This window comes from Gossypium raimondii, chromosome 4, assembly GCF_025698545.1.
Source record: "Gossypium raimondii isolate GPD5lz chromosome 4, ASM2569854v1, whole genome shotgun sequence".
Classification (NCBI taxonomy): Eukaryota; Viridiplantae; Streptophyta; class Magnoliopsida; order Malvales; family Malvaceae; genus Gossypium; species Gossypium raimondii.
Genome location: NC_068568.1, coordinates 25674888 through 25746976, shown reverse-complemented (window position 1 = coordinate 25746976; position 72089 = coordinate 25674888). Strand labels below are relative to the sequence as shown.

At 33.1% G+C, this 72089-nt stretch overlaps 4 protein-coding genes, 1 long non-coding RNA gene, 1 other non-coding gene and 1 pseudogene across 8 annotated transcripts; 3 read left to right on the top strand and 4 right to left on the bottom strand.

Moving 5' to 3' along the window:
• Positions 1-5169: 5169 nt before the first annotated feature.
• On the top strand, positions 5170-7229 carry LOC128040373 (uncharacterized). The gene is made up of 4 exons (XR_008194998.1): positions 5170-5641; positions 5738-5799; positions 5942-6016; positions 7010-7229. It is a non-coding gene; the product is annotated as an uncharacterized LOC128040373 (long non-coding RNA).
• An 18414-nt stretch (positions 7230-25643) lies between these two features.
• On the bottom strand, positions 25644-27296 carry LOC105766565 (vinorine synthase-like; annotated as a pseudogene).
• Positions 27297-32647: 5351 nt separating this feature from the next.
• Positions 32648-34158, bottom strand: LOC105766566 (stemmadenine O-acetyltransferase). Its single transcript, XM_012586061.2, has one exon. The coding sequence runs from the start codon at positions 34107-34109 to the stop codon at positions 32751-32753; it is 1359 nt and encodes a 452-aa protein (XP_012441515.1). The 5' UTR covers positions 34110-34158; the 3' UTR covers positions 32648-32750.
• Positions 34159-36703: 2545 nt separating this feature from the next.
• LOC128040460 (F-box/kelch-repeat protein At1g80440-like) lies at positions 36704-38706 on the top strand. Its single transcript, XM_052629211.1, has 2 exons — positions 36704-36755; positions 38297-38706. Exons 1-2 carry the CDS (start codon positions 36704-36706, stop codon positions 38704-38706), a joined length of 462 nt encoding a protein of 153 aa, XP_052485171.1.
• LOC105767217 (F-box/kelch-repeat protein At1g15670-like) lies at positions 38152-39520 on the top strand. Its single transcript, XM_052629489.1, has 2 exons — positions 38152-38507; positions 38602-39520. The coding sequence occupies exon 2, from the start codon at positions 38866-38868 to the stop codon at positions 39280-39282; it is 417 nt and encodes a 138-aa protein (XP_052485449.1). The 5' UTR covers positions 38152-38507; positions 38602-38865; the 3' UTR covers positions 39283-39520.
• Positions 39521-39702: 182 nt separating this feature from the next.
• LOC105766567 (serine/arginine-rich SC35-like splicing factor SCL33) lies at positions 39703-42347 on the bottom strand. Of its 3 annotated transcripts, XM_012586063.2 has the most exons (6): positions 42180-42347; positions 41618-41769; positions 41236-41313; positions 40497-40661; positions 40170-40271; positions 39703-40088 (listed from the first exon to the last, which is right to left on the bottom strand). In XM_012586063.2, the coding sequence occupies exons 2-6, from the start codon at positions 41767-41769 to the stop codon at positions 39965-39967; spliced, it is 621 nt and encodes a 206-aa protein (XP_012441517.1). In that variant the 5' UTR covers positions 42180-42347; the 3' UTR covers positions 39703-39964. The 3 variants fall into 3 exon arrangements, with proteins under 3 accessions (XP_012441517.1, XP_052485447.1, XP_052485448.1); XM_052629487.1 differs by having other exon boundaries at positions 39703-40271; XM_052629488.1 differs by lacking the exon at positions 42180-42347 and adding an exon at positions 41944-42104 and having other exon boundaries at positions 39703-40271.
• A 20957-nt stretch (positions 42348-63304) lies between these two features.
• On the bottom strand, positions 63305-63411 carry LOC128040796 (small nucleolar RNA R71). The gene has a single exon (XR_008195602.1). It is a non-coding gene; the product is annotated as a small nucleolar RNA R71 (small nucleolar RNA).
• Positions 63412-72089: the final 8678 nt, after the last annotated feature.

Genomic DNA, 72089 nt, shown 5'->3' with positions numbered 1-72089 from the left:
ATAACATAAGCATTATAAGCATGGATGAGCACAATATTTGTTCATGTATCAAACTTACTAACATGTGTTAACTCAATAGCCATTCATGACATTACTTCATTCCAAATCATATACCAAATATACCATACACACATACTATGAAACTTTATTTTCCCACATGAGCTTAAACCATGACCAATAATGCACAAATATATGCGTCATTTCTATTTCATCGTTTACAACTATAATCGAGCGTATTACCAATTATACACAAATCATTCATGTATTTCTCAATTTTCCTCCACCTCCTCTCCATTCCTCATCCTTAATGTGTATAACACACTTAAACAACATTATACATACTTTCACTATTTTCCCATATGTAAATTCAAGTGGTCATCTGAAATCGAGTCAATGATTTATTTATATCTCGAGCTACAGAGCTCCAAATTAAGATTTGTTAATTTTCCCCAAAACTATACTAATATATGTTATCACCATAAAATTTTCATAATTTTTTCTTAGCCAATAAGTACAATTTATTCTTTAAAGTTCCCTATTTCACTGTTTGACAATTCGACCCTCTTCACTAAAAATTAAATATATCATTGTACAGAATTTAGATAATGTTCTAGTTTGTTTCTTTTGAAAATAGACTCTTTCAGGATTCTAAAATATAAAGTTCAAACCATAATTATTTTTTTATAATTTTTAAAATATTCCAAATTTAAAACAGAGGATTTCAAATCATTTTGACCTGTCTCACTAAAATTCAAATATCTCAAAATATATAACTCTTTTGCTTACTCTATTTCATTTATGTGAAAATAGATTCATTATATTTAATTCCATGTCTCATTGAGCTTCTAATTCAATTTCCACTATTTTTAGTGATTTTTCAAAGTCACACAACTGTTGTTGTCCTAAACTGTTTTGTTGTTAAATTTACTCTTTCATAATTTCATTACTTCATTTCATTGTACCAAAGGGTCGATTAAATATCGAGCACATTGTTCATCGCATGGTCTTATTTGATTACACTTAATCGTTACGTGATCACATGTATTTTCACTTAGCCAATTTCCTGATGATCACTTTGGAATAATAACCGTTACACGGTGGATCAACACATAGCACCACCCTTATAATCAATTATATTCGGTGGAATCAGCACATAGCAACCACCTTTATTTTCAATGATTTTCGGTGGAGTCAGCACATATCAACCACATTTATAATCAATGGTACCCGGTGGAATCAGCACATAGCAACCACCTTTATAATCAATGATACTCAGTACACGTAGTAGCCTGCACATAGTACTACACATGTGACCATTACTACCTCTTTCACATAGTGGCCTGCACACAGTCCGTTCCACACATGTGATCATTACTGTCACTTCATTCGTATCTTTTCTATTCCAGAGGTTCAATCGGGAAATTTTTCATTTTTTCTCACTTTTCTTTTTCACTGATCAAAGTCAATTTCTCGTCTTTCTTGATTTATAATCACACATTAAACTTATAAACACTCACATTATTCAATATAGTCCAAAAATCACACTTTGGAAAAATTACATTTTTGGCCCTAGAGTTTCACAAAATTATGATTTTACCCCTAGGCTCGTAAAATAATTTTTATTCAATTTCCTTGCATTTTAGGCCTATCCGAACCATTTTAATAACTATATTAGTCCACAATACTCACTTATTCACACACTTGTGACATATTTTATAACTTTTACAAATTAATCCTTTTAGGCATTTTCACCGAAAATCACTTAGTAAAAGACGTTCATCACACCCCAAACATTCATATTATTCCATAAAACATTAAAATACATGTATATAATTTATGGGTAAATTTTTAAACACAAACCCTAGTTCAAAATAATGGTAGAAATAGCTAGATCTTGTTACGAGGATTTCAAAAATGTAAAAATCATTAAAACGGGGCTAGAACGGACTTATAATCGAGCTTGGAAGCTTGAAAAACCCTAGTCATGATTTTTTCATGCAGAATTCGGCCATAGCTTGAAGATGGACAAAAGTTGGCTTTTAATTTTGTTTTTAATTCATTTTAATAACTAAATGACCAAAATGCCTTTAATGAAAAACTTTGGAAACATGCCTAACCATGTCCAGTTTTGTCCACCAACTTAACCAATGGTCTAATTACCATATAAGGACCTCCAATTTAAAATTTCATAACAATTGGGAACTTCTAACATGTAGAACTCAACTTTTGCACTTTTTCCAATTTAGTCATTTTTACTAAATTGAGTGCCCAAACGTATAAATTTTCGAACAAAATTTTCATAAACTCATTTCGTGAAATTATAGACAATAAAATATAATAAAAATAATTTTTTTCCTCGTTGAATTTGTGGTCCAGAAACCACTGTTCCGACTAGGCCCAAAATTGGGCTATTACATTTATCCAAGTTAAATTGGGTTAAAATTAATATAAAGCCTGAAGGAGAAAGTGGCTTAGTGTGCTAAGCATTGAAGACGGATCCAATAAGAAAATTTGCAGCCCAAAACCGACCGAATAAGCTGACCCAATTAGCTTATTTAGCTGATTAAATTAATTACAAAATAGCCCTTAAGTTTCTTTAAAATCCTATTCAAACCCCTCCACTTTTTGTGCCTTTGAAGATTTTCCCCAAGCTAAATTTAGCAAAGTTTGAAACATTCAAACTTTGCTCCATGTGGCCAGCCAAGGGAAGTGTGTGGATGCTAATTATTTGCTATTTTTAGCAGCCACTCCCACTCCCACACATCTCTATCTCTTTCACTCATTTTCTCTCCTTTGTTTTTCCTTTTTTCTTGTCCATTTCCCTTGTCGATTTTCTTCTTGAAAAGGAGCCGTCTTCCACCTTGTAATAGCATCATTCAATTGCTCGTGGAGGCCTTAGTTCAACAGAACGAGTAGAGAAGAAAAGGAGCGCACTAGTCTGGCTTTAGAGAAACACTAGATTTGCTTTCTAGTTTCCTTCTCTTTAATTTTCTTGTTTATGTTGTTATTATGAACATGAATAATTTTCCTGTTGTTGTTCTTGTTCTAATTAAAATAACTTAAATTAATTCATGTTAGATTGATTGCATTTTGTCCACTTGAATTAGTAAAATCATGTTTGTGTTGTTATAGGCCTTGGTGAGTTGTTCAATTAAATAAAATCATGATTGTGTTATACTTGCATTATAAAATGTAAGGTAATGAATGAATTAAATATTAAATGTGTTGAAATTATAATTAATCAACACAATATTTAATTGGTGCACGCTTAATCTTCTATGGTAGCGAAGGTTAAATTAACGACGATATTAAATGGTACATTAGCTTTGCATAACTTGCGGATTATTGTGATTAAACTGTTTCAATATGGAAATATATTATTACCTCACTTAATCTTTTATGTGCTTATGAAGATAAATTAATTTTTGAATTGACATTGAAAATGTTCAAGAGATTAGTTAATTTAGTAACTACGTATGAGTAGTAGTTAGAAAATTACCAAGTTGCCGTGAAAATATTAGTAACAATTATGTCATCTTGATTAAAACCATCTTTTTAAAATCGTGTTTTGGAATTTTTACTTTTTATTTCTATTACTTAGTTAATTTTTAGTTTTTAAATTACTTCTTCAAAACAAAATATTTTTCCCATCACCAAAGTGTTTGATTTACATTTCATAAATTATTTTCTTTCACGGTCCCTCTGGGTACGATAACTTGACATTTACTTGTCACTATTACTTGATGCAGTTGTGTAAACTTTCACATTTCCGTCGTTCCATATATGAACATATTCGTTTTAGCCAGTAAAACAAACAAGAAAATCATATATGGAGACCAAAGACATTTACCTCACAAGAAGAAAATAGAAAATAAAAAAGCATACCTTAAAGGAACAAAAATCAAAAGATATATCTTTGAAGAAGAAAGACAAGTCCTCTTCCAATTTGCACATGTTACAATGAACGTAAATATGATAATTATTACATAATATTGCACAATTAACAAATGGCACATAAGTATATTTTTCACATGTTTGAAACTATTGAAAGGAACAATTGAAGATAACATGATTGTTCCAAATGGTGATGTGTATCAAAATCAAGATAGGATCCTCGATATTTTTTTTCTCAATCAAAATCAACTTTTCAAGATTGGAATAATAGTTAAGAAAGAGAACACAACTAATAACAACATCAAACACAATTAAAAAAAGTAAGTATAGGCAAGATTTGGTCAAGATCAACAAGATCTAAATAGAACCAATTATCCCACAGACAAATTTTCTTTTGTAAATTATTTCTTTACCAAATCATGAAATCTAAAAATACCAAACCAATAGATTTTTATGAATTGATTCAAATAACCCACATGAAATCAGGTAAAAAGCCTAATCATGTTTCTTGTTCCCATTCTCGTTTCAGCTTTGGTGTAAATGATTTTTTTAATAAATTAGTTCTCATCAAACTTTGATTAATTAGTCTGTCACCACGGTCAAATGTGGACACTTCCACACTTTCTGTTTACAAATATAAAGACCAAAAAGAAAAAAAAAACCAACAAGAACACACACCTATCAATCGACTGCATGTGCTAGGAAGAATAAACAAATAAAGTTGAAACCAATAAAGAAAGATGGAAATGATTAGTTGGTTTATTATAATGGTTAATTATAGGGTTCTAAGTAGCCATGGAATCAAATAAGATAAATACATATATTTCTCACAAAGAAACTATTGAAAGGAATAATTGAAGATAACATGATTATTCCAAATGCTAAATGATTGTTCAAAGTATAAAACTATATATCCTGTTAACAAAGAAAAGTTTTGTTTATTCCCATGAAAGCAAATGAGTTGGATTCAGGGATAAAACTAAGAACCAGGTTATTAGAAGTAATGTTTAAGCAGTATTCTTGTTACATCCCATTTTCTTATTTAATTTAATTTAGTTAAGAGGGTGAATCTATTAGCTTCTATGTTTTAAAAATAATTGTGCAATCTAAAAACAAGGAAGTGTTGTGGCTGAGTGGTAGGAAGCCTCTTAGCTATCTTTGAGGTCTCTAGTTTGAACCCCTATGTGTACATATTTTTTTTATTTAATATTTTCACATTTTTAGCATGTGCTAGCTAGCCTTTCCTCCATTAGCAAGTCAAACTTGTCTTTTTAAGAGAAACATATCCCCCTTATTGCTCCTATGTTCCATCATCTTTCCCATACCTCATCCTTACCAAAAGTGACTGTGTTGACCACCAAAACAGCCATTGGCCGACCATGCACCCCATTTTCCATCATTTTCTTCCTCCTCTCTACTCTTCGTTTCTTTCTTTTTGGTCACCACAACCACCACCCTTTTCTTTCCACCACCTTGAGTTTGTTTCCACCACCACCCCATCATCTTCCACAACCAACATTCCCTCTATTTTCCTTTCAGTTTCCCCTCTCCTATTCCACCATGCGTTGTTGTGTCAGCTGCCGCAACCACCATGGGTAACATTTTCCTCCACTGATTTTCTTCTCTTCTCTCCTTTTCTCCTCCCTTTCAAATAAAAGTGGCCAAACCCTCCTTCCTACTTGTATTTTTCACCATCATCGAACAACAGCACCCCTGTAGCCGGACCACCGCCAAGCCGCCGCCATTGGTGATCGATTTCTTCCTTTTTGTTTTCTCTTTCTTTTGCCGATTACCCTAGTGACTAAAACATATATTTTTGTTTCTTTTATTTGATTATTTTTAGATTATCCAGCCTTCAATTTCGCTCTATTTTTTTTCCTTCGATCATCTCGTAACAAAACAAGTGTAAGTGAAGTTTTGGGATTAAAAATCTTTCATCTTAAAATTTTGTGACATGGCCAAATGGTATAGGGCCTAAATAATTCATATTTTATTTTTATTATTTCAAAAATCATTAGTACTAATACAGTCTTGTGTTAACATGAAGGACCGATTAACAATCCTCCTAGAAATCAATAGTGAAACATCGCGAGAGTGACGAACTCAAGCATTCGAATTGAGGGTAAGTATTGGTGATATTTTCACATTAAATCTCATATTAAAAGCCATGTTATTCGAATAGATCATGACTAAAATGGGTTAATCCTGTGCTTAGATTTGCGATCAAGACTAAAACTAAACGAAACTTCTACAATAGAGCAAATGATTTAGATCTATATTAAGGTGTGGGATTTAATTCTCATTTTAAGTGAAGTTTTAATATTACTATTTAATTAAAATTTTATTAATTAATTAATGTGTGAGTACCTTAAGTACTCGTGTGGAGTTGAAAAACTCAATCGAAGAGGAAATCAAGTAAGTGACCTAAACTATTAAGTGTTGTGAGAAATTCATGATTTGTGATCTGTGATGCATGAAATGTTGATCTAAACTATATGTTATGTGATTTATGGTTAGATTAATATGAAATGATCTAAAACATGATATCTGTAGGTATATGATAAGATCCATGTTTTAACACAAATTATGTATGTTAAAGCATGCTAAAGTGAAACTATGTGATATGTGAAAATATGAGCATGATACATGCTTACGTGAAAATTGAGATGCATTAGTTATGAGCATCAAAATGCGAAAAATGTGATAAGTGATAAATATGTGTTAAAATGACCATATCACATGCATGGGGTGGGTTTGTGAAAGGAGGAAGTTATGTGACAGTTCAACTGCAATTATGTGGTGGCTTGTTCACGATGTGCTATGTGACTGTTCATCGGTATCTATATGGTGGCTTGTCCGCAAATTGGTGTGTTATTGGATGGATGAGTTTTGGGGAACTTGATGTTGATGTGTCGCGGAAATGGGTAGGAAATCTTATAATTGTGCATTGTTCATAAGCGTGCCATGTTTTGATTCAATAAATGCGATAATATGTGAATTCTGTGAAAGATGCTTTGTGATATTTTGATGTGTTATGTTATGTGTTAAAACAAGTGTTTATATTGATCTCACACTGAGCCTTTTAAAGCTCACTCATGATTTTCGTGTGTCTCAGGTAATCCTCGTACTTAAGGCTCGGATTTGGATCTTCGGTGAGGCTCTCGATATAATATGTTTTCATGGTTATGGATTTTGGAAATGGTTTGGTATTTTTATGGACTTTTTGAACTTCTTTTGGGCTTTTACTATGGACTTTAAATTGGGTTTGTTTAAATGATTTTGGGACATTAAATTTTATATTATGAACTGTGGTATGAGACACTATTTTGATATAATGAGCTTTTATGCATGAATTGTTTTTATGTAATTTCTAAATGATTAAAGAAATGTTTTAGTGATTATTAGCCGTTGCAAATATGCGTTTTAAAAACTAAGTTACATTTCAAATAATTTTTAAATATAAAGGAACACATAACTCTATAATGAAAAGTACAAGATGTTTTACAAAATCAAATGTTTTCAAAAGGTAAGTGAATTTTCCTTTAAAAAAACATTTTGGCGATCTTCAAGGCTCATGTAATCGCTCAAACTGGGCCATAATGTTTAGGCCTGGTTTTAAGGGTTATAATTCCTTAACAATAGGAAACATTCCTTGTAACACCCCAAAATAGAGCTTAGGAGTTTTAAGGATATTTTAGGAATTTTAGCCTTAGAGTGTCTAGAATTTTGAGACATGGTATATCAATAATGTTTTCGATTATGACTTTTAGAAAATCAAATCAATTTTTGATAAAGTGTTTTAGAAACCTCTAATTTTAGAAAAAAGGACTAATTTACAGTAGGGTCAAAATTGTGAGAATTTTTGTGGCAGTTTTACCAATTTTTAAAAATACAACCTACTTTCCTCTCATTCTTCCCAAATTTACGTTAGCTTTCTCCTATTTAATTTTCTTGTCGTCACTTACCCTCCCAAAGTCCCAAGTCTTCAATTTTGATTCTCAAACCATATTCTTTTGATTTCTATCACCACCTAGGTTTTAAATCTCCATGGAATTCCATTAAAACACCCAAAACACCATAGATTTCACCATTATTCAAGCTTATGGGTTTCTTAGATTTAAGTCAAAAACTTATTTATTTTTCCATCAAAGGTAACCATTCGTCTACCCATTAGTTTTTAATGTTAATTAGTCTTTAAAACTGAATTATTAGTCATTAAATCGTATGTTTTGATTAAAACCGAAAATAGAGTAATTAATGGTGAATTTTGGGATTTTGAGTAAAAACGTCGTTTCAAAGTGTTTTTCAATTACTTTTTACACGATTAAGAGGTTTCTAGACTTGTTTTAAAGTTTTGTTAAAGATTTCTTGAGTTCTAATGAATTTTCAAAAAATAGTCATAAAACATGTCGAAATAGCCGATACCATGAATTGGGTATTTTATTATAGTTTAAAGGTTGGGAATTAATCGTAGGTAAATTATAAGATGAACAAAATTGGTTTTAGGCGAAAAGACTGGGTATTGACCAAGATTTCAACTTCTCAGTGAAAACGTATTGGTGAGTGTTTGGAATCGTTGCTCATAGACACGAGTCATGTGTTATTTAGGAATTTAGTAGTAGCCTAAACCTCTACTCTAAATTCCAAGTGTAAGCTTTCTCATACCTATGTTTATCTTGTGAATTATGTGCTTATGTGAATATGAACATGTGAATTGGGATGTGATACTATAGCAAGTGATATGTGGTTGTGATAGATGTTATGAAAATGCAAATGTGTACATGTTATGTATATGTTAAATGTTAGTGACAATTCTTTTCTAAAAATGCAAATATGCAGTGATAGTGCATGGATAATTAGTAAGTGATATGTGTTTGTTTTGGATATTTTGACTTTGTGATCTTGAAACTGTTGGATATAGTTGGCATGCCATATGATTGTGAATACTCACTTATATGTACAGTGATTTTGGGCATTAAGGCCCTGGGACATGTTGGAGGGATAAAGGAATGTAAGCTAAGCTCCATTCAATGGGACATGTGAGGGGAAATAAGGAGAGTGTTAGCTAAATGCTTCACTTATGGGATATGTTCGACTCTATGAGTCATTTGGTGTTATTGGAGATCCGTGTATCCGATGTGTAGTGATAATGCCCATTTTATGTTTCATAACCCATGTGCCAATTTATCGTCATACGTGATTGTGTGAAAGGTGATACATTATTAATGGAATATGTGTAATGTAATTTATGCTTGAATAAGTATTTAATTGCTATGTAGATGAACTAATAGATAATGCATGAATAGATATTATATGACACTAGACATAAGAACATTGTATTTGTATATATATATGGTTGTGTTGAGGATGCATGATGACATGTTTGCGTAGTGATTATTCTAATCAGTCACTGAGTTGGTTGAGCTCACCCACTCCTTTTAAACCCTTGCAAAGTAGTTGTGTGCCAGTGTGAGTGGTGTGGTACCGATGGGTGATCCAAGAAAGTCTATTTCCATGTTTCTGTAGGTGTTATCATTATTTGCTTTCGTTTTGGGATTAAGGCAATGTGGTAGACTTTTAATGATATTTGTCATGACGTTTTGGAAGTTCCATAGCTTAATTGCTCTTAGGATTTTGAGAATTGAATTGTATCATGCCAATTATCATTTAAACTTATTTTTGATGTTTGAGACTACTATTACAGTCATTTTGATGTTTATTTGATGATGATATGATAGCATGATGAATTGGTACTAGTTGGAATGACTTATATGCTTAAAAATGTTGTATTTTTTTGGTCTGTAACAGAGGTATCGATATTCATGTTGTAAAAATGATACCTCTATTTTTTGAACGTGCAAGGAAGTCAGAATAGAGATTTGGTATCGATATCCTTGCTCAAGTATCGATACTTGGGGGTAAATATATCGATACTCTATGACATGTACAAATAATTTTCGATATTATGATTTTTGTATGAGAAACAGAATGTAAGTTTGGTATCAATTTTCCAGGTGGTATCGATACCACTTAAAGAAAATATAGATACCTTAGGGTTCGTATTGGTACCTATGTGATTGTCTTGAAAATTTTGCTAAGTTGTCCAAAAGCTTGAATTTTTAACTCGGTTAGTTACATTGATGTATGTCCAACATGTTTTTAATGATGATTGATGCATGCATGACTTAAAACCTGTGCAAATGTAAAGAATAACATGTGTTTTAATAAAATGAACATTGTGGTGTGGCATCTTTATATTCGGGCTCGACGATCGGGCCGAGTATAGGGTATTACATTCCTTGATTGGGGTTCTCTAGTAAGGTTAAAGTTTTGAGCTGAAACATAGAATTTAGCGTTGCTCATATCATACTCTTGGAATACAAATGGAAAGAAATGAAGGCGAATCCAATGCCTGCCTTGTTTTTTGATTGAAAAGTTGTAACAAGAAGGTCCTTGAAGATTCTAGCAGTTTGATACAGTGTTGAATCATGGTAAAGTGGTACGAAGTTCGAACTAGAATTTGCAAAAATATGCTCTGGGCTGAAAGTGTATGAGATGAAGTATTTGTATTATCAACTAAAAATTGTCGAACACCTATTGATCTATTTTTGAAGGATCCACAATCTATCAAATAGTTATCTACAGAGTTGAATCCTAGTGAAACGAAATCCCAAAAACCAATCTAAAATTCCCAGGATTCTCTATGAGAGAACAAATTACTGTTAAAAATGTAATATATACATAAACACAACAAACAATAACACAAAAAGAAAATAACCTGAGATTTGTAGATATGAAGCTAACACAAAAAGTAGCAAACAAAAATTGCTTAACCTAAAATGGGGAGAAAATGAAAAAAATGAAATGGGGAGTTGAAATGAGAAGATAGGATTAAGGGAGTAGAAAGAGAGAGAGAGAGAGAGAAACAGCAAAAACCTTGAAGAAAATGAAAGAATCAAAGAAAATAAAAGAGAAAGAGAACTAGAGAACCAATTTTGAAAGAGAAAATGAAAAATAAATTGGGAAGTATACCGTGTTTTGGGAGAAGAAAAATGGAGGCTGGAAAAGTAAATTAGCAGCTAAAAGTTCTTTTGGCTTAAAAAGTTAAAATTTTTAGCTTTTCCATCTGAAGAAAAATGCTTTTCAGAAGTCAAAATTTTCAAGCAAATGGTGCTTATTTAGCATAGCTTTAAAGTCAAAAGTGCTTTTCAAAAGCACAATTAAACAAAGTCTTAGTCCCTGACAAGTTGAGGTTAGGATGATGGGTGGAACAAAAACGAGGGGAAGAGGGCATTTGATGTAAGAAGAAAAGAAGAGATTAAATATAAATTAATAGCTTAGGGAATAGGTGCTATTACATAAATACCTTTTTGGTGATTGTTGCTTATTCTCAAGTTTTTTAGTTTGAGAAGTAAACTAATGTCATTCTCAATTTTTTTTTCTTTTTCCTACCATTTGCAAGTTTTTTAAAAAAATTTCCATTAATGTTTCTATTAATTTTTATTTAATACAATTTTTAATTACAAATAAATTTAGTAAATTTAAATTATATTTCCTAAATGTATTAATAAATTAATAAAAGTAAGTATAAATTAATCAATGATTTTTATTGTAACATCCCAAAAATCAAGGGTTAGTAGAATCGAGTTTGTGAATTGAAAGAGAGTGGTCATGCCTTAATTTTTGAAATTCATCCATGCATTTTTAGGAAATAAATGAGGTATTGGATTGTTGGTTAAGTGTTAGTGAAATGTTCCTTGAAACCCAAGTTCAAATCCCTTCTCTCTCACCATTTTTATTATTTTGCAAGTTTTGCCTTAAACCCTAGTTTGTGGCATGTCTTATTTTTAAAAAATAAATATTTCAAATTATATCAAGAATGAGTTATTGGTTTGATGGTTAAACATTAGTGAATTTATCCTTGAGGTCCTAACTTCAATTTCCTTCTCATGCAAATAATTTAATTTTTTTGACAAAAATCCCTTGTTTACACCTAGTTTTACCATCTCTTTCTTTTTTTTCTCTCTCTCTTTATTTTTGCTAAAAGGTTTGTTAACATATTCTCCACCATATTGTTTTCATTTTTCCTCATTAAAATCAACCCCAAATCTGAAATCTTGAACTCAAAGATGGATCTCGAACATTGCCAAGAAAGTGCACTGTCGTTTCTCTTGACTAGCTTGGGGAAAAACGTTCTTGATTGATTGGGCATTCAGATTCCATAAATTGCGAAGCGTGCTAACCCAAATGCCCCAAATCATCCGTAAAGGTGAAGAACGATTGCACGTCCGGTTTGCATCGATACAGTGTTCGTTTAAGTAATTATTAAGGAAAATTGAAAGATTCGCTAGTGTGCTGCGAGTAAGCGAAAAATAAGGTGTGAGTCCTAAACTTATAAAATTGTCTGAAAATGTTAAATATCATGTTATATATGATAAATTAGCTTGCTGATTGGACTGTCTTAATAGTCAAATTTTTGATTTTGTAAGTGGCCGAACCAGGTATGTTTCGAGCCTTAAAAGATTAACATGTTGGAAAAATTGCTAGTTTGATAGTATGGATGTTTGATTGAGTTAGTAATTGCATATTTGAGTTATGAGATATGAGAATGTTTGACTGAATGATATAATGTGTTGTGATATTAAGCTTATGTATGATTTAAACGTATGAGATATTTGTTATATTGTGTACTGAAAAGGGTGCTATTTACTGTTAAGGGTGCTATTTATGCACAATGAAAATCCGTAAAGTATGTGAAATTGAACGATACTGTTTCCATTTACTAGAAGTATGTAATTATTGACAACATGCTGAGCATGTCAAATGAATGTGATAATTATTGAGATATGATTATGTATGAGATTGTGTGACATATTTCATATGCATTGGGTTGGGATTTTGTGGTTGACAGATGAGTTCCGTGGAGTATCGGCTGCATATTAAGTCCGCATTATTCGTAGTTAGTGCACTGCACCTGGAGTACTGAGGGGATTGACGATTTTATCACATTATATGTTATTGGCAATTGTATCGCACTATTTGATATCTAGTATATTTTCTGCATTATTGATTATTCGGTGGTTTTACCACATCGAGCTATGCTCATGATGTTGTGGAGTTTGGCAGATGGGTTTTGGGGAACTCGTGGTGTGTAGCGGATGGTATGGGTTGGAACCTTTTTGCATTGCATCATGTGTACGACATATTTGAATGTTATTGATTTATGCCACGAATTGTATTTTTTTTGTATTGAATGGTATCGAAATTAATGATTGTTACTCTAAATGATGACCTATGCTCATACACCTTTTGACATCAATTTGATAATGGTTATGTAATGACATGAAATTCCTATGATAGTTCTTTTTTCTTCTGTTAATGCTAATATGTTTCACTGTATTTGATGTTTTTGCCCGTTTAAATAATTATTCGACTCACACTAAGCTTTTCATAAGCTCACCCCCTAATAGTGTTTAACTTTTCAGGTAAACCTCAAAATTATGACTGGACTCAGCATTCGGAGAATTAACTTGGACCTCAGATTATTATTTAATTAAGTATTATTAAGTCTTTATTGATTTTGGCTTGTAATTTTTAATTATTTCTGGTCTATGGCTTGGTAACTTTTCTTTTGGGGATTCTTACATGCATGAATTACTCAAGCATAATAACCGAATAATACATGATATCGGGCTTAAGTAAAATTTGATACTGTTCCTTAGTTTCCACTACATTGCAAAGGAACTGTTTTTGGAAAACAAATCCATAAAAAAACTAATTTTCCAAAATGACTTGAAAAATGGTTTTTCTGCTGCATCAATTTAACTTTTAGTTTTTTTTAAAGAAGAGTGACAAGCAAATGGTTTTTCTAAAACAACACTGTCAACAATAAAATAAATCCTAAGCATACACGACCTAATGAATGAATGCTTTTAAGCTAACTCAAAGTATAACTACGGTTTTCTCTAAAATGAGTTTATTTTAAAGTCTTAAAAAGTAATGTAAGTTAGCTTAGCCATTTAGGTGGCTAACGTAGCCTTCTCAATCTAGCCATAACGTCTAGTTCGGGTTTGGGAGGTTACATTTATTTTCATTTATGAAGTTGGAATTGGTTTTAAAAGAGTGATATGTAATGAGGCTAGACCTTCCATCTTGCAATCCATGCAGTCTTAGGCGATTTCTTTGCTTCAAATGCACCTAAGTCAGCCTACTCCCAGAAAAGGAGAATTCTTGCAAAAATTCTCTAAGGCACCGAAAAATATAGCAGAAACAACTTGAAATGAAAAGAGCAACAAGAGGGTTGAAAAGCCACAAGAAAATAATGCACACCAAGTTTTTGAGTAAATGCTCTCAATATATTCTTAACTCAAGAATAACTAAATACAAAGGGATGATAAAAATGAAGGGGAAGGCCTCTATTTATAGTTGAGCTCCCCCAAAACCAACGGTACAGATTATGTTACATCGACAGTCAAGATTAGAGTCTATCAAAAGTTGAGAGTTCTAAGGAATTTAAACTTTATACAATCTTATCCCTTTAGGATTTACCCTATTTACCCTAGTAAATATGGGCACAAAATAACAATCCTCCAAACATAAATCAAGTCCACTAGGCAAGGATAAAATATGTGTTTCTATAGATAATGCAATAACTCTTGCTCTATTTCCAACTCGTAGGTCCACATCTCCTTTAGTTAGATTCCTACTCCTTTGTAGTCCCTGTATAGAGGTACAAATATGAGAACCATAATCGATATCTAATACCTAAGAAGTAGAAATTGATAAATTAATATCAATAATATAAATACCTGAAGTGGACGCTTCACTTTCCTTTACCTTCTTGACCTCTTCAAGATAGATAAGGAAGTTCCTCTTCCAAAGTCCGATATTACTGTAGTGGAAAAAAATTTCTTCCTTAGCAATTCCTCCTTTTGGTTTCAATGTAATTTTTCCTTTGTTGGGTTTGGCATTGCTATTGTCCTTAGGCTTTGCCTTAGCATTAAGCTTTTTTTTGCCCTTGTCCTTGCGGGCCATCAAAATGGGCTTGGGTTTAGCCATTTTTCATGTCACTTTCAACAATTCTCAACATGCTGAGCAACTGTGGCAAAGTCTTATTAATTTGATTCATGTTGAAATTAAGGAAAAATTGACTAAAACTATCTAATAACTATTGCAGGATAACATTGGTTCCAATTCCTCACCTAAAGGGAATCCAAGTTTTTTAAGGCTTTCAATATAACATATCATCTAGAGAATATGAGTTCCCACAGGAGTTCTTTCAACCATTTTGCATCTATACAAAGCTTTAAAGGTCTCGTACCTCTCTTGACGTGCTTACCCTTCATATAATTCTTTGAGGTGCTGGGTCATATCATAGGCAACCATATCCTTATGTTGATTTTGAAGCTCAAGAGTCATGGTGGCAAGAATTAGACATCCTATGTCTAACATGTCATCAAGATGCTTCTTATAAGCATCATTGTAAGCTCTAGAGGCATTAGTTGCTGGTTTATTAGGAATGTGTTCTTCAATGACATAATTTTTGTTCTTGTTTGAAGCAATCCTCAACTTATGAAATCAGTTAAGGAAGTTCAAGCCATTTAACTTTTCCTTCTCAAGGACACATCGAAATGATAATTAGTTTGAGTTGTTTGCCATAATAAATCTATAATAATAAAACATACCCATGAGTAAATTTACCAAGTTTATTATAATAATTAAAAGGAATTTATTAAAAGATGCTCCCATTATTTTATTCAAAATTAATAACCCTCGTTTAATTTTGAAAAATCCTTTCTCTAAAGTTTTTCTAGTGGGTAAGGATTCATATTTCATCTCCTCTTAAGTCAACTTTGGCTTTACTTTCAAGATTATGGTTATTTAGGTAAGCAACACTTGCTCATTACATCATATGTAACTCCTTATTTGGTGGACAACTCTTGTTCCAATCATCTCATGATTATCCAAATATTTTGCCTCTAGGTTTTTAATCCTATTATAGTAACCTAGTTAAGTTATTAACCAATAATATAACCAACAAATATCAACTGGCTTATTTTTTGCGTTTTAACAAGATAGATACAAGTACTTCGCTTTAGCAAAACCCACGTTGTATTGATCGTGGCTTTAACGGGGGTAAATATTGGAAGGCAATCTTAACTTAATATTTTATTGAGGGTATTTTATAATTCATCTCACCATTAATGGTCAATATTAGTCCAATTATTCCTTTAATTAATCTTATCAGATTCCTATAATATTCATGCTAACACATCATCCATTGTATCATATACATGAAAAAAATGAAACAGTAAATAAATGCAATAGTTATAGCTTATAAAACTAAGGTGGTTCCTCTCAAGCCAATGGGAGAATCGAAAGGTATCGTAAGGGTACAAGTCGCTTCTTAAGCTTCTTTTCCACTTTAGGTAGCTCAACATTTATCACCTCTAGTCCACAGCATCTCGTACAATTTACAATTATAAAAACTCATTTTACATACGAGGGAGTAGGATGAGAAGAGAAATACAAGAGAAAAATAGAAAGGTAAGACACACAGGTCGTATTTATAAAATTACAACATTTGTAAATAATAAATCAAATGGGCTATCAGGCTATACCTATGCATTTCCAACCATCACGCAAATCAATCATAGCATACAACATATGATATATTTTTATTTAATCACTTATTAATGTGAATAAAAAATGTCCTTACAAATAATGTTTTCAACATATGGGGTCAAGGGGCGGAACTCCCTACGGGGGTCCCACTACCCGGATAGCAGACGGCGATGCTATTGGCCGATTACCGGTAGACCCCGACAAAATGTAAGAAACTGCACTCAGATCTCTGTGGAAAAAACATCATTGTTTGTCAAATTTTTATCAAATACAAAATATTTTTATTATTTTGATCTTTGAGTCTTTTTACTGGAACAACTTTTGTTCCTTTTTCGAATGTTACTAGCAAGTTAACTATTAACTTCGAATAACAGAAACCCGACTTTCCCAAGAAAAATTAGTTAACGCTTTAACAAATAATATGTTAGACCTAATAGGCATCAAAATCAATTATTAACATTTAATCAGTGATTGAGAGGAACAAGTTATCACATATGTTTAACAAATTAATTATACACAGTTTATTAAATAGATTGGATGCATCATATATACATAAAACAAATAGATTAAATAAAATCAAACAACATGTATCTCATACAATCACATCAACAAATCAATTTAATCCCAAATTTGTATCATAAAGTGGCTCTGATGTCACTGTTTGATAGCTAATACACCCCTTGGTGTAGTGAAAAAATTATTCTGGTGATCATCAACCATGGATCTACGTATGAAGAATAAATAGGGTTGAAATAGGGTCGAAGATATACCTATTTTTCGATCTGATACCCTTTTGTGATGTCAATTCCAAGTCACTACAAAGTCGTCTCAGCCTCTGCCTAGTCTACCCAGTCGAAGAACGAACAAAAAACTCTCTTAAACTTTTCAGAGAGAATTCAGAAACATGGCTACTAGACCCTTTTTGTTATTTTTTGGTAACCCTCACACAATCAAAGATTTTCATCCTTTTTATTTTTCCTTTAATATCACATAATTAGAAAAACAAAATCATTCCCCTAAAATTTAGAAAAGCATATGGAAAACATATTAAAAAGGCTATATTTTTCGAAAAGAATATCAACTTCCATGTCTTTTTATCTTTGATCGAAATTATTATAACTATTTATATTAATAATTTCGATAAACTATATTCAATTAATACTTTATATGAATCGAATTCATATATTAATTTTAACTATGTTCTCTATTTGCGCACAACAAGTTTGTACATATAAATGCATTCAATATTTAACTGTCAAATTAATTTAATTCATGTGACAGCTAAACACAATACCAACCATATTTGGATTTTGTTCGTTTCAACCATAGGGTGTGACCCTGTAGGCTCTTGTAACATTGGTAGTAATACTAGAACATTTCTAATGCCACAAGCAATAAGTAGCATCTACCAATGCATTATTGCTACCCAAGTTACAAAAAGTCGTGATTCAACATAACCTTTCTATGATAATTTTTCATGTATTATATCCTTTTATCCTTTATATCTAGATTGGACACAAGTCATGATATAGTCACACTCGTATAGTTCAATCTCATATTTCTTTATATTCTAAGTATACTACAATAAACAAATAAGTGTGATATCTCATACCAACTTATTTGAGTATGACCATGCATTTCTAGTCTCACTCCATCAAGTGGCCTAAGATATTGCTCCCATTATGTAAGAGGCATAAATCCTATCTTGATGAATCATATCCCGCTACATAGATTGTAGCATACCCAACATCAGTATTTGTAGTACAACCTATTACGATAGATGTTTGACTATATCAAAATATACAACTCACAATGTCTGGACAATGATGATCTCAAGTTTGAAGATTGTATATATGGTTATCACTATGAGTAATGTTGTGACTATTACATAATAATCCAAGAAGTATACATACTCATAGCAGATTAGTCCAGTTTGTTGTTCTCTAACACATACCTATGTATTGATTTTGACATCCCTATGTCAATGACAACACTTTGTCATCAATCAACTACATATCATCAATCAACTACATATTAGTCTTAATGCATTATTATTGTCCAAGCCCACAATAATACTTGACTAAGGACCCTTTAAGAATAATCATATTATTCTCGAGACTTTATTATTAATCAGTTTATTTACACATATAAAAAAAGAAACTGAAATAACAATAGTAATGCCTTATATTAACAAACAAGGTAAAACGAGTATATGATTGCAATCATCTCATGATTGATATTTGGGCATACTCTAACATCTTCCTTACCAAATAAGATTTTAAGTGTAAATTATGTTAAATTTTCTATATTAATTTGCTTCTAATTTTATTTGTGCCCAACGCTATCAAATAGATTGACACCTAATGTCTCATCGATTAAATCGAAGCAAATTGGCATCCAGTGCCTCGACTCATAGTCGAATAAATCTCTAAACTCTTCCTATCTTATGGCATGCCAACTATATTCAACTCTGCCCGAACTGCTTATAAGGTTTCCATTGCTTATTCATTCTCAATCCATGTACCAATTCACATCAATTACCTCATTAACTCATTTATGCAATCATATAATAACATAAAATATTTCATTATACATTAAATTCCACATTTACATAAATACACCCATCTTTCACATATGCTTAAATTAATCCTCAAGAACATCAATAATATTTACCAATTCAAATACATCTCAATTTCCTAAACAGACTCACATTATTTTCTTACCATACAAACACAATTCAAATGCAACAATTTACGAGCAATTCGAAATATAGAAATAGAAACCGTAAACTCTGAGCTATTCGTCAACGACTTTGTCTTTTCCTTTCTTTTTCAAAGAATCCGGGTCGATGTTAGCAATTTGAGCTTGAAATTTAAAGAACCCTAGCTGTGCGTTTCTTCTTCTCCCCTTTCTTTCTTGTTTCAAAATTGAATAGATGTAAAAAGAATGATTTTTTTTCTCTTTCATTCCACCAAAATATCATCTTTTCATTTTAATTTAATTTTTGTTTTATTTTATTTATTAGTCATTTTAGTTTATAACATTTCAACTATATATAACCCTTATTGTTGTCCACTACCATTATAACATTGGTTTAATTTCCTTACAAGTTCCTTGTTATTGATTATAATTAGAATTTCTTAGCAAATTGTACATTTACCACTTATGCGATTTAGTCCCTATATTTAATTCGAGCAGTAATTCAACAAAAATTACCTAACCAAAAGTCAATTCACTTCTAATATAACTCCGTAAATATTTAATAAAAATATTTATAGGCTTGGTTTACAAAATCGGAGTTCTGAAACCACACGTTTCGACACCACTGGCTTTTGGGTCATTACAAATTTTATCCAATTACACTGTTCTAATTTTTTCAAAAAAACTAGCTTATGTGAACACACAAAAGGGGGAAAACTCGAAATTCATTAAAATTGGATACTGACCTATCAAATTGAGTTCAAATAGCTTCTATTTAGTTAAAAATATATAAGAAATAAAAAAAATAGTAGGTTTACTCATTATTTCAGATTTCACCATTATTGAACTAAAATTTGATTAAAAAGTTTTAAATCTTAAAAAACTCTCAACACACTCGATTAAATTTCTAATTAGAAAAGAAAAAACCTTAATCTAATCATAATAAGTCAAGACATTACCTCAATTTGAAGAAAACAACGAGTTGTGGAGCTAATTCGAAGTTGAACGTGAGAAGAGTAACAAAGAAATTGCTGAGGATTTAATGATTTTTCTTTAAAACTAGAAGGTGTTGAGGTGTTTAGACAGCTCGAAAATCACTAAAGATGAGTTAATTTTGAGAGAAAATATCATATTTGAACTTGAAATTTTTTTGAATGTGAAGCTAAATGGGAGGGAAGAGACGTCAGGTTCTTAAAGAAGCAAGGAAGATGAATAGTTTTTTTAATTAAGGGAAAATTGCCTTTTAAGGATTCTCTGTTTCCACTTATTTTTCAAACCAATCCTTAGTTTAATTAAAACACAATTTTTCAATTATTTTCAAACCCAATTTTATTTTCAAAATCCATTTTAAGTTATTTAATAACCGACCACCTAATCCTAATTTTCACCACCTAATTTTAGACCCAATAATTATTTTAATATTTTATTATTACCATTATTATTTAATTAATTGTTTTATCCTATTTTAATTTCTATGATATTAAACCCAATTTTTCTCTTGAGCTCACGACCAAATACCAAATTCTACTAACCCAATTTTCAGGATGTAAAAGTTATGTTTGATTTCTTTGTAGATGATTGAAAGTTTCGATTGAATGAAATTCAAGTTGGAACTCACACTATCCGTTCAAGAATTTGGTAGAACTTTTGATCATTTTGATTTAGTTTAAAAGTGACATGCAGTAGGTGATTTAAACTTCTTATGTTTTTAGTCAAGTTGTGATATAATTTTGGTTATGTATTTATGGTTGATTCTCCTTGGTACATAATTATGGATATACATATATGAATGATTTTGATCATGTTTGTTAGGTTGGTTTGGTACGTGATAAGATAAAATGACTTGATGATTGATGATTGATGAATATGAATGGTATACATGGTATGTGTTGATGATGTTATGCTTTGTGTCAAGGTGTTATGTAATGGTTTCGGATGATTTGGTTCACTTTGTATAGGTTTTCATGATAATATAAGTTGTTTGTATAGCTTATGCACTTGGATGTTGTATGGTGTTTAAATAAAAATATTTGGTAACTTGTAATTGTTTGATTTGAGGTGCCTTATATGGCATATTGGTTAGACTTAGGATGAATGAGTTTTATACATGAAAATTGTTGATCTACATGAATCTATAATTTTGGTTTTAGGTTTGGACATGAAAGACTCTTATAAACTTGTGATTTTTGACCATTTTTACAAAGGTATCGGTAAAAATAGATCAAGGTATTGATACCGAACCAAATGAGCAGTTTTAGAAATTACAGAATGTAAATTTGGTATTGGTATTTTACTAAGTATCGATAAATTTACTAAAATATCGATACCTCCAAAAAAGGTATCGATAAAAATGCTTTGAACCAAAATCTCCAATTTGGTAGAATGTCAAATTGGTATCGATTTTTAAAAATGATATCAACACTGAAAATAAAAATATTGATACCTTGTACAAATTAGGAAATTTTACAATTTCCAAAAGAATATATTCTTTTATCAACTTCCATGTCTTTTATCTTTCCAAAAGATTATATTCTTTCCAAAAGAATATCAACTTCAATGTCTTTTATCTTTGACCGAAATTATTATAACTATTTATATTAATAATTTCGTAAACTATACTCGATTAATATATTATATGAATTAAATTTATATATTAATTTTAACTATATTCTCTATTTGTGTACAACAAGTTTGTACATATAATGCGTTCAATATTTAATTGTCAAATTAATTTAATTCATGTGATCGTTAAACACAATACCATCTGTATTTGGATTCTGTTCACTTCAACCATAAGGTGTGACCCTGTAGGCTCTTGTAATGTTGGTAGTAATACTAGAACATTTCTAATGTCACAAGCAATGAGTGACATCTAGCAATACATCATTGCTACCCAAGTTACAAGAAGTCATGATTCATCATAACCTTTCTGTGATAATTTTTCATATCTTATATTTTTTATCCTTTAAAAATAGATTGGACACAAGTCATGGTATAGTCACAATTGTATAGTCCAATATCATATTTCTTAATATTCTGAGTAGACTACAATAAAAAAATAAGTGTGATATCTTATATCAACTTATTTGAGCATGGCCATGCATTTCTAGTCTCACTCCATCAAATGGCCTAAGATATTGCTCTCATTATGTATGAGGGACAAATCCTATCTTGATCAATCATATCCCACTATATAGATTGTGGCATACCCAACATCAATCTTTGTAGTACAACCTATTACGGTAGACATTTGACTGTATCAAAATATGCGACTCACGATGTTGTGACAATGATGATCTCAAGTCTGAGGATCGTATACATAGTTATCACTAGGAGTAATGTTGTGACTATTACATAATAATCCAAGAAACATACTCATAGTAGGCTAGTCCAGTATGCTGCTCTTTAACACATACCCATGTATTGATTTTGACATCACTATGTCAATCAACTACACATTAGTCTTAATGCATTATTATTGTCCAAGCCCAAAATAGTACTTGACTAATGACCTTTTAAGAACAATCCTATTATTCTCAAGACTTTATTATTAATCAGTTTATTTACACAAGCAGAAAAACAAACTGAAATAACAATAGTAATGCATTATATTAACAAACAAGATAATACGAGTATGTGATTACAATCATCGTATGATTAGTATTTGGGCATACTCTAACATCTTCCTTACCAAATAAGATTTTAAGTGTAAATTATGTTAAATTTTATATATTAATTTTACATATCTAATTTATACTTGAATATATATTTAGTGGAAAATAATTGAAGTGTAGTGTTTACGTGAATAGCGATAAGTGCACAGCGTTGATATATTGTATATTGAAATTTTATGTTAACAAAGGCTAAATTGAAAAGGGTGTAAAAGTCTTTCCTATATAAATATATATATATATCTTTTTGGTTCAAGTGAAATGGATGAAGAAGAGCAAGATTCACGAAAAACATTAATCAAATGAATAGGTCATTCATTTATTTTTATTTTTTTCAATTCTCCTTCTCACCATTATATTTAAATCACACAACATTGCAATTTTTTAATTTCGATGTTAAGAAAAAGGAGCTTATTCTAATACGACACCATGCTACTTTTCAATATTGAAAATGTTGAGATGAATTTAACATTTTAACATATCAATCTATAGGGCCTATATTATCACAATCCATGAATTTTTAAATCCTACATTAAATGATTAATCCCTTGATACGACCACGCCCTGAGCTCGTTCTTGGATTCGTACCCCTCGCGTTGCTTGCAATTCCTTGCGAGCTGAACTAATATGCTTCCAACTTGTTGAGCTCAATTCAACTTGTTTCCAGCTCAATGAGCTCGTTTCCATCTTTTATTTTATGCGTTTCTAAAAATTGCTGGAATAAATTTATGAAGTTAGTTAATTAGTTAAATGACAACTCAAATAAATTAAGTTACTTTAATATGTCTAAAATCTGGACATCTTAATTTAAGTATTAATATGTTTAAATTATTGCAAATGTTTAATGTGTCTTAAGCTATTACATAAATTTAATATGTTCTAGCCGAATTAATATACATGATTTAATTTGTCTTAGATGCTGATTTTAATGAGCAGACATTATTATGCAATGACCGAATTTAATTTTTGTCTGTAGGTACACTCCCTTGGACGGCATTAAAGGAGGCATGCTGGCTGGATTTAATGTGCAGCAAAGACAGGTATTAAAGGGGTTGTTCCGCATGCAAGGGACGTCCATTTAATGAGATGCTGAAGAAAGCATGCATGGAATGCATTAAAGAGTAGGCTGCTGCAGAATATTAATGTGTCTTGTTGTTGAATTCTAGTCCAGTCGAATTTAAAGAACAATTTAATGTGCAGGAGCTGCTGGTTTTTTTTTTTCCATGTGCTTATTTAATGGTCGGTAATTAATGGAGAAGCATGCACTTTGACATGCAATTAAGGAAAAGACTGTTGATTGCCTTTCTCCAAACATCTTTTTCGTGGAGATCACATACATTAAAGGAGTCCAGCCGATTTTTCCCATGAACACATCACAAGGGCTGTTCGTGCACCTAAAATGCCATCAATGTGGCTGCTGTTTATTCGGCTTCCCAAGAATGAATTAAAGTTTGGTCGATCCTCTTCCCAAAGCAGCACCATTCTTTTCACACTTACTGTTCACACCATGTCCATTCGGTTCTGCAATGTTCACACTATGAAGACTTTTCAAAACCGACCATTCACACTCCAAATGGCTGTTCAAGACCTACTATATTGCTGGTAATTTTTCAGCAACAATTGCACATTGATTGAGCTCATTTAAACTCATTGGACGCATCTAGCTGCTGCCATGCATCATTCAAGTTTTCAAGTACATTTGCTTAATCTAGAAGCTGCCCCTTGGACTCCATTCAGCTGAATTTAGCTACAGCAACTTAATTCTTTAATTCTGGAATTTTCTAGTTCATTCTAGTTTAATTTGCTTAGCCATGAAGATGACCATTCGGCTAGCTAGTACTTAGTCTATAAATAGTTTGCTATTTCATTTTGTAAGGGACTTTTGACTTTGATCATTTGTGAATGAACTTTGTTCAAAGAGTGAGTTTTCTCCTCTCTAAATTTGTACGAGTTTCGATCTGACTTATCTAGTGCGCTAGTGGCGTCAATCGTTCTCTTTCGAACTTATCACCTTTATTTTGGTGTAGCGTTCAACCCTTCTACAAATTCCGTAAACTCACCTTGAATCGAATAGAAATCGGGGTAACACTCTTTGGTGTTGAATCGTTTCTGGTGTTTAAGCTCACTTATCCATCCCCACCGAATATCCTATAGTTTATCTTTATTAGTTTATCCTTAAACCGAGCCAAACAAATTAACCATCTTCCTCAATCTCCTTGTTGTCGAACTATCCATATCCTACTTAACCTTTTGTGAACCTATATCCATCACTTTACTTCATATTTTAGTCGATTACAAACAAACCATTCCTTTGGTACGACACTCCTCGTCGACGATCGGGCAACTACGTGAAACGACTCGATCAACCCGGGCTGGTTCGTATCATCCCTGCATTGATTGTTTAATATTATCTATGGTAGTCTAAATCCTAAACAATTTATATTATGTCTTAAGTTTAAAAATTATTTAAAATAACAATTATATGTAAGAAAATTATTTATAAAAAATTGTGAAAATTTTAATATATTTATTTCAATAATTAGTATATATTAATATTTATGTTTAAATTTAAAAAAAATTAATTTATGGATGTGTTAAAAAGATATTTTATATTTTTAAAATAAATAGTTAATTAGATAAATAAAAGTTTTAAATGCTTATTTATCATTTTAATTTAACTTAAATAACTGTTTTTATTTAATTAAAACTTTAATAATCCTACTTATCGCAGTATTAGGAGTGAATCTAACATAATTAAAAGAAAAACAACAACATAAATCCATTGTTTATCTCAATCAAACATAAAGAAGCCTATATTGAAGCGAATTAAGCAGAGACAAGAGCAAACAGAAGTAACTTCAAAAGCATGCAATAGCAAGCAAAGATCATAAAAACAGAAGTTTCTCCAAAACAACTCAGATCTTTCCACTCAGAGTTTCGCCATTGAATCTGCAATTGCCAAAAAAAACACAAAGATTTTGGTTATTAACCGAAACTAGTTTAAACCATAGACACAAAGCAAATTGAATAAAAAACCTTTGTTTTTTTGCTTTAAATTTGCCCAAGGATGGATTTGGAGAAGCAAAAGCTAGGAAGTCGGGGTCATTTTCCAAAACAGCCATAACTTTGTCGGGTAGAGTAACCCATGCTTCAATGGAGTTGTGTTGCCTAGCCTGTTTTAGAATAAAACGATCGCTGAACCCTGGGTTATGGCTATCGACCCCTGGGATGCTAAACAAACTCGACTTTCCCCACCCAAAATCTTGTTTCCCGTCCAGTGTATTCAACCAACTCACTAAAGTGTAAAACTCTGCATTTCCTTCTGAAACCATTTCTGCTATCTCAGTTTGTTGCTCTTTTATAGTTCTAAATCCTTGGAGAAGATCCTGGGAATACTTATTCACGCTTTTCACTGCTTCACTCACTAGATAAGCCAACTGAGTTATATGTGGTAGTTGGCAACAAATACAGATTCCCAATTGAATAATCTGGTAGTTGTGGTTTCATTTTTCGTCGAATATTTACCGTCTGGCATAAAATAGCTGGCTTTCGACTTCCTGAAACTGATCTAGAAGCCTGGATGGCATGTTTCCATAAGAATGCACCCAGAGATGCAACTCGGGAAGGCTGTTCCAAGCTTTTGCTTTTGGCTTTGAACATTAGGGTGGCAATTGCATTGGCATCAAACACGAAACTCCTTGACTTACGCCTGCCTTCGTTGAACGGCAGGCGTTTAAAGTTGATACTTGTGGGCATCGACTCCATTGGAGGAAAAAACCTTGACCCTGCCTCTAACAAATCAGGATCCGGTATTTCACCATTAGAGCCGAGACTAAAAGCTGCCCATGTTTTCAAGAAACAAGAAATGGTTGTGGCATCGATGATCTTGTGTAAACAGCACAAAGCTAGTGCAATCCCACCGCAATCGAAGATGTTTACTTGAATTCCCAGTTGGGGTAGCGCTGAGTAGTCTTGGAAAAAACAAAAGGGTCGGCAAGGAAGCAACTGGTTCAGCGCCTCTAGCTCTAGTACTTCACCAGTTGCCTCAATGAAATCAGATAATCGGCCTTTCACCCTGGCTTCAACAAATGGAACTCCTTCATCGTAATGACTGATAAAGAGGTTGTTCCTTGTCCGACCAGAGAGAGGGTAAAACTGAGTCAAAGCTTTCGACAGTGATTGTTTCGGTTGATTTGAGAATTGGGAACCGTCGATATGGGAATCACAAGGTTTGAGGTAAAAGAAGATGAATGGAACATAATTTGTTGTACTGACTTGGTCTATAAGGGAAAGCTGGAATGGCTTCAAAAGATGAAGCTTTGAAGAAGAGGGCTTAACCATTTGCTTTGATGTTATTTGAACTTCCATTTCTGCAACAATTGCTATGAAACTGAACAAAGTGAAAGCTTAAATGTCTAATGACAAACGGGCCATCTATTCTACTTATAAGCAAGGCCGGCGACTCGTCCATTAAAATATAAAGAAGTGTTTTTTTTTTTTAAATCTTAAAAAAATAGGGAATTGTGTCACTTGGATTTTTTTCCATGTATCACAATTGTTTCCAAAATTATATAAATTCATCATAAATAATTCACCATAATTAGTTAATATTGTATCACAATTAATTACAGCTACATGCTTTTCAAGAAATGTATTTAATATGTATTTTTCCTCATAATTAGTTAATATATATTTATCATAATTAATTTACATGATATAATTTACCATAATTAGTTTACATAATATAAATTCACCATAATTAGTTTAAATGATATAAATTCACCATAATTAATTTTCATATTTATGTTTCAAATTAATTACAACTCTATTTAATTGAAAAATCATATTTAATATGTAAAAAGATTCATGTAACAAAATTAATGAGCAAAATACGAAAGTTTTTTTTTAAATCAAATAACTCATTAAAAAGACGATATAAGGCACACAAAATCAACGAGGAAAGGCCAAACTAAACCCAAGCCATCAAGCTTATCCCATACACCCAAGCTTAAAGTCTTTCCACACCAATATTAAGCGCACCATCAGACTGTAAAACATCTAAAAGACATGTTGGAATAATAGAAAAAAATAGACGGATTCGCATGAAACAAGCCTGGCCACACTAGAATGTGAGCGATCTAGTTGGCAAACTATCTGACAAAACAAAGAATGAGACTTTGAAATTGCATCTGCAAAAAACAACGGTCCTTTAAAAGGGCACCAAATTCTAAAATGCTTGGTCGAGCCAATCGAATAGCATTGAACACCTCCAAACAATCACCTTCAAGGATCACATTGACCATGCCCTCTAATTTGAGCCATGAGAGAGCTTCTTGGACCGAAAACACCTCAGCTAGCTGGGAATTAAGCAATTCGACAAGAACCCGAGAAAGCTTTGACAAATAGCCCTTTTTCATTTCCCATATAAATATATTTTTTGATTTCCCTCATATTTTACATTTTATTCAATTTAGTCCTTGAACTCAGGATAGGTATAACTTACAATTTCTAGCTTCGGTTTAACATTCGATTTCATGTATTTTCATTAGGGACCCTATATTTCCTATTTCTATTATAATTTCATGACAAGTTTTACAGTTATTCAATTTGGTCCCTAATCTAACAAAGTTAACAAACAAGCTAGATTAACTTTACAATCTAGTCCTTTTTATAAGCTAAGCTTAAATTTTATCAATTTCAAGCCTAATTCTTCACGTAATCAACAATGGAAACTCCCTAAACCTTTAACAGTTTCATAAATCAGTACATAGGCTAGCTAAATAAAACTCCTATGACCCCAAATCTATACAAGTTACAAAAAAATGACGTGAATTTCATACCTAATCGCTCCCTCGCTGTCCTTATGGACCACGAGGGAAATCAAAACAAATAAAAACAATTGAATCAGAATAATAATGGATGGTGTCTACAAGTGTGACAGGTCAATTATAATATTTGTAGTATCAATGGAACGCTAGATGATAAGTAATAAAAGTAACATATTTTAATCTCGTTCTTAATACATTTTTGGATGATTATTTATGTAAATTGGTGAATTTTATACTCATAATCCTTTAAATTCATGTTTCTATACTTATGAGAGCATTTGGCAGTAAAATGAGCGACAAACGAGCGAAAATCAGACAAATAGAGCAGATTTTAGGAGCCATAAGGGCTGGGCCTTTCCACATGAGCTAAACACACTGTCATGTGTTAGACCGTGTTGATTTCATGACTTGCATCCCAAAAACGCGAAAAAACACAATTTTTAGGCTTTATGGGCATTCTAAAGTCTATAAATATCAAATAGAAGAAGAGAATAAGGGGTCATTAGAGAATATTGAAGAAAACAACTCGAAGAACACTATTGGAGCCAACTCTGAAGCAGGTTTTCATCAAGATTGAAGACCTCCTTTTAATTTCTTTTGAAGTTTTTATGATTTTCTTTATTTCTTGTGGTTATTCCGACTTTGAGATGTTTTTATTCACAATTATGAACTAATTCCCTAGATACCTAGGGGAGATGAACCCTATGATGAATTCTACTATTTGATTTTTGTTTTATGCGATAAATACTTGATTTTTGTTCTCAGTTATGTGTGCTTATCTCTTGTCTTAATATTTCTAGGATATTAATTCATGGTTAATGTGCTTAAATTAGAGAATGAAAAGTCCATGTTTAAGAGTAGATCTAGCATAATTGAGTGGAGTTGCATGCAATCCTAGAAATAGGACGACATAAATCTACCAGATTATAGTCAAATCTAATAGGGGAATCCATAGATCGAGTTAATGCGACAATAGAGGTTCTAATTAGATAGAAGTTTCAATTAATCAACCTAGAGTTAGTTGCTCTTACTCTCGAAAGAGATATTAGCATAATTTAGAGATTTTTACGAATCAAGATACTAAGTGAATAAATCGTTTAATTTAGATTCATAATGACAGATAAAGTCTAGCTGGATTCTTTCCTGGGTATTGTTTCTCTCATTGGTTATTATTCAATTATTTTCCTGATTTATTCTCTATTGAGTTCTTTAGTTAAATTAATTTAGTAATTTTAGTTTAAACCAATCACTCCAATTTGTCAGCTAAATAATAGGAAAACGGTAATTAATAGTACTTTTAGTCCTCGCGGATACGATATCTTTACTCACTGTAGCTATACTATTTACCAATAGGTGCATTTGCCTTTGTCGTATTTTTAGTTAGTCACGTGGACACACATCACTAGAGTATTTTAAGGATCGAACCCAAGAGAGTTAGTGATTTAATGATTCCTACTTGACAAGCATGCAATGAAGGACTCTAGCTAGCTACTCACTAAGCACTATATTACGACTAACCATAAATGAAGTTGATTAACACAAATAAATTACCTACAATAGAAAAGGACTAAATTGTAAATAATGCAAAGTGTAGAACTAACTAGTATGGTAATAGACAGCGGTTGATTGATTTCCATGTTGTTGGTTAACTTTTAAATTAGGGATCTAAATTGTTATTACTCCTAAATAGGCTCAATTTTACGTCTCGAATTTAGTTTTACCAACATAGACAAATTAGTCTGGTTTATCTCTCGACCTCACCAACTAAGTCAGGACTATTGAATTGGTGCCTGATAAGATCTCCTCTCGATCTCACTTACCTAAAAGTTCCCTTAGAATCATCAATCCTAAGTTTTGAAGTTTGTTCAAGTTAGTGCAGTTTTTTTTACGATTTAGTCCTTATACCAAAAATTAGCTAGATGATATTTTCATCAACCAACCGTTTTAGATTCAACTACCCATACTCCTACTTAAGTAAACAAGAACACAATAATAACATAAAATATGCATAAATGGTAAATGCAAGAAAGATGAGAAAAGCTAGGGGTTTTCTTGAAAAGCTTAAAGATAATGAAAATGGCGGCAAAGTAAATGTAGAAGAACATTTAAAATCAGATTTTTAACAAAGAAACTAAAATGAAACTGAATTATGTTAAAACTATAAGGTAAATAGAAATTACACAAAGGTTTGAAGCACAAAATGAGGAAATAAAACCAAGCTACGGTAAAAACTAACTAACAGCTAAGAAACTAAAAAGGTGATAAACTAAAACCCTAAAAAGATAAAAAAAAAAAAGAGACAACTACTCTATTCCTAAGCTAAAAAGATGAAAAAACCCTAAACTAAAAAGCTCTCTCTTGTTCTAAACCCAAAGTGGCTTTTAATAGCTTATTACAACCTAAATTTTTTTTACCAAAATGTCCCTGGACGTCTAATTTTGGTTAGGGGACATGTTGGATAAGGACTACCTCTATGATCATTTTTGTCTATCCTCGTCAGGGATATCGCGATACCCATGGCCTAGTATCGCAATATCCTCGTCAGTCTTGACTTGGGGGATTCCTTGGGAGTTGGACATCGTGATACCCATGCTTGGATATCGCGATATCATTATGAAAGGTCTCGACCCTCTTCAATTCAACACTTTCAGGGGTATCACAAATTCTAGGCTTTGATATCACAATACCCTTCTTCTAGGTGACATTTTCTCTCATGTTCGGGCCTTTGATGACTCCCTAGAACACTCAACCAACAATTAGGTCCTCGATGGCACATTTGGCCATTTTGGGTCTCAAAATTAGCATAAAACACAATTTTTCATTTACTAAAGCAAAGAATGAAAACTAAATAAAAATATGACAAAAACACAGTGTAACAGGGAGCTTAAATTGACATATTAAATTACAAAAGATCAAACTACCTCACACTTAAGTCTTTGCTTGTCCTCAAACAAACACACAAAACATGCAAAAAGGCGACCCTTGGACTAAATTGGACTAAAAGGAAAATTGGTCAAAAAATCTCAAACTCATATCTGAACTACCCCGCATGCAACCTAAGATTGATGTAACAACCCGTTTTTCAGTGGTGTCGAAAATGGTTATTTCAGGGCCCCAAATTCTGACTAGCGAGTTAGTAAATATTATTTATTTAATATTTAATGCGTGTACCAATGTCACTTTCTTTAAGGTTCTATTTTTCCACACCTATATCATGGTGTGCAAAAGAGTTACTGGAAAATGAACCTCAAGGATACAATGAAGTCCAATGACTGTCTACGTTTTGCACTGACGAAAATAGTCAATTAAGTATTAAGCAGAGCATAGCAAAGATATCAATTTCTATGAAGAATTTCTGCAGTAATTCTTTATAAAATAATCTAGAAATATAAAAGATGGTGGGAGAATAGAAAGAAATTGAGTTTCTATGTTTTTGGGTATATCCTACAAATGAAATCCCTCTTTTATTTATAGGTCTCATGTCCCTTCATAAGGACATAACTACCCAAATGGATAGTCATATCTTTAACCATAAACATAATTATTAAATAGGTGTCTACTTGAATAATTATGACCCTTTGTTATTAATTAAGTGGAATAACTTTTGGTGACAGGAGGCATAATTGATCACTATGAATAGTGACAACTATTGCTTAATAACCGGTGACATTATTTTTGGATCACTTGTACTTTTCATTTGTAACTATTGAAAGACTATATATATTTTGAAAATGTTCCAACACAAACAATGCAAGTTTAAAAGCTAAAAAGATAATAAAAAATTAAATGAATAACTAAAATATTTTTTTATAAAATTAGAGGGCTAAATAAATCATTGTTCCTTATAAATATTAGTGAGTGATTCAATATTATTCATTAGAATCGCTTCGAACATAAATATTCATTATACAGCCTAAATTAGACATACTCTAGATGGAAATACTTTCAAATATAAATATAAGATTTAAATAAAAATAAATCTAGATATTCTCTGGACATAAATTGTACCAATATGAGACTTGAATATAAACGGTCAAGATTCCAAGTCTTCAAACTTGTCAAATTTGAGTCTAATTGGAGAAGCAAATGTGAGGAATTCCTGATCATGTTCCAAAAAACCCATGTCTTTGTCGGATAAAGTAATCCATGCTTCAATGGCGTTGTGCTGCATAGCTTGCTTTAGAATAAAGCAATTGCTGAACTCATGATTATGGCTATCGACCCCTGGGATGCTAAACAAGGTCGGCTTTCCCAACCCAAAATCTTCTTTTCCATCCAGAGTATTCAACCAACTGCTTAAAGTATAAAATTCTGCATTTCCTTTTGACACCGTTTCTGCTATTTCACCGAGTTCCTTTGTTATAACTTTAAATCCTTCTTCACCTTGGAGAAGGTCCTGGAAATCACTAGTGACACTTTTCTCTCCTTCTCTGACCAGATAAGCCAGCTCAGTTAACTTTATATCGTTCTCAACTGAGTTATATGTGGAAGTTGGCAATAGAAACAGATTACCAATTGAATAATCTGGTAATTGGGGTTTCAGTCTTCGTCGAATATTCACTGCTTGGGATAAAATAGCTGGCTTTAGAGTTCTCGAAGCTGATCGAGCAGCCTGGATGGCATGTTTCCATAGGAATGCACTGAGAGATACAACTCGGGAAGGATGTTCCAAGCTGTTGCTTTTGGCTTTGGAAACCAGAGCGGCGATTGCATTAGCATCGAACACGAAACTCCTTGTCTTAAGACTGCCTTGGTTAAACAAGAGGCCTTCGATTCTGGTGTTTGGCGGCATGGACTCGACTGGAGGGAAAAATCTCGACGATGCGTGTAATAAATTGGGATTTGGTATTTCACCATTAGACCCACGATTAAAAGATGCCCAACTATTCAAGAAAACAGAAATGGTTGACGCATCAAAGATCTTGTGACTACAACAAACAGCTACAGCAATCCCACCGCATTCAAAGACGTTGACTTGAATAGCCAGTTGAGGCGCTGTTAAGTTTGAAACATAGCAAAAGGGTCGATAAGGAAGCAACTGGTTCATTGCCTCCAGCACTTCATTTTGGTCAACGAAATCAGCTAAGCGTCCATTCACTCTGGTTTCAACATATGGAACTCCCTCATCGTAGTCACTGATAAAAAGGTTGTTCTTTGTCCGGCCAGCCAGAGGGTAAAACTGATCCAACGCTTTCTCCAGTGATTGTTTTAACTGCTGTGAGACCTGCGAACCCTCGATAAGGGAATCGTGAGGTTTGGCGTAAAATAAGATGAGTGGAACATAATTGATTGGACTCAGTTGGTCCAGAAGCGATAACTTGAATGGCTTTAAGAGGTGAAGTTTGTAGGAAGAAGGCTTAACCATTTGGCTTGAAGTTATATGAACCTGCATTTCTGCTACAGTTTGTAATATGTGGGAGATGATGAAACTGAAGAGCGGTTTGTAGCTGTATATGTTGAAAGGTAAAATAAAATGCCTTCTTTATAATTTCTGCCAACCTAAATTATAATATTCCATATTTGCTTTCGACGCCATAGATTTGTCGTGGTCGACTTCGTTTATAATTTCAGGGCCGGCTCAATGTTTTTATCTATTAACTTATCTTACATGATTTATAAAATAAAACTCAATTTGGAGGTCGACTTGGATTTATTATTAAATATGTTGCAAGTTGTGGAAGAAATAGAAAAGATAGAGAGCTGGAATGAAAGCGAAAAACAAACCAGAAAAAATTTCTGAAAGAACAAAATGGTGCTGCTTTCATTCAGATTCTTGGTGCATAAAACACAAAAGCCAACTGCTACAGCAGTGGTTCATCTTATCTTATAAATCCACTAAGTTATACATCAATGAGATTACACTTGCTAACCAAATACAAGCTGACTGATTAGGTTATAACTGCTCTATCAAACTACAAATTTGTCAAAAAAAAAACAAAAATGCTATTCTTAGAATATCTAAGAGAATTCTCAGGTATCTAACAAAATATTATATTTATGTTATAACTATTCTATTATTCTAAACTCTTGATTATGAAGTTTGATGTAATTTAAAATTTTAATGTTCCTTACAAATAGAATTTTATATTTTTTATATTTTTTTTATGTCAAAAACTACAAATTTTGGAGAAGCTATGTAGATATCTTATTGACTTATTAGGATAATTATCGTTCTAGTGTGGGTTGGATTCTATTGGGCTTGTAGACCGAGCTCGTGAGCTGAGCTCGCAGATAGAGTTTGCTCTCCTGCGAAGTTACACGTGCATGAGACTGTATAAACACGTGTTAGGTCTAGAGTAGGATACGTGTCTGTATGCATGAAACCTACCTAGTATGTCATATCTATGAACAATACTCCTATCATATAAATATACAAATATCACCATCTTAGGGGGACAAATAAAAAATACTCAACATGATTAATATGTATACTTCTCTTTTGTTCTCCTATTTTCTTGTTATTTTACTTTCTTTGTTCTTTATTATATAACATGTTATCAACAAAATCTTGTTGAGAAATGATAGTTTCTTTGTATCAATGATCAAATTTATACTCCATAATTTTCAAGATATTAGACAACAATATGTAAAATTTTATAGGAAGTTTCTTTTATTTAATGCTTCATATCGATTAAATTTTAATTAATTAATTTATGATTAATTATAATTGTTTTGATTAACTTATTTTATATTTATGTTATTAAGATGGTAGAAGATTTAATATCAGTATGAATCTTGATTCTAGTTCTTGATTTTTGGTTTTATTATCATATAAACATAAACAAAATTTAAATTCGATAAAGAATATCTTAACTCATAAATATTATTTAAATATATCTACAAACTCTCTCATCGGAATTGTGGTCCCTAAACCAATGTTTTCGACACTATTGAAAAACAAGTTGTTACAATACATGTTTTGATTGCTCATGGATTAGTATTCATACATTTGCACTGCTTTAGTAATTGAAAGGAATATATTAGTAATGTAACACCCAAATAACCCGACTCAGTCATCGAGTCTGAGCTACATTGTACCGCATTTGCTGTTGAGGCAATTACAATCAAAGAGTTAATGATATCCTCTCATTGGCATTGTGTGGATTGATAAATATGGAACGTGACCACAGGTTGCTAGTTCTCGAACGAGTAATTTATCATAGTCATTTGTTGACAGTTATCATATTAATCATTAAGAAGACACAATGGTGACAATGAGATAAAATAGAATTGTATTGAGTGAACGGATTTAATTTAAAGGAACCAATGATATCATATAAGGGTAACACACACATGACGAGGTCATTGGAAAAAGCAGTTGGATGAATTGCTTTCGCAAAGAGTATACAATAAGGAGTTTTTAATCATAGTACTTCTTATGGACTGACTCCATGATTAAATAATTGTGAATTATTAGAATGGTGCTTCTGGACATAACTGCAATTACTATAGCCTAATTGTATATGTCCAACTAGTCCCTCCGCTAATTCAACAAAAGCTTGATCGAACTGCATTTGAATCAAAAGAAAATTCTACAACTTTAGAAATAATTTAATTGATTCGATTTATTCGATGTGAAATTAAATTAGGTGGTCATGAGAATTATTCAATTAGAAATTTTGATTAAAAAATTTTCTTGAAAAATTAATTTGAAAAATCCAAGTGATTTTTAGAAAATTAATTTTGATCAAGTAAAATTAAATTAATCAAAATAATTAAAATTAATGTGATATTTTTGGAAATTAATTTTCAAGTCAAACAATTGACCCAATGGGTAATTGAACTTGAAAATTGGACTTGAGATTGTAAATTGGGTCCGGGAGCCCAAAACTGAAACCAAGACCTAAAAAATGATCGAATTGGGCCCAGTATGTGAAACCGAACTAACGGTCCAACCGGTGACTAGACCAAACCTGTTAGGCTGTCACTTACCCGGACCGAACCAGCTCGGGGTGTCGTAAGGGTGTTGCACCTATATCATCGGATATGGCAGTGTCATCGGCGGCGATGGCGATGTTCCAGCGGTTAACGACAATTGGTCTTCGGTGGTTGAGTAGTGAAAGAGTTACACTCCTACTGGGACTTTACCAGAGACTTTGATTTCAGATTAACTATTCCAAAAATAATAATATTTTAATAGTTTAAAATTAAATTAAATTAAATTAAATATTTATCTTGTAGATAAATATTATATTATTTTAATAATATTTAATATTAAAGTTATTAAGTTTAATCATAGTTGAACTCTCTAAACTCTCCCTATACAAAGAGAATATTGAGTCATTATTTTTCACACAAAGAAAGTTGTAGAGAAAATTTTCTAAAGAAATTATTTCAAAAACTTTTAGTAATATTTTTTTTAATTTACAATTTGATCCAAAAGTTTAGAGAAATTACGAAATTACCTCACTGGTAATTTTTGCGAAAAATTTTCTGATTTGAAGCGAGCCCACACTCGGCAGACGTGAATTTGAGGATAACAGAAAAGACTACTGCGTCGAAGAGCTCATCCTAGATAAATCGGAGAGGTACAATTTTGATTAAATGTTTATTACTTTAGATATCACAACTAAGACCTTATTTTGGAGAAAATTTTAAAACTCTATTTTCTCTAAATTTATTTTCTTCTGCGTTTTCCAAACCTGTTTTTTCAACACATGTCATGTTGATGTACAAAGACTTTTTTTTAATAGTAAAAATATATAATTTTTTTAGTAAAATGACAAATTAACTATTTGATCTAATATATAGAGACTAATTCACCTAAGGGCGAAGCCAAAATAATTTTTTAGAGCTTAAATAAAAAAAATTCATTTTAGGGGAGATCAGGTCCCCTACCAGCCCCTAGATTCGTCTCCAAATTTACCTTTAATAGTAAAAAAAAAAAAACAATTAAAGTCATAGTAAAAAATCTTCATTATACCTTTACCTCTTCTGCGTAAAGAATTAAACCTTCGTCCTAGCCCATCAAAATGATCAAGTATAAAAGCATTACTTCATACTCCCTACAGATATAATATTAATTCAGAAATTGCAATGGAAATGATGATAATATATTAAGCGATAATGGATATCAAAAAGTAAACAACAACAAAAAAAGAGAATAAAGAGGACCCACTGATGAGTTGGATACAAGGTTATCCATATCCCTATCTCAGTCAACTTCTTTTCCCCCTCTTCTCTATCCATTTGTTCACCCATTTTTTGTTCTTTGGATAATAATATGTCATTTTATTATATTATTCAATAATAGTGTGTATAAATACAGTGTAACCCTTAAAAATATAGACATATTCCATTGACGACCCTACAGCCAGATAAAGACACCTTAGCGGCAAAAAAAAAAAAAAAACTGGAAACAACTTAGCGGCAAAAGATAAAAAATTAAAACAAGTTCACTTAGGTGGCAAAAAAGAATTTCCTGATTTTACTGCAAATAGTAGCGAAAGTTCCCCCTCTTTTTTCTAATTATAAATAGCACTTCTCACTTTCACATTATATAATTGAAAACTCGAAACAGTAAGGAAAAAAAATTGGTCTGTACGGAGTTATTACCCGATCTGATTCCCGGTTTACCAGAGGAAATCGGAAACGAGTGCTTGACTCGGTTTCATTATTCAACTCACAGACTCGCAGTTCGGGTTTGTCGACGACGGCAAGAGCTTCTCCAAAGCAAAGAGTTTTACTATCACAGAAAGCGTACCGGATATACCCAAAAAGCAGCTTGCTTGATTCAGTCACTTAAGTGCGACTCCGATCCTGATGGATCCAAACCAGTTGGTCCCCCAAGGTATGGGATCACCGCGTTTGAACCCGTAAGTGGAACCTGGGGTCGAGTTGACCCGGTCCCTAAGTACCCTGATGGGCTTCCTTTGTTTTGTCAGATAACGAGTTGTGAAGGAAAGATTTTAGTGATGGGTGGGTGGGACCCAACGAACTACGAGGCGGTGCGGGACGTGTTCACATACGAGTTCACAACACAGAGGTGAAGACAAGGGAAGCAGATGCCGGAAACTCGATCCTTCTTTGCAGCTGGTGAGTTGGATGGACGCATTATCGTAGCGGGTGGTCACGATGAGCACAAGAACGCTTTAAGAACAGCGTGGGAATATGATGCAAGGATGGATGAGTGGTAGGAGTTAAAACCGATGAGCGAGGAGCAAGACGAGTGTCAAGGGGTGGTGATTGGGTCGGAATTCTGGGTGGTGAGTGGATATAGAACGGACAATCAAGGACAATTCGAGGGGAGCGCCGAGGTAATGGAGTTGGAGACAGGTCAATGGGTCAGAGTAGAGGAGGCTTGGAAGGCTAGCCAGTGCCCAAGGTCTTGTGTGGGAGTTGGAAAAGAGAGGCTCTTCAGCTGGGCAGACTGTGATTCGTCGATACGAGTTGGTGTTTGCTCGGCCCCCTTGGGAGAGTGGACATTTGTGTCTGGATCAGCTCATCAGGGTGGTCCAACAGGGTTCTTTTTGGTTGATCAACAAACTGGAAAGTGCAACACCATAGACGAAATTTCACAACAGTTTTCTGGCTTCATACAATCCGGTTGTTGTGTAGATATCTAAGCGAAGCTGCCGTGTTCAGTCCTTTGGTGGCATGGAGAAACACGCCTCCAGACGGGTGTGCAAAAGCTCACAGTTGCATGTTGATATAGTAAAATATAGCAAGGATTAGGCAGGAGGATAACATTTGTTATCATCACCGCATCAAGGAAATCTAGCGTCATCAAGATAAGAGTGTATTTGTTATTTCAGTATTAAATTTCGTGACATGAATATGTACATTACCCTTACCTTGTCCGTATATCCTTTCTTCTTCCACTTCGGTTTTTGATTTTATGAACCACAAGATTAATGGAGGATCCAATGGATTTCTCCATTTCAAGCAGAAACTACAGTAACAACTTACATACATTACATGGCATGATGCCACCACAGATTTGGGTATACCGACAAGATTAAAAAAAAAAATAGGAAGCCTATCCGTAGACAAAATGGGCCTACCCAAATCCCAAACTTAAATCTCAATAAAGATCATTTAAGGATGGCAAGCATTGTCAGCATAGAAGATTCAAACAGCATGCTTATGTTTTAACTTTATTACTAGCCATAATCAGCACTAGAAACTAAACAATCAACTTTGAAGTCACTCATACGGTGCTGATACAAACCTAAACTTAAATCATCTAGACAACTAACGTGGAGAAATACTTCCGGATACATACTAACCCAGCCACCTTCAAATCAGTCACCTAGAATAGTCCAAACCTTGGCTCCTGCTCCTACTAAAGCTCCGGCTAGGACTCCTTGAGCCATAGGGTGAGCTCGAGTAAGACCGTTCTCTATATCTCTTATCTCCAGGAGAAATTGACCTGTACAAAAAACAGAAGGCAACATCAACAGGACAATTCATAAAACATAAATGCTTAAAACAATAACATTGAACAGCTGACCTTGAGTAACGTCTTTTCCTAGGAGGAGGAGAATAATAGTATGGACTGCGGGAGTAACTTCGAGCATATCTTGGTGATCGAGAATAACTTGGTGGAGAGCGCCTATAAGCCCGACCACTTTAATTAATATCATGAACATAATTTACCATGTAATCAACATAAAAAATTTGCACTAATAACACACACAATTTCTCTAACCAGAAATCCTTAACAAATACAATTTTTTCTCCCGTCTTCCTAAATCCCTTTATGTCAAAATCATCTAAGAAAAGAGGCTAAAAAGTAGTGGGGGTAAAATATGAGCATTGCAAAAGAATCCATTCTCACCTTCTGCGTTCTCTTGCCCTCATTTCTGAAGGTTTCTTCCTGTTTTCCTCAGCAAATACAACAGTAAGTTCTCTTCCAAGAAGAACATAGCCATCCATATGATATTTTGCATCAGCAGCATCAGCAGGATCTAGATACTGGACAAATCCAAAACCACGTGGTTGCCTGCATCACAAAAAAGGTAGCTCGCATAAACATAGCATAAATATATAAAGGTACCAGATTGCAATTCATCAGCCAAACATGCTCACTGATTTTCAAAATCACAACAATGATCTTGACTCCAGAGTATCACAAAATCAGATAGCAAGTCAATGCTTCATACAATTTAAGTAAATATGATTATGCTGCTGCTAACCTTGTGGGAGCCAAATTTTAATTGAGTTGATATTCTTCAAGACTTGCACTTCTTCACAATGAAATCAAAACCAACTTCCTTCCAAACTTGATGTAAATTAAGGTCATCTTGAACAGTTTTCATTAGTTGAAAGTGTCTTCAACAGAGTACTCTAATACTTCATTGGTGTCTTCAACACAGTACTCTTATTACTTCGTTGGTGTCTTCAACACTTTCAATAAAAAACAACCAAATTCCCATAAACCAGTGGACATATTAAAGAAACAACCCCATCACCCAAACACTCATGTGAGACAGGATGAAGACACACAAGTTGACACCATCAGACACAAATACACACTGATTTACCATTTGTCAGTTACCTATAAGGATTATACTTACCCAGTATAATAATCCCGAGGCAGGTAGACGTCCTTGAGGCGACCAAATTGCCCAAAAGGTCCACGCAGATCTTCTGGCCTGCAAATGAGACATAATTAGAAATTGGCTCTAGAAGGACAGTTTGATGAGACTAAATTTTCTACTTGTATCAAGACGATCATGTTTATTTTAAACAAAAGAACAAAGATGTACACTAGGTTTGAATTGGTGAGCAAGGAAAACAAATCACAGCATAAATGTAACACCTTTATTTCTCCTAAAAAACCTTCGCTCTTACTTATCCCTAGAATTTATTTTAAAACATAACCATGAGAGCATTAGGATATTGGATTTGAGAAAATTGACAGTCTGACGCCGATAAATACGAGGGGATGGTACAAACCTGCAGTCATGGCGAAGGTTCCGAACTAGAAGACTGGTGGGAAGATCTCTACCACGACCTCCATAGCGACCCCTAGGGCTAGGGCTACGATGCCGCCTCCTTCCATAATCCCTTGGTGGCGAGGGACTGTAACCGTAACTTCTACCCCGCATCTGCAACAAACCTAAGGCATTTAATACTCACAGAATTGCTTTTAACCAAGATTAAACTGGAAAATTTTCGAGCTTGGAATTCAAAGTAAAAAGAACAAAAGAGAGAAACCGGGCGATCCCATTCGCAGTGCAATGAAAAAGCAAAAGAAACGATTAAAAGGAGCCTGAAATTACCAAAATCCTGTTTTCTCTTGAACTTAGAATCAATCCCAGTCCCAACCTAACTTTTCTCCCAATAAAATATTTTTATAAAATAGAAATTAAAAATAAAAATATCTGGGAACTACAAGGAACATAAATTACATAATACATGCAAAAGAAAACAAAATCTTCACCAAGAGATTGACGAAAAAAATGAAAGAAGATGATAAAAAAAAAAAAAGAAGAGGTAGAACGAATTAAGAACATACAGTTACGAAACCGCAGACGAAGAAAATCCCAACCTTCCTTGATGCTTTTCTCTTTCCTTTGGCGTTTGGTTGTTCATCACGGGGTGCTTTAGATTTTCACCTACCGTCTAAATTGGAACTACAGAAGCTTCCAGTGACTTTCTGAGGCCTCTCTCCCTGCAACACTAACCGTCCACGTGTGTTCAAAAAAGAAAATCAACGGTCAGACGCCATTTAAGTTAGTTTGATCGGGTCTATCATGAATCTTTGATCCAACGACAATTCGGCTGAGGCCTAAAGGCCTTTTTTTGTAAGGCCTGCTTAAATCACGTATATATAATATATATACATTTTATAATTAGGTTTAATTTGATAGAAGAACATGCCTGATATCGAGGATAGTATTTTTTGGAACCCAATCAGATGAAGTTGGCGGGATGTATACTTACTTATTTTTATTTATGTTTATAATTCCGTATGTTTTATTGATTCTTGATAATTAAGTCCAGTTTCGTAGTTATATTTTCTTTTGATCCATTTCGATTTTCGAACTTGATAATTAAATTTAGTTTTAAAACTGTGATTTTGCAAAAATATGATAATGTAATACTTTGATATTGTACCATGTCATCACTTGAAATTTAAAAAGAATAATATTTTATTCTTTTATTTTCAAACTATATATTTTAAAAATTTTTTAGATTATGATATGACACAATCTCATAATATCATATCACCATATTTGTACGTAATCCAACTTCGGTACAAAGTGGACCAAAAGGGTGCAAGTACTAATATAAACTTAGTTGTCAAGTTTAGAGATCAAAATTACATTAACTCCTTTTTCTTATAATAGTATAGTAGAAGTTCATGGCCATATAACAAACAACCTAAATTCAATGACTCTCTTAGCCATTCTATTCAAGATCAGATTATCAATGAAGTTGAAAAATACATTTTGAAAATTACGATAGAAAACTATTTTGAAAAGATAAAATGTTTATTTTAAATATTATGTTGTAAAAAATATGTATTTAAATGATGTTTGAATTTTTAATATTATAATTGGAAATATATATAATCTTAAATTATAATAAAAATATTAAAATTTAATATTAAATAATTAATATCATGAAATATATCATATCAAATTATAATAAAAATTACAATTGATTTCAACGGGAAATATTCTTATTTTCACATTTATTATTATTGTTGCGTTATGGTATGTTATTATTATTTTGATATTAATAAATATTTAATTTCGAATACAGTTCAAATACAATAAAATAATGAATAAAGTACACTAATTATCACTAAACTTTGATTAAATTTATATTTTAGTTACTCAACTTTCAAAATTTACAAAATTGTATTTAATATTATTGAGAAATGACTTGCGTGTCTTTTGTATTTATTTTATTTCCATCTTTTTTTTCTTTTCCCTTTTTTTCTTTCTTCATCCTCTTCTTCCCCAAATGAAACCTTAGTCATCGCCCCTCGCTGGCTGTTGGAACCAAAACTTAACATGTCTGGTTTCTAAGCAAATCATTTTGCTAAGCCCTAATCTTTGTTTCTCATCTGGATGAGGGCACTAATTAAAGAGACTAAACCAAAAACCAAATTGAAAATTGCTAATTTCTAAAACAAAATAAAAATTGATTAATTTTCACAATTCATATAAGTTTATAAAAATGTTTAATGCAAATTGGAAACTGTTAATTTCAACAACATTATTATTAACAATTTATCAATTTTCATAACATGTCGATATAAATAAAAATCTAATTTAAAATTAGCTCGAGTAACACATTTAGGAAATACATTCAGACATAGTGTCCAACCAAAAACCAAACACAATAAAGAAGACGTAAGTGTTACGGGCCGCAGTTCAAAGCCTGTGACCATTGCACACAATGCATCCCATGGAGGTCTATCATTGACATGAGAATCATTTGGCCCACAAGAACTGGCCCAATTCAAAGAGTTGTTGGAGAAGCTTGCAGATTGAAGCCTGAATGACCCAATGATGAAGATATGGCAACATAGGCTACCTTGATAAACATGGAAACTAATCTTAAAAGATTGAGTAGAATCATACCTTATAAGATTATATTGGATTTGATTATGTAATCTTGTAAATCCCTAGATTTAAGGGATAGGTTAATCGCGTTTGTCGATGTAACTTGATCTAGACCGCCAATTTTGGGGGAGCTTAACTATAAATAGAGAGCCTCCCCCTCACTTGTAACTCATTCCATTCTTTATTGTTTCTTGTATTCTTTGAGAGAAAGTAATACAATTGAGAGCATTTACTCAAACACTTTTCGTGCATAGTTTTCTTTGGTTTTTGGTTCTTTTGTGCCTTCTTTTGGCTAGAGTTGCTTCCGCTATATAAATTGGTGCATTTGAGGAATTCTTTGTGAAGCCTCGATTGTTTGGTGGTTAGGCGGACTTAGGTGTGTTTGGAACGAAAGGATCACCTAAGGCCGCACAGAACGCAAGACTAAAGTTCTAGGCCTGTGACAAGTGGTATTCGAGCTTTGGTTACAAATGCACCGTCGAGATGTCGAAAAAAGTTGTCGATCAGAAGTGGGCCAGAAAACTAGTCCTTTTGAAGGATATGTTGTTGGTAGTAGAGGAACGAGTGGATAACTCGAGGAGTCTATGGAGGACGTGAAGGAGTCACACGATGTGCTTGGTGAGCACATAAATGACTTGAAGGAGCAGTCTAGGGACTTTGTGATCATGTCTTTCACTTCTAATAGGGAAAGTGTGCAAGAGTTGTTGAATTGCCATAAAAAGAAGCTGACAGAGAGGAATGGTGCTCCCGAGGCCATGGTGATGCCTTTGAAGGAGAAAACAATGGCCACAAAAAAGGCTTTGAGCACAAGAATAGAGGAGCTCGAGAGAGAGCTTTTCTTGTGTCGAGCAACCGTGGGGAATGGAGTGTCGAGTGCAACACTCAATTGTAAAGATGTTTCAAGGCTGAAAGAGTTTGCGGGGACAAGGTCTAATGCCATATGGATAATTTCTTGTGGAGGATGGATCACTACTTCTGTGCCAAAGGCATTTTGGAGGATGCAAATAAAATAAATACTACTTTCATGTTTCTTACTGATTTTGCACTTTTATAGTGACGAGACAGGTCCACGGATAAAAAGCATAGTGAGATTGGGATATGCGAAGAGTTCCAACATGAGTTGAAGGGGCAATTTTATCTAGAATTTACCGAGGAGAAAGTTCGGGCAAAGTTGCGATAGCTTATGCAATGAGGCACAATAGGGGAGTATGTTCAAGAGTTCAAGGAACTCATGCTCCAAATTTCAAATCTGACCAAGATAGAGGCATTGCCTGCTTTCAAGAATGGATTAAAGTCGTGGGTCAAACAAGAATTAGAACGATGAGGTATCTAAGAGTTGTCAAAAGCCATGACGGTAGCGGAGTTCGTGGTCAAGCTTGGTCTAGGGAAAGACAAGTTTGAGTCTTTTAAGTTCGAAGAAAGGTGCATATGTGAAAGGAATCATGAGGAAGATAATGGTGCTGGCAACGGCAACGATGGTGGTAATGTGAAACCACAAGTTGGGAAGAAGAAACCCAACAAAAAAGGGACAAGATCAAATGCTTTCTTTGCGACGGTCCACATTTATTGAAGAAATGTCTGAAGAAATGTCTGAAGGATAAGCCGAAAGGTAAGGCCGTGAGACTTGGTTCGAGCACAATGAATGTCAAAGCCAATGAGGCCGAATGTGAAAAAGCCAGTGGAGAGCTTCTTGTGTCATGGTCCGCATAGGTTGCGGAAATGTTCGAGAAAGTCTACCATCAAAAAAGATGATGCGTCAAATAATGAGCCCAATAAGCTTGGGTCGAGCAAGGGAAAAGTCAAAGCCAAAAGGGCAAAGAGGAGCAAGAAAAGCAAGTAAAGTGCTTCTTGTGCCGTGGTCCACATGAGTTGCGAGACTATCCAAAGCAAACCATGGTCAAAGAAAAGGCAACATCGAAACTTGTTGAGTCATTAGAGGGGCTTCCACCCAAGGAAGAGGTGAGTTTGTCATTGGACTTAAGGGAAAAACTAGCGATGAAAACAGTGAAGCTAGGACCAATAAGGTTCAATTTGAGGAAAGCAATGGAGTTAGCCGAGTCGTCGGCAAGGCTTCTACCCATAGAAGAGGTGAGTTGTGCATCGAACTTAGAGGAAGAAGTAGCGATGCAAACTTTGAAGCTAGGATCAATGAGGTTGACTTCTGTTGACACATCAGAGGAGTTACCACCTTTTGGTAAAGTGGGTTGTGCATTAAACTTTGGAAAGTACTAATGTAAGTTGGACAGTTGGCCCAAGTAAATGCGATGAGTAAGGTACATTATGAACATTTTGGTAGTGTTTTGTATTATAACTTGTTGACTTGGCAAGAACGTAGGGACCCTTTCAAAGTTCTTAAGCAAGAAGGCCAAGGGACTGTGGGCAATTTAAAGCTAAGTTGTTCGATTCAAGAGGATTCTGTTAGAAGCGAGTTAGAATGTGGGCAAAAAAGACCCGTGGCTTATTGCCAATAAGATGTACCAATGAATGGGATAGATTGAGTTAAGAAGTGACGAAAGCCAAGGAAAAAGTTCTGAAGGAGGGAAAAAGCTAAGGCATCGAGACATGACCAAGGTGAATCAAGTTAGTGCCATTCAGAAGGCACAACGAGGGCATTGCGAGAATGGGTGGGGGAGAATGTCACGGGCTGCAGTTCAAAGCCTGTGACCATCGCACATAATGCATCCCATAGAGGTCTATCATTAAAATGGGGATCATTTGGCCCACAAGAGCTAGCCCAATTCAAAGAGCTGCTGGAGAATCCTGGGTGGCCCAATGTTGAAGTTATGGCAACATAGGCTACCTTGGTAAATAAGGAAACTAATTTTAGAAGATTGAGGGGAATCATATCTTATATGATTATATTGGGTTTGATTATGTAAATTGATTGTGTAATCTTGTAAATCCCTAGATTTAAGGGATAGACTAATCTCGTCTATCGATATAACTTGATTTAGATTGTCAATTTTGGGAGAGCTCAACTATAAATAGAGAGCCTCCCTCTCACTTGTAACTTATTCCATTCTTTATTTTTTCTTGTATTCTTTGAGAGAAAGTAATACAATTGAGAGCATTTACTCAAACACTTTTCGTGCATAATGTTATTTGGCTTCCTGTTCTTTTGAGCCTTATTTTGTCTAAGTTGCTTCCGCTATATAAATTGGTGCCTTGGAGGAATTCTTTGTGATTCCTCAATTTTTTGGTGGTTAGGTTGACTTAGGCGTGTTTGCATAGAAAGGACCGCCTAAGGCTGCACGGAACGTGAGACAGAAGTTCTAGCCTTGTGATATAAGGCACTTCTTATAACAGTAGCAATACTCTAATGTGCATTATATGTGACTTAATCAGTAACCAACCAAATACAAATGCACAAAGCACAACAATAGTAATATTCTCGAATGTACAAGGTAATCTGCACAATACAATATATAATATAAGACCCCTATATTCTACGACATGTTGACTATATTCAAATCTTTCTAATGATTTTATTGAGCATTTAGGAATCATTTAAAAGAAATTTTATAAAACATATAAAATCTTTCTATCAATGTAACACCCTAAAATTATTATGTTACAAAAGTAGTATAAAGTGAAAATCGTGAATAATGGATTCTAAGTAAAGTAAAATATGGAATATAATTGATGAAAGAGAAGACGATGGATGCTAAGGGAAGTTTAATTAATAAGTAGGTCGTTATATATATTAATTTAAGGTTAGGATTAAATCGTAAAGACGTGAAAAATTTTGGGACTCAAGTATAACTATTCAAGCTTTAAGAGGTTAAAATGTAAATATGAGAAAATTAAAGGACCAATTGTGAAAATAATCTGATATCTTATGACACGAAATTGGTAAGTAGGGACCAAATTGAATAAGTGAAGAAATATGAGGGACTAAATCATTATTTTACCAAATTAAGAGATGATTCAAGGAAGGAATTATAAAGAATGTTGGTGTAACAACCCGAAAGTCAGTGGTATTAGAAGGTGTGGTTTCAAAACCTCGTTTTCGTAAATCAGATTATTAGAAGTGAATTAATTTTCGGTCAAGTAAATTCATAGAATTAGTGCTTAATTTTAGTGCAGGGACTAAATCATAAAAGTGTCAAATTTTCAATTGTTCTTAAATATTAATGTAGAACACGAGTAAGGGAATTTTGAAGAATTAGACCAATGAATCATTAGTAGTGGACAATAATGAAGCATTAAATATATATATGTTGGGTAATATAATAATAAATTAAATTAAATAAAATACATTTACATTAGTGGAGAGTAAGCGAAAAATAACTTTGCAATTCACTTTCCAAAAACTCAAAGCTTAGGAGAAAGGGAGAAGACACATGGCTAAGTTCTTCAAGGTTTCAAACCCTAATTTGGTTAGTTCAATTTAGTCTTTTTCTTGTAAATTTTATGTTTTCGGAATCTCGGTAGTCCAAGCTAGCTGACCTATGTCTTAATTTTTGATACTGTTAAAGATTATAAATGTTACCATTGTTAGGTAGTTGAAGCTTTTGGTGATATTTTAATAGATTTTTAAGTTTAGTATAGAAAAAAAGACTAAATTGTAAAGCCAAATGATGATATTGTGTAATAGGGACTAAAATGCACAAATTATAAAATTTGTGCTATAATTGAGAAATAGGAAGTCCTATAGGGAATCTAGTGAATTCAGCGTTAGATTTGGGGGTTAAATGTGAAAATTATGTTAGTCCTGGTTTAGGGGACTAAATAGAATAAAATAAAAAAGTTACATAAATTAGCAATTGAATGTGAAAATGATTGTGTATTGATGCTTTGGTGTATTTATGTTAATTCCTAGCTAACGTCAACTTGGATTTCGCAAAATAGAAAGGAAAAGATAAAGTCATTGAGAAATATCTCAGAATTTATAGTTTGTATTTCTATAACTCGAACATTTTCAATTGTTGTATTTATGAACTGTGTTGCATGATAATAACACAAGGTAAGTTTAAAATGATAGAATGAGCTAAATTAAATCGATTTGAATTAGTTTTCTTGATAAGGGCTAAATTGAATGTATTTGAAAATACGATATATTGTTATAATCGTGCAATTGAATTCGATTTGTGATGAGTTGTGCTAGAACATATGTGATTTGATAATTGGTTGATGAAATTATGTTGTGGAATTGAGAAGCTGATTATTATAAATTGAAATAAGGATGGTTAGTGGATATCGAATTATAAATTGAAATGTAAAATTTGTTGTATAAACAAGTTATATATTGTGACATGTAGATAGTCATATTAATTTGCATTTGAATTCTCTTTTGTTAATTCATGCATGACATGATTTATATTATGATTTAAAGTCCTGATATAGAAATACCATCGAGTTATACTCAGTGTACGATTTTTTTTCTGTGAGAAAGTTAGGTATACTGCAATTCGTTCATTGACTCAACATCCAGCGACAATCCCGGACTCAATTGTTGGTGATGTGATCATTTTGGATCTTGGCATGTACCTAGGAAGTCTTTTTGTTATTATGACCATTTTTATCTTATTGGTATTTTGGATATTAAGTATATAAGTGTATATATATGTGTGATGATAATAGTTTTGTTGATTATGTCTTGATAGGTTGGTTGGGTTATATGCCTAATGTTCTAATGGTTCAAAAAATATCATTCTATGTGGTGTGTTTTGGTTGATGCTTGGAAATAGTATGATGGATGGTATGCTTAGGTTATGCCTTAGAGATGATTTGGTAAGTTTAATGTTTATACCTATGCTTTGCTTGAAAAGATTTGGTAGTACAAGTACCCAGGTTATAAGGCTAATGTGAAAGCAAATGTGAAATGTTTGAATGGTTGAATGTATGCATGTTTGGCTAGTTTTGAATTGTTGGTTGATGTGTCAATTATGACATATTGGTTGGGCACTTAGGTTGGTTGATTTAATTTATGTTTTTGGAATGAATTTGGTGCTTTTGAATTGGTTGAAGTATGGTAAAGTTGGTTGCTTGTGTCATAAGTGAAGTAGAGATTTTTAAGCTTGCATTGAAAGGTATTTCCAAGTATACACAACCATGTGCCATACACGGGCTTATGGCACGGTCGTACAATCTGTAAATTTTAAGGTGATTTTGGTGCACACAGCCACAAATTGTTACATGATCCAATGATACAACCGTGTGACCCATCTCACACGGGCTTAGCTCTCGCACATGGTCAGGGGACACGGTAGTGTGTCCCCTATTTGAAGATTTTTCCCACCTTTTTTATTTAATTTTAAAATGATCCCTAATAATTGCCTTCTTAGTTTTAATCTTTCGTAAGCTCGATATCAACTTGAAATTGATTGATATACTCATTCGTATGAGATAAATTGATATACATTTGAGATTTTTGATCTATAAATTGTTTGTAAATGTTTGATATTGTTGATAGCACCTTATTGCTCGAGCGGGTAAGGGGTGTTGCATGTTGAAGGGTAAAATAGTTATTTCTCAATTAGGATAAGTATCATGAAACATCATGATGATTATGAATATCGATGTTAGGTTTTGATTGGTTAAGATTATTTAGGATTATTTTATTTTTTTAATATAAGATATTTTATTATTTAATTAATAGTTAAGAAAATAAAAAAAAGATGATGGAAAGTTCTCCATCTTTCTTTCAAGATAACTTCCACCATTCTTGAAGAAAAGAAAGTTTTGCTATCTTTGCAATTTGGTCATTTCCATCAAAATTCATCATTTTCACCTAGAAATCAAAAGAATTTTCATAGCCAACAAGAGGGAAAATAATAAGAAAACTATGGTGAACAAGAATATCAATTTAGAATTAGATGAAAAAGGAAATCAAGCTAAGGCTTGAAATCATGTTTTTAAGTTCAATCTTGTTAGAAAAGTATGGAAGTGATGTTAAAGTAGAGAATTCTCATGAAATTTTTCATGTTCTTAACACGATATTGAAGAGAGAGATAGAGGAAGTGATTCAAGTGGCAAAGAATATCGAAAAACATGTGATTAAAGGTTGAAGGGAGGTAAGTATCTTGAATTTTCTTGTTACCTAAGGACTAAAATGTAAATTTTATAGAATTTGTGATAAAATAGTAAAATAAAGTGAAATAATTTGGTATGAACAATAAAATATTATGATAGCAAGATTAATTGAAGTGTGATATAATGGTGAATTAAGCATAAAGTGATGTTAAAGTGAAATTATAGTAAATATTGAACATGATGCTAAGGATTAAGTTGTGAAATTTGTGAAATTTATAATTGAAACAAGAGAAGTGAAGTGCATAAAATTTCACAAATTATCTTCACTTCTCTTGTTTCAATTATAAGTGCATAAAAATAAGTGTTAAAGAAAGATGCGTAATAAGTGGATTCGATAACAATTTATGTTAAAAGCGTGAAGTGATAATACGATAAATTAAAGTATTAGTAAATTTGGTAAATATATTGAATAATTTATTGATTTAAATGATATGTTCATGAAATTTCATTAGTAATATTGTTACTATTAATTAAATTAAAGAAATGATAAGATTTAAATTCAAGGGTACTTATTAAGTTTTCACAAGCTTATCGCATTATTTTTCAACACATAGATAAAAGATTAAATTGAATTTTTTGTATGAAGTGGCAATCTCGACACATCTCATCACATCATGAACATTTGGGAGAAAAGGGGTATGAAATAAATTTCATGGTATAGAGTATGGCATGTACATAGGTGAATTAGTGAAGTAATAAAGAAAGTGTCTAGTTGTTTAATATTTGAGTTTGATGTATTTGAAAATAGAAATTACGTCATGACGTCATATCCTTCACGTCGCGACGAGAATCAAACAGTGAGGGATGTCGCGACCTAGAATCCCCGAAGTTGCGACGTCAACTAGAAGGTTTTAAAACTTTACAATTTAATCTTTATTCGACTTTAGGTTAGTAAAAGAGCTTTTGTAAGCTCTTCTAAAACTCGGATAAGATTGTGAATCATGTTAAGTGTGTGTAATAATCTTAACAACATAAATGAAATGTTAAATTGAATGATAATTGTTTGTAGTTTCTCCGGTAACGAATGTAACATCCTAGAGCTCAGACCTGACGATCGGGTCGGGTATAGGGTGTTTCAAATAATTACACAAAATAGTTTTGACACACCAAGAAATTAAATTAACCACAATATAAGGTAATTAAATTTCAATGATAACAAACTATAATTCTAAACGTTGTTGCTTAGAAATGTTAAATCCTCGATGTCATTCAATTTCGACGATTCTCCTACCTTTTCACTTAGAAAATATATAAATTCATTAAAATAAATCTAAGTTATTAATTCTATGGTGATTAGTTTAATTTTAACCTTAATCACATTTTATTTATTTCAACTCTAATTAACATTAAATAAAGTATAGTTATTATTCCAAATATCTAATTGGATAAAGCTAATTCTTCATACAAAATTGACTAAATCTAACTAGATTATTATTAATAGAATATAAAAACTAAAATAAATTTAATCTAAATTTTATTGAATAAATTTTACCACTATAGTTAACTTCATTACTAGTAACACATATAGTTTAACTTAATGAAGGTAAATTATCAAGCGAACTTGACTAGTACTCAAATATTATACATACATCAATTAACAAACTAACTTTAGACCATGTGATTGACAATTTATTGTAACTTGAAACAACCAAATTAATCTAAACAAATTTTAATCGCAAGCCTAAAGTCTTTTGCAACATAAAAAGTATTATACAATATTGGAGACCAACTAAGTTTATACAATTATTACTTAACCACTTGATACTCAATAAAGAGACAATTGGTTAGCAAGGCATAGTGACAACAATAGTTACTTTTAGGGAGGACAATGAGCGATGATAAGAGGCAAACAATGGCACTATTAGGAAATAAACTGAAACAAATAGTAGATGGCCTTTGTGGCACATGATTACCGCTTATCAGGTTGAAGGAGAACAAGGAAGCAACATCAAATTGATGGAAAAGAATTGAGGGAATTGATTGAGGAAGAAAGGGACAGTGAATGGATTACCTAGAAAGATTAAACTTGACTCAATTGGTGCAATAAAGGTAACAAATCAAAATAATAGCAACAATTGTGCAATGGTGACGTAATTGGATGAAGAAAAAATTGAAGGGAAATGAGAAGTAACTAAAAGTAGTGATCGACATTTTAATTAAAGAAGAGGCAAACTTAATGGTCAACAAAAATTGTATGGGATGATTGACAAAATTGAACACCAACTCAATAACATTAATCAACAATTAAAGAATAATAAAAAAGGCATAATAACAATTTTCACCCTCAACCTTTCTCTAAAAAACTCAAAATCAGCCTTTTATTTTTTTCTACCTTTTAGCCTTCAAACAATAATGTTTTGTCAATTGATCTATTTTCGATGAAATTATTAACAGAGCTGTTAAAAATCAGTTGTGGCATCTATGTGGGTATTTTTAACACAATAAATTCATGTGGCTTTTATGTTTTTAAATATTTTTTTATTTTCCTTATTTTGTCTTATTTTTCTTTCTTTCTTTCTTTCTAAATTTAATATTTTAGATACTTTTTAGACCTATTGTCGATACTAAGTAGTAGTAAAAATTTGTATCCATTTTTCATGATATTATGCATGGATCATATATACCATGGTGAATTCTTCAGAAAAAATTGTGCCTTCCACAATGGAATCTGATAAGTGAGTTTTCGAGTAAGTGTTTACATAATTTTTTTCTGTCCGAATAAATGATTCATTGAAATAATGAGTCACCATTGATATCGACACATTTGAGATCGCCAAAAGTTTAGGAGTTCCTCCATTCAATCATTTTCCTTCTTCTTGTTGCTGGATATCTCGTTCGTACACATCTTCTCTTTATTTCTCGAGCCTATAATGAGTTAAAGACAGAGTTCGAAAAGGTCAAATATTTGATGATTCCATCATACATGATTGAGTTGCGAAAACTTCTGAATAGGTATATTCTTCTTCTTCTTCTTCTCTACCAAAACCTAGCCACTTATATTGTCGTAGTCACTTCTCCGATGGTACGGTCGCTTTTCTAGTGCCATCACCGATCCTTTTCTTGACAACAGGTGCACTTTTCCTTTCTCCCATTTTTTTCTCTTTTTCCTCCTATTTTTCCTTTTAACCCTAGCTTTTTGTTGTGTTGTCATTGGTTCACTCTGATGACGAAACACAATCAAAGAAAAGCTTGAAACCCTTTTCTTCTTTTATCAAAATGCTTTTCTTAAAAAATAATTGGAAATTTTCAAATATCCTAAAAGACTCTCTGTAACACCTCATACCCAACCCGATCACCGGGTCTGAGCAACGGATGCCACATTCATTGTCGAGGCAACTACGACTGATTACAACACAATCTAACCATTTATACATGTTGATAAGTATATTATACATTCATAATATGTTTTAAAATCATATTCGAATATTATACGGCGTTATGAAAGCCTTTCTGATAACTCGAGGTTGGATAGAGACTAAAATGTAAATATTTCAAAATGTCAAGTTGACATCACGACTTCAGTGGTTCCAAGTTGCAACGTGACTCACTGACTTGTCCTCATCACGACGTTGAGAGTACATCATCATGCTATGACTAACTGTTTCTAGAATAACCATATGGTACCAATTTAAGCCAACTGAAAAAAATGTATAAATGCCTCAATTCAGCCATTTCAAGTGATTTACCAATTCCATACATGCCAAAATATACCAAAATCTTAATTCAAGTTAACGTTAATTAACCAAACTTCCAAAATTACTATTTATGATACAAAACCAACTCAAAACCTAGGTACATTCCATTTATCGAAATAAAAGAAACTATACAAACATTGTTGAGTCATGTGTTGCGTTCTAGATGCTGGATCACTTTTTGTAACCTCGAGTATCACCTATAACTACGCAAGGAATAAACAAACCGTATGCGAAGCAATAAAGCTCAGTGATACTTTCATGATTCAAGTCAATATAACATTAGTAATAAGTAAATGAATACCATCAATTTTGTAACACCCCTTACCAAACCTGATCGTCGGGTTTGAGTCAAAGGACGCTACGATAATTGCGGGAGCAACTATTGGAAATCATACACCTTTCGACCATTTAAACATGTAATTAAGCATTAAACACATTCACAACAAGTCACGCAATCATTTCTAGGTCACAGACGAGCTTACGAAAGCTATTTTGCTAACATGAGTATGAATCAAGACCAAAACATAAAGTTTTTAAAAGTCTCGGGTCGACATCACTACCTCAAAGTTTTCTCATCGCAATGATGTGCATATCCACATCGCAATGCTACTCAATGTTGAACGAGGTTGTGACGTCAATGGTCCCTTGTCACGACGTTTCCCCTATTTTTGGTTACTTAGCTCATTTTGGCACCCATTTACATGTTTTCAACCAAAAAATTCTGTCACCAACATTCATTTTTCCATTTCATTTACACTAAAGTTAACAAAACATGCTAGAATGAACTTGTAAAAATTTGAAATTAAACATTTAAGTTAACATACAATCCATCTCATTCGTTCAAATTCAAATTCAATTTCACCATTTACTTATCTAAACATGACAATTTTTCTTACCTTAGAACAATATGTGCATAAGTACTTATTTTTAGTGTCAAGTATCCATACAACATTGAAAAGAACCAAATCAACCATACACTTCACAAAGGTGTAACAACCTGTTTCTTAGTGGTGTTGGAAACAGCAGTTTCGGGGCTATCAAATTCGACGAGCCAGTTTGTAAATATTATTATTTAATATTTACAAGTCAAACATGGTTTTAAAAAGGTTTTTGATATAATGATTTTTGTTATATAAATGATTTATTAAGGTCAAGTGGTAAACCCTAAGGTCAAGTGGTTTTAGAAAATGAGGTATCAGGATCTTGCTTCTATAAACCGAGCCCTAAATATTTTTATAAATATCTACAGAGTATAATTATGGTGGTATTAAAGTTTCATTGAAAAATTTTATCGTTTCGATAGTTAATTAAGCAAAAAAGACCAACTCGTAAAAGTTTAAATCGTAAAAGTTGAAAAAGTCAATCGTTATTAGTTTAAATGTGTTAATTTATTAAATAATTATAATTGGAGGGCCTTAATGGGTAAATTACCCATTCTTAAGTTGGAGGATGGTTAAAGCTTTATGTTCTTTTAATTTGATATGTGATTTATATATTATAATGTTATTATTAAATGAAAAAGATAAAATAAAGGAATAAAAGTTAATAAAATAAGAAAACAAAGGTTTTCTTCTTCATTTGACATGTTCATCATCGAAACACCATGACAAGATGAACCAAGGTTCAGCCATGCTTCAATCCATGCATGGAAAGCCATTTTTCATCCGTTTTTAATAATTTTTATGTTTTTAAGATCGTTGTAACTAGGTCCAGCTAACTCGTACATTCGATTTTGAAAATTTAAAAGATTTTGAATGCTGCCATTGATGAATCTTGTGATTTTTTTATGTTAAATGATGAATTTGGAATTTTGATTGATAATTAAAAGTATTTTGATAGGTGATTTTTGATGAATTTACTGATTAGGGACTAAATTGTTAAATTAATAAAAGTACAAGGATTTAATATGAAATTATTGCATAAATGGATTTTATGGATACCATGAACATTTGAATAAGCTCATTTTGGGTAAAAATGGTTAATTTGCATGTTTTGGGCTCGGGGACTAAATTGAATAAAAGTAAAACTTTAGGGACAATTTTGAAAAGTGTAAAAATGACCAAATTGCATTAAATGAATTTTTATTATCTAAATTAATATATTGTATGAAATTATTAATTTAGATCAAGTTTGGGTGGAAAATCAAGGAAAATAGAAAATTACCAAGATGCCCCTGAACTTTGATTTTTCTACAATTTAAACAAGTTTGTATGAAATATATTCTATATAAATTTGATTAAATTTAATGTTAATATGTGATTATATGGTGATTAAATCAATATATATGTTAGTATGCAATTTATCGTGTTATGAAACAACGTAAATCCAACGACGTACGATGATTACCGAGCCCCATTCAAACCTTAGGAATTCGTAGGATACAAATGACATGTCATTATGGTTTACATGATTCGAGTACTAGTCTTGAATGTCCTACCGATGGCTGAGGTTCAGCATGTGTTACGGATACTCCACAGCTCGTGTGAGCAGAATCGTGTAGCTACGTTTCGACCCACAACTCGTATGAGCATGCTGATTTACAGCTTGTGTGAGCATACCGATATATAGCTCGTGTGAGCATACTGATTTCAGCTCGTGAGAGCATACCAATTTACAGCTCGTGTGAGCATACCGATTTACAACTCGTCTAAGCATACATGTACAAGATTAGACGAATTATAGTTATATGAGTTAGCACACTATGTCTGGGCTATCCTAGGTATCCAACAGTATTCTAAATGGTTCAACGAGCATCATTTGGATATGAAGTGGTAAGAGTTCGATATGAACTAAGATATAGATACATGTGAATTTCATTGAAATGGTATTACATGGTATATTGAAAGTGTAAATAGATGATATATGTATATGATACATGAATAAATGTTGTGCTCATCCATGTTTATAATGTTTATGTTATATGTTTGTTTGGCTAACATGTTTGGTGTATATACTTAGGCTTTAGCCAAGTGGTGGTTGGATTACGTCACGTTAAACTTATAAGTTATGCAATGAAATTGTAAGTGCCTAAATGGAAACATGTTTGTTATAATGAAAGGGTGGTAATGTTTAAATTATGTAATTTCTATTGAAATGGTTTATCATGTGGTTAGTTTCAAAAAGAATTATGTTTAAATGCACTAGCTTGTAGCTATGGTTGAATGATATGTTTATGTCTCGTGTGATATGCATATGAAACGAGTGTGGAAAGGTAATGAAATAGTAAGTTCATACTTGAAGTGTAAAATGATGAAAAAGGGAATGACGAGTTGAATTGATGTTGTTATTTGAGCTAAAGATAGTAAATGCAATGGAAAAGTAATGAAATGAAAATGAAAATAAGAATATTTGAAAAGGGTTTAAAGTTTTATAAAATCCTATGATGCTAGGGATGATATGTACATGTGATGCTGTGGATTCATTCACTTTATGAGTTGTTGAATATAATTTCATGAATCTTGCGGTATTGGTATAGGAATATCTTTGATATGTATAAATTTCATATTTGAAATGGATTAATATGATTAAAGTTTATACGAGCTTACTAAGCATTCATTGCTTACGTAGTTGTTTTTCCTTAACTTTTCAGATTATATTGGAAGTTTGATCGGGTTGGAAGCTTGTCGAAGTTATATCACACTATCCATCGGCTCTATCGATACTTTCGAATGTTTTGATTTTGGTTATAATGGCATGTATAGGCATTTCTGGCTAATATTTGGCCTATGTGTTTTTGTTGTTGAAATAATCGTATGGTTTGGCTTGTGTTATGGTATCTTGGTTGTGATTATGGTATTTTGAATGTTGACAAAGGCTTGGTTTTTGGTGTGTATATAAATGGACTTAATTTGGTTGATATCATAGCTTATTATGCTAAAATGTTTAAGTTGGAATGATTGATTACGTATACATATTATAAATATCTTGTGATTGGTATGAATGTGGTAATTTGGTACATTAGCTATAAATGACATATGTGATCTTTGGTGCAAATTGTTGAATGGTATATTTGGTATGTTTAGTTAGGTAAAGTAAATGGTTTGTTGTTGATGCAAGCTTAATCAAAATTCAGTTGAACATTTTGTCTAATTTGAATATGTAATTTTACATGTTTAGATGATGAGCTTGAGGTGTCATTGGGCATATTGGTTATAAGTTGTTATACCTAATTTGAATGGTTTGATTATGCATGGTTTGATGCACTTTGGGTGCTTGATTATATATGGAAAATTGGTGGTAGACGGCCTGGCGCACGAGCATGTGAGGCTATTTCGAAGGGTACACGGCCTAGCACACGGGCGTGTGGGGCTATTTTTAAGGGTACACGGCCTAGCACACGGTCGTGTGGCTTGACCGTGTGACCCAAGTCAGTGAGTTACACGGGCACAGACACGGGTTGGGACACAACCGTGTGCCCCTTCTTCAAATGTCCACACGGCCTGAGACACGAACGTGTCTCTCGACTTTGTGAGTCACATGGCTTGGCCACACGGCTGTGTGACCCCTGCATTTTGAAAATTTTCATCTTTTCCCTGAAATTTCTATATGTTTCCTATTTAGTCCCTATTTGTTTCTAATGTGTTTTTAGGGCCTCGAGGGCTCGAAAAAGGGACGTTGCGCATGTGTTTGAATGAATGATGCTATGATCTATAAAGTTTTTGGAATTGTATGTTTTAAGTTGAAATTTTCTGGTAATGCTCTGTAACCCTATTCCGGCGACGGATACGAGTTAGGGGTGTTACAATAGGTTTCAAGCATGACCATCATTTTTATCATTTTACATGTCATTTAGCAACCCAACCTTTCAAACTATCATACTTGTAATCTTTATCATGCCAAAACCTATCAATTGAGATCATTATGCATACAAGCATCACACAATATCAAAACATGCATAATTTTGATCACATATTAAACCAATTACACAAATCCAACAATCATCACATTCTAACAAAGGAATTAACTCCAAATTGACCATTTGCACATCTATGGTCCTTATGTACATGCCACAAAGTATAGATTCAAAACAAAAGTATATCTACCATCTTATGTATTATGAACTCCTTCGCTAATCCAGCTCGACAAGTTCCGCAAGGTGACTATTTACTATGAAGGAAAAAAACTAAAGTAAGCATTAAGAAATTCTTAGTAAGTTCGAATGGAATACTAAACATACCTTGTTTATTTAAGCATAATTAAACTATTCTTTGTAGCATGACACGGCTACCCTTGGAACACAAAGGCATAGCTATTCACATATCAACATTTCCAAACAAATGTGTTAGTCATGTTTTCATGTCATAAATAATGTCACTACATTGATGCAATATCATATCTAGTCCATGTCAAATACCAACTTATACCAATTCATTTCCAATCTACATTTAAGTTATACATTTCCATTCAACTGATTATCGCCTGATGGAATTATAGTAAAATGAACTTGGATACACAAGAATAATTTGCTCACACAAGTTGACATTATATCGAGGTTATCCATCCGAGCTAAACTTACGATACGTATAACTCAATAATATAAAACAAATACTAAATCTCGTAAGAACATGTAAAATCCTTGATCAAGCACGCATATAACCCTAATGGCATTTCATACATATCCTAACCTTTTACAATGTTTACATGAGCATCATTTCTGTATATATGTCATTACCAATCCCTGTAGATGTTTACATTTTTCTTTTTCAAGTCTTGTGATTATTCAACATTCATATTTGCACCTTGAATTGTTTCACTATTAATCAATTTCATACAACTTTTCAATTCAATCCATTTAAGCCATATGTGTCAAAAACACTAAATTCTACTTAATTCTGACATATAGATAAATTATAAAATAATTCATAAATAAAATAAAATAGGGTGTTAAGTTCCATATAAACTTACTTGTTCAAAATATGTAAAGTGGGTACTTTAGGGGCTAATTCGTAATTTTAGCTTTTTCGCGATCAACTCCACTTTGATTCGGTTCTTGATGTAAAACAATCATTCTATATAATCAATTAATCTCCATACGATGATATGATATGCATGAAACTTATAAACTTGATTTTTTGATATTCATCTTCCACAAATTGAATGGCAAATTAGGATCTTCCGACATACTTTAAAAGCTTTTCCTTGAGCAAAATAGTGTCTTTAGCATAGTTTTTCGTTACTTTTGAATCCTTACTTAATAAGTGAAAATGCCTCATTTTTTCCATTTTGTGACCCAATTTGGTCAATAATGCCACTGGGAGGCCTAACGTGTGATTGAGTGGTTTAGGGACGTGTTGGAGGTTGAAAACGAGTGAGAACGACACCAAAGGAAAAGGTATCGCGATATCTAACCTTTAGGATCGCGATAACTCTGACAATATTGAAGATTGGAGACTCCCTTTAGTGGTATCACGATATCCTCCTTGGGTATCACGATATCAACCTTTCAAAGAAGACCCCAAGGCTCAAAACTGCCCGAGAAATCATGACATCCACTTCTGGGTATCACGATATCTCCTTCGTCAGGGGACAAACTTGGACAAAAAAGGTAGTCTTTGTCCACCCGGTCCACCAATCACCCAAGGCCCGTGTAAAGTCATTTTTGGCAATGAAAAGTCATCAGAAGACACCTTAACACAACTGAAACTTGTTGAGGAGTAGAGAGACACACATTAGCTTAATTTTAGGTTTAGTTTTCTCTAAGTTTCTCTTAGCTTTCTCTGCACTTTTCTAGAGTTTTTATTTTCTCATCTTCTACTTTAGTTTAGAGTTTATTTTTATATATTTACTTCCTGTTCTTGATGTTCTTACTGTTAGTTAAGTTAGTTACTATTGTAGCTAAGGTTTATTTACACTTTTAGTCATTGTACCTTGATTTCAAGACACTTTAAGCTTTATTTTAATGTATTTCAATTTCTTTTACTTTAAATCTGTTAAAGCTTGTTCCTTTCATTTTTGTTGCTTTAGATTTTCTTGTTGAATGCCTTTATTTTCATGCTCTTTGAGTTTTCTTGTATAAAAATCTCAAATTTAATATTTTTCTTAAGCTTTACTTTCATGGCTGCTTTGTTTTCCATTTCCATGTTTATTTCTTTCACTTTGAGCATGAGTAGCTAAACCTCAAACGAGGTTGGTTGATGGAGACCAAAGAACTTAGGAAGTGAAGCCCATAAGGGAATATTTAAGGAAGTGAGACCTGAAGGTAATCTTGTCATGCACCCGTTCATTAGTCTCGGATTAACTAGTGAGATTAGAAGATAAATCGGAGATGATTCGTCTAAGTCGGTAAAATTGAGATCGAAAGATAAAATGGAGCCACTTAGTAATTTACGTGATTTAAGTTCCTTGTTCAAGGCTTGGTGAACCACATCAAAGTCAACGAACCCCCATTAGTTGTTTATTTGATAGCCCTTTAATTTTACACTCTTTGCAATTTAGTCATTGGAGTAGCATATTTAATTTACTTGCAATATTCTCTTGTTATGATTTGTCGTACTATAAAATCATATTAGTATCGACTTAAAGTCTATCATGTATGCTTGTTGTTATTCAATCGCCTTCTCCTTTGGGTTCGACCCCTTAGAATACTTCGTGTTCCATCCGAACTATAAATTTTACAACTGACCTGCACGCTTGCAGTAAAATCAGGCTTTAAAAATTATTTTATAATTTTTTTTATTTTAATGCACACATGCGAAACTGGTTAAAGTTGTTGTCGTCGTTGTTAGGGAGACAGTGTAAAATTGAGTAATTCAAGTGTACACTCGTAGGTGGAGATAAATAGCTAAGGTAGGATTTACATATAAGACTTTATTTCTTCTATTTTTTTCTTTTGTCGCAAGTTTAGTTAATTTTCTTTAATCTTTGTGCTTGTAGGAGGCATTGTGTGACTCAAATCGGTAACGGTGTCTTACCATTTGAGCTAGAACCATAACGTATCAACGAACACTCGAAGAGGGTGTAACACCCTAGAGATGTTCCACCTCCACAAAGAAAGCAACCTATTGAGAATCCGCAAAGATAGATTCAACAACCACCACACCTACCTATGGAGCAATGAACTTTGCCCAACTACGCAAATGAGGATACAATCGAACCTTCAATACCGAGGGTCAATAAATGAGGATCCAAATCAACACATTAACAGTTTCTAACCATTTTTGATACTTTCAAGTATAATAGGGTATTCAATGACGATTTATCTTCGGTTATTTCCTTTCTCTCTTACTGACAATGAGTTTATGTGGTTAGCTTCATATTCGGTAGATTTCATCAAGACTTAAGACGAGCTAGCAAGAAAATTTTTTGCAAAGTACTTTCCATGGAGCAAGACCATAAAACTCTGTAAGGTTATTACGAATCTTTGGCAATTGGAAAAAGAGTCATTATATGAGGCATGGAAGCACTTTAAGTTAATGTTGAGCAAGTGTCCTTATCATGGTTTACAAGATTGGCTACAACTTCAAGTCTTCGACAATGGGCTTGATGGAAACCTATACTCTAGCTTGGATGGAGCATCTGTGGGAACATTCATGTCAAAGACCTATGCCAAGGCTTGTCAACTTATCGAGGACATGACGATGAACTCTTACATGTGGTTGGCTAAACGGTTCACATATCGGGCCAAATAATCGACAGTGAACGTTGTTGGTAGCGAGGATAGGTATCAACAAGTACTCGAAAGGCTCAATCAATTGGAGATGAGTGCAACCAAGGGGCAAGACTAAAAACAACCTAATCTAACACATTTTAATGCAGCACATGATGATGAGAGAAACTGTATAGACGTTAATTATGTAGGGAATAGAGGATATAAATCTTACTCCAACACCTATAATTAAGGGTGGCGTAACCATCCTAACTGGTGGTGAGGGGGAATGAAGCGGGACCTTCAAATCAAGGGAAACAAAACCTTAACCTTCTCAAACCCTATGCACCATATCAACCTCCATTACCTATTAGAGTACCCCAAAATCAAGAGAGAAAACCCACTTATAGTAGTGACCCTCCATTGTCAATTAGGGTGAGTAAAGTAGAGGAAGGTTTTCATGTAGTGCAAGTTGATGTGTGCCAAATCTGTGGTCAACTAGAAGAATTTTTGCAATTAGTGAAAAATAATTTAGCCTCTAGCATACCAAGTAATATCGAACCTAATCTGAAGGGGGAAGGGAAAGAGCACACCAAGGCAATCACACTTAGATCAATGGTTCTGGTTAAGGAACCTATCTAACAAGATTGTGAGGAGAAGGAACTGAGTGAGAAGGACAAGAACACCCCACTCCTAATGTTGGAGATGGGGTGGTAGAGAAGGAAAGACCCGAGAGTGAACCCATAAAATTTGAACCAAAGGATAGACTTGTTCCACCACCACCACCTACTCAGAAGTTCATACCATTCCCTTCGTGTCTAAAGAAGAAAAAAAGAGAGTGAAGAGTTTTGCAATTCCTTAATATGTTCAAGGCCTTGAATGTAAACCTCCCTTTGTTAGAGCTCTTTAAGAAGATGCCCAAATATGCTACGTTCTTCAAGGATGTTATGTCTCGTAGGAAGAAAATAGGGAGACGAGAGAAAATTACTCTTAATGAGGAATGTAGCACAGTAGTGTCGAGAAGAGTTCCTCCCAAATAAAAGGATCCCAATAACTTTACCATTCCTATATAGATAGGTGGAGTGAGTTTCGGAAAGGCCCTATGTAACCTAGGTGCAAGTATTAACCTCATACCATTGTCTATTTATAGGAGATTAGGTTTGGGAGAGATTAAGGAAACAACGGTCACTTTGCAATTCGCCAACCAATCTTTGGTACGTCCCAAGGGAGTCTTTGAAGATATCTTAGTGAGGGTTAGGAAATTATTTTTTCCCATTAACTTTATCATGCTCGACTTTGAGGAGGATATAAAAATTCCTATACTCTTAAAGAAACCTTCCATGGCCACATCTAGAGTTACTATCGACATAGGAAAAGGGCGAGTTGAATATGGGCATCAAAGGAGAAACCAAAATTTTCAAATGTGTTGAGTCTGAGTTTAGGTCTAAGGAGATTTTGCCATCAAAAGGGTATGAGTGTCAGGTAGTTGAGACGAGACCTTATCATGCTAACAAATTTGCCACTTTTATGGAATGGTGTGGCTTTTCAAGTGTTCGTGTGTCACGCAAGAGAATCCGAAAGCAAACAAGGATAAGGAGGACCTTATGATTTTCGGGTGAATTCAATCGCATGTTAGACAAGAGGCGTATCCGAGTATCGAGGACACTGAGGAAGCATCATTTTGATGGTGTGACTAGTTGCTTTTAATTAACATATGCGGCGAGGAAACTAGAAAAATTTGTAAATAATTAGATGTTTTGAGCTTGGACTCTAAGTGATTTTGCATGTAGTGTAGGGTTTTAATTCGTAGTTATTTGCATTTTAGTCTTGTTAGGATATAATTTTGAAGATTGAGAAAAAAATAATGATTTTGTAAATGTTTTTGGGGATAGTTCAGTGGAATCGTAATATCTAAGGGAGGATATCACAATTTCTCTTACAGTTTCAAGAGGGACCAAAAATCTTTTGGTTATCAGGATATCAAATCCTTGATATTGTGATACACCTGGAATTTCAAAAGTTAAAAATTTTGGTTTACACAATGTTATCATGATACCCAACTTCAGTATCGCGATATCTTAGACATAATGGAATGTGGGGGGTTTAAAAACATGGTAGATTACGATATCCACTACAGAGTATTGTGATATCCAAGTTGGGTTAGGCGATACCCAATTTCAGGTATCACAATTTGCGTGTTGTGGAGGCTTTTAAAGCCTCCAAACACCCTAACCCCTAATTCCTTTCATTTTCCCTAAACCCTTCACCCTAAATCCCTTAACAATCTTCCCCCTCTCTATTTTCTCTAGATCACTCTTTAAATCTCTTTCAATTTTCTTTGAAATCTTCATTATTTTTGCTTTATTTTTCTTGTGATTTTCTTGTTTTGCAGGCATTACACTCTTTTTGCTTAGGGAATACGACACTTCTTGCATCAACCCATTCGATCAGGACAATCAAGGCAGTTTAAGTTTTCTTTTCCTTTGCCTTGTGATCATTATTATTCATATTTTCCCTTATTTTAATTTTTAGTTTTTCTTAATTTATAGATTAATTTTTGTGGTTGGATAGTTAGTTAATTTTTTTTCTTTAATTTGAGAACATTACAAAATGCCCCTGAGACAGCAAAAATGGTTTTAATCCCAATCCACCTTAATTCTGTCATCGAAATTCAATGGGATCAAATTTTCCTAAAAAGAGGCCCTAGATTTTTATCACACTATCCAAGGACGAAAGTTCATCCCTGAATGAGGTTTTGATTCGGCCTCTTCTTTTAATGATGAGATTTGGGATGAAGTCCACTTCCATCGATGGGATAATTTTTGCTTGATTCCCAAGCAACCTGCCATCGTACTTGTAGTATTGGAGGTTTAATCCAAATTAAAATTTCTAAACGTGATTGAGTATACGTCAGGCTTGCCTATATTGATTTTTCCTCCACTACCATTTGTGCATACTACGGTGTGCCGTGTTATAAGGAAGATGATTTTTTGTCCATCAATTTCAACAATTTTACTAAATATTAAACTACCTTACAGAAGGTAGAGGCAAATGGAAGCGTGAAGTTTCATCGGGGCAACCCTTTCTTTTAAGAAATTGATCATGTTCCCTATTACAAAAATTTGGATGCAATTTATATGTACTCATCTTTGCCCTGCATTGGATACTAACAATGTGAATGTGTTTAGAGCAACCCTGTTATATTTTATTTTGCAACGCAAAAGAATTTGTGTAGGTACATGGGTGAATCAATAGATGAAGTGTTGAATCATGGGCGGTAAGGTCAATATATATTTCCCACACTTGGTTATTGACCTCTGCTATAGGGCTGGTATCGACATCGCATCCACCAAGCAAACTCAATGTCCCACTCTTAGCATCACCGATGATTACTTACTCCAACAATTCCACTTGATTGAATGGAATCAACAAAGTAAGGAACAAATGAATGCACCTCAAGCAGTGAAAAAATTGAGTGTCCAAAAGAAGACTAAGGGTCAGCCTACACAATGGCAGCGTTGCTTAGGTTGTGACGTATGCTATAGTACCTGAATACTCGAGGCAATGAATCCACTTGTAAACACGTTCATGGAAAGTCAGAGATCAGAAGCCATACAATGGCCCGCTCGATCGAGTGACTAATCCAAGGGTGAGGATGATGGACAAGAGGAGGCCACTACAAATGGGAATGAAAAAGGTGAGGCAGCGGATGACAAGGCTTCTGAGGGTCATGATGTAACACCCTATACCCAGCCTAGTCGCCAAGCCTGGATACTGGATGCTACACCACCGTCTCATTTACATCAAGCAAAAGCTCATTTGGACAAACCATCCATCGTTCCATTATTCACGAAGGTTTTAAACCACTCAACTTGATAGTTATCATTGTTTCATGCAAATCTCACAATAATTAGTCTTATAAACAATTTAAAACATGTTTAGGGTCTATTTTGAAAATTTTTCAAAGCATGTCCGTAGGTATCAATACTGGCACTAGGGTATCGATATTTTCTCTAAGTGGTATCGATACCACTTAGAAAAATGATACCAAACTTGTATTTTGTTTATCGATTAAAAACCAAAAAATCGAAAACTATCGGTACCTGTTATGAAATATCAATACTTTAATCCCAAGTATCAATACTCGAGCAAATGTATCGATACCAAACCCTATTCTGACTTCCTGCATATTTTGAAACACAGAGGTATTGATTTTAGAACCAGATTATCAATACCTCTATTCCTGAACATGAAAATGTAGCACACAAATGAAATTAACTCACTCCAAAATAGTTTCTAAGCATCATGCATCAATTATTTTGATAAATAATCATCCAACGACTAGTTTAACAGTTCAAGTCGTCAAAACGTGTCCAAGCAAGATACATCAAGCCACTATTAAAGTTCATGAACATAAGCAGGCATATAAACTCATAAACTTCCAAAATCAAAACATAATAGAGTCGGTAAATAATCCAAACATATCATGGCACTAAACAAGTCTACCACATTGCCTTATTTCCCAATATGAAAATAACTAGAAGAACACCTAGAGAATAAACGAGTCTTTTCGAATCACTCCCTACGACAACCACACCGCCCACACCAAACCGTTACTAATCTACAAATGTTGAAAAGAGTGGGTGAGCTTAACAAGCTTAGTGAATGAGTGAAATAACCACAACGAAAACATTTTGTCATGCATCCACAATAACCACATACATATACGATACTTGAGTCTTATGTTTAGTAACATGTAACGCTTTAACATGCATTATCTAACAGTTCATTTGCATAACATTTATAAGGATAGTTTGCATAGAAACCACATATTTATTAAGGCATTCATCACACAACACACATATATATAATACACGATAAGTTGGCACTTGAGTTATGAAACTTATAGTGAGCTCTATCATCACACATCAGATACATGGATCTCCATCACACCACATAGACTCGTAGAGTCAAACATGTCCAAGAAGTGAAGCGTATAGATAACACTCTCCTTATTTCTCCTCACATATCTCGTTGAATGGAGCTTAGCTCACATTTCCTTATCCCTCCAAACATGTCCCAGGTCCTCAATGCCTAAAATCACTATACATATAGGTGAGTACTCACAATCCTATGGCATGCCAACTATATTCGATGGTTTCAAGAATCATAAGGCCAAAATATGCAATTTAACACAGATATTACTTACTGATTATTTGAGCACGATCACTATATGTTAGCATCTTTTGCAAATCAATATCAATTTCATATAACATATATATATCATGTATACATTTTCACTTCTCACAAAAATGATCATATCCACATATCGCATATTTGAGCTTCTCATCACTATGCACAAGTTCATAATCATGTAAGCACATAAACCATACACAAATATAGATACAAGAAAACTTACACTTGTAATTTAGAGTAGGGATTTAGGCTACAACTAAATTCCCAAATACGCATGACTCGTGTCTACGAGTAGCGGTTCCAAACACTCACCACTAATGCTTTCACCGAGAAGCTGAAAGCTCAATCTAACTTTTTCTTTAACTGGTTGAAGGCCCTAATGAATCCAAGGCTTCACACACAACAATCATACAATAAAAACAGTCAAATAACGACCAAGGATTCACTCAAACCAACCAAAACACAAGCCTAAGTTGAGTTCCCAAGTAGCTCAAAACCATTAACATAACAAACTTAAAATGCTCATAACTCAGTCTACGCTTAACCTTTTTGTCTAAAATGGATTATGTTCATCTTATTAATCATCAACGCCTAATTCTCAATCTTTAAATTACAGTAAAATGCTCAGATCATGGTTTCGACATTTTTTAACATCTCTTAGGTAATTTTCACAAAATTCATTAAAACATGAGAAATCATTAACAAAACTTCAATGGAAGTTTAAAAACCTCTCAATCACATTGAAACTAATAGAAAAAATACTTTAAAATCACATTTTTACCAAAAATCTCGAATCCACCTTTAATGACTCTGTTTTCGGCTTTTACTAAAAACTTGTGATTCAATGGCTAATACTTCCATTTTAAGGACTAGATATCATGAAAAACTCATAAGAATTTGAAATATCACCTTTGATGGAAGATTAGATGAGTTTTGACATAAATTTGGAAAACCTACGTTTGGAGAAAATGATGAAATCTATGGAAAAGAGATTCTATAGATGTTTAAGGCTTGGGTGTTGAGAGAAATCAAAAGCTTATAGTTTGATAGTCAAAATTGAGTGGAGATAGCAAGGGAAATCAAAGGGACGACAAGCACAATGAAGGAAAAAACTGACGTGAAAACATGTTGATGGGGAAGAAATAAGTTCAATTTTATAAATTGTAAAACTACAACATAAATGCCTAGTATTTTGACTTTGTTACAAATCAGTCCCCTTTCTAAAATTAAAGGTTTCTAAAAAACTTTTTCAAAAATTGATTTAACAATTATAATCCCATAGTCGAATATAATTCCAATTTACCATGCTACAAAATTCCGAGCACTCTAGAGCTAAAATTTCGAAAATACCCCTAAACTTTTATGCCCTATTTTAGGTTGTTACACATGAAGCGACACCTTAGGATGAGATTATGGAAGACGTAGCTACACCTACACATCCGATGACTGAGGATGTCAATCCTAGAGAGCAGATTATGCCTTTTTGAAGATCGAACGTGGAGAAAACCACGTCCAAAAAAAGGAACATACCGGGAGTTGACGAAACAAACTTTGGGGACGACATGTCCAATGCTTAGTTACATGTCTTAGCATTTTATTTAGTTTTATGTTTCATGTAAACTATTAAACACTTTTTGGATTTGTTTTTGGATATTTTTATTTTCCTTAATGTTTTTTTGTTTTTGTTTTCTGTGTTCGTTTGTCTTATGTGTAGCGAGTTACCCTGAAAGGCTACATTACATTTCAAGCTTCAACAAGGAGGTGAAGCCCCGAGCTAGTCTGATGCTTCATTCTAGGAAAGTCCAGTAACCTTCTATCTTTCTGTGGCACACATTGGGGACAATGTGTGGTTTAAGTGTGGGGGGATACACACAAGTTTTATGTGTGTTTATTTTTCTTTCTTTATGTTTATTTGTGTGTTTATTTTAATTTTTAGGCATTTTTCAAAAAAAATCAAGAAAATCTAAATATTTTTTCTATTTTTGTTCTTAATTTTGAAAAATCCAAAAACATTTGTTGCTTTTATTTTTATTTTGTGTTATTGCATGGTGCTTGGACTGTAATTAGGTAATAAGTTAGTCGTTATAGATATCAAATGAGTATATAGAATTTTCAAACTTGTAAATTTTGAATGATATTAGATAATTTCTTACTCTTACTTGTAGATTAATTAGTTTAATTAGTTAATATGTATGATAGACTAGAGGCAATAACCAAAATGAAAATGTATAAAATGTACCGTAGGATGAATAAAATATATGGATCCTTATAGATAAATAATTTGAAATGCTAATTGTTCGTTTGAGTAGATATATGCTTAAAAGAATTAGTGCTACGTGATTAATTAATTCGGGAAAAACCTTAGGCCTTGTTTGATATAGCCTAGAGCCTAAAAGCTTAACTATTTCTATATACTCCAGCTCCCATACCTTTGAGCCTCAAGTATCTTTTTTCTTGTAAATCTTAATTTCAAGCCTCAAGCATAAACGAATCTAGTACTCGATCCTTATCTGTTCAGTTCTTTCAAGGAGCTATGTAATGGACTTCGAGCCACAGACATTGAGGGATAGGTAAAGACATTTTGGGAGCTTAATGTGTACAAAGAAAAATGAAGGGGTTATGTGAATTAGTACATTAAAAAAAAAGGGTGAACGAAAGAATGCGAATAAAGAAAAAGAGAGCTAAATCAAAGTAGGCTCAAAAATGAAAATCTTTCAATTCACATTTGTAAATTTTGCATGTGCTAATTTCATGTAATACCTTCTAACATTTCAAAGAAATAAGGTAGGCAAGAAGAGGAGAAATAAGAAGGTGAGCTCGTAAATAAATTGGGGATGAATAGGGAACAATGTCATGTGCTCAATCGTTTCTAGTGCTTGAACTCGTTTTGAGTATCCATTGTTTGAACATCGAATCGTCCCAAGCCTTAGAGTGCTACAAGCCTAGAAGACCTTTGGGACCCGAATAAGTCTCCAACAAACTAATTGTAAACAGTTTCATTTATTCAAACGAGCATGGTCAATTCTTCTAAAATTTTTATGAGTGATCCGTATAATTTATTTTGATAGATAACATTTGTACATATGTTCATTTACATTGCCTCTACATCTATTGACACTTTAACTTGTTGAACAATAATGTTTGCATTAAGAATGAGCAAATTAAATACCTATCATTCTTGAGTTGCATGTGAGGTAATTCTCGTGCGAGGTTGATGTTTTACTACTATGTAGCTTAATTGCCTAATTTAGTCCAAGGGTCGTCTTTTCTATTGCATGTATTATGTGTTTGCTTGACGACAAGCAAAGAGTTAAGTATGTGGGAGTTGATCTGTCACA

Coding starts and splice junctions, on each gene's coding strand:
- LOC105766566 (XM_012586061.2), bottom strand. CDS start 34,109: ATGCAGGTTCATATAACTTCAAGCCAAATGGTTAAGCCTTCTTCCTAC.
- LOC128040460 (XM_052629211.1), top strand. CDS start 36,704: ATGGCAGTGTCATCGGCGGCGATGGCGATGTTCCAGCGGTTAACGACA. Junction 36,756..38,296: donor CCAGCGGTTAACGACAATTG/GTCTTCGGTGGT, acceptor CCGGTTTACCAG/AGGAAATCGGAAACGAGTGC.
- LOC105767217 (XM_052629489.1), top strand. CDS start 38,866: ATGAGCGAGGAGCAAGACGAGTGTCAAGGGGTGGTGATTGGGTCGGAA.
- LOC105766567 (XM_052629487.1), bottom strand. CDS start 41,769: ATGCGGGGTAGAAGTTACGGTTACAGTCCCTCGCCACCAAGGGATTAT. Junction 41,314..41,617: donor AACCTTCGCCATGACTGCAG/GTTTGTACCATC, acceptor TCTCATTTGCAG/GCCAGAAGATCTGCGTGGAC. Junction 40,272..40,496: donor AGGGCAAGAGAACGCAGAAG/GTGAGAATGGAT, acceptor TCGGGCTTATAG/GCGCTCTCCACCAAGTTATT.